This window comes from Thunnus thynnus, chromosome 4 (genome assembly GCF_963924715.1).
Source record: "Thunnus thynnus chromosome 4, fThuThy2.1, whole genome shotgun sequence".
Taxonomy (NCBI): Eukaryota; Metazoa; Chordata; class Actinopteri; order Scombriformes; family Scombridae; genus Thunnus; species Thunnus thynnus.
In genome coordinates, this window is record NC_089520.1 from 1,627,297 (window position 1) to 1,699,385 (window position 72,089).

The following is a 72,089-nucleotide window of genomic DNA, read 5'->3' on the forward strand; positions in this document are numbered from 1 at the left end:
ATCTTTAAACTGCATATTGTTGTGTTGTGGTTCATGCTAGTGATGAGCTGTTTTAAGGAGCCCTTTCTAGCTTTTAACTTTTACAGTGATAATGTCTTGCTATGATAAAAATACAGTTTTTCAATTATTTTGCCACAAAATGACATTGACAGCCTCATTTTTCAGATTACAAACTATTCAGTATTAACCTTCACATACACAGAGAGCTGTTGAAGACACACTGAACAGTTCACCTGTGAGCCGACAACGCGAGGCAGATCTCCAGGTGCTGAGCTCACCTACGGTGACCTCGGCTTGTTCCTCTGCTGGAGGAAGATTTCCCTGAGAGTAGGCAGGGGGAAGGAAGCGAGACGGAGAGAGAACAGGATTACCTTTTCCTCTCGCTGTCACGCTGTGGAGCTGAAGCTGTAAAGCTTTGGCCGTGTTTGTGCCCGGGGCCGCTGCTCTCACCGTCCTCAGAGCGCCTCGTCGTCCCCGCCTCGGTCACCTGAACGAATCAGAGCGGAGCTGCAACACATGACAGTAATCATCACCGTGACCTCCCCCTCCGTCCTCAGGAAGCAGTGTGGATACACGTCTTCTAGTTTGATCCTCTGAACGGACACAATCCACATACAAACCAGAACCTTTAAAGGAGAAATCTGACAGTTTTCATGTAATTCATTCATTCATGTAAGATCTTTATATCTCAGCAATAATCCATTCCCCATTTCTGTTCACATGTTGTTATTATTTTTCTTGTATATACTGGTTTCTGTCGTTACTTCCTGTGGATTCACGCTGTTCTCCTCAGTCAGCTGCAGGTCCTGCTGAGTAGAGATGAGACTATACGAGCACGTCAAGCGTGTTAAAATGTGATAAAAACACAAAACATTGGTGCAAATCTTTGTACAGGATCCCAAATACTGTTCTCTGTTGTCATAATGTTTATTTCAGTGTGTGTATATGTATTTTTTTTTTATCATGTACAGCACCCAGTCATGGAGCTGCTGTACTGATATTAGTGAGTTTTACAGTATGTGAGCTCCATCTTTGTTATTTTGTATTGAAAAAATCATTTTTTTCATACACATAGTGTATATTTCTATTAGGGATGTGCAGAGATCCGTATTTGTATTTGTATCTGTATTTGTTGAGGCAGCAAAATTATTTGTATTTGTGTTCGAATAAAAGCGGAAAGAGGCTTAAAAATCCTGTTGTTGTTAAATTATTATGACTACTGAGCTAAAACTTTACTCATCACCTCATTGCAGACAGACCTCTACATATTTATACACCCATAACACACAGACAGCACAGCGTGTAACATGTAGGGAGGAACTTCAAAGGTGATTCTTGCTTTGCACTTTTCATTTATTGCCTATTTTTTACAACCTAACTTTGTGGAAAGGAGAAGAGGAACAACAGGTTATGGAGAGTCCATTGGGAGCTCAGCTTTATCTCTGGGGAACACCCCCAACAAATAACTTTTAAAATATTCGTATGAAACAAATATTTGTATAAAACCCACTATTTGTGCTTTGCAGAATAATGTATTTGTATTCGGGCACACCCCTAATTTCTACACATGTTCATGTTCACATTTTAAATTTAATATTAATTCATAAAGTACAAAACAAGCTTTTCATTGTAATTGTAGCTATATATTCAGGTGTATTTTGTATTATTGTATTAATGGGAGACTGAATGTAGTAAACGTGGTTGCAGGTCCGTCGGCTGCTGAGGAGACGTGTGCGTGTAGAAACTCAGTCATGTGAAGCTGTTGTACTGATATTATTGTGTTTTACACACAGACCCCGACAGAGTAAATCCCCTCCGGCTGGCGAGACAGCGGTCGTCCTCGTCTCGTTCCTCTTCATCCACAAACACGACGAAGAGTTCGAAGCAAAATGAAGTGTCAGACCAGAACTGTGTGTGAAATACTTCCCAGACAGTGAAAACATGATGCTGTTATTAGTGTTTGGAGCCGTTTCTAAACAAACTAAATATATAATTAAAGGGATTGTGAAGGTATTTTACCAAAGAAATGGAGTTATTATTATAACAAAGGTTCAGGAACAAGACCACGCCCCTCTCTTTCACTAATTCAATCATCCGTGCACACCTATATAAGCGTGTCTAACCCCTCTCCTCCCTCTCAATGGGCGTCACGGTGGCTCACAGGAAGAAGGTCCTGGGTTCGAACATTGGCCGTCCAGTTTGCATGTTCTCCTCGTGTTCGAGTGGGTTTCCGCCGGGTACTCCGGTTTCCTCCCGCCATCGAAGACATGCTCATCAGGGTTAATACTTCCACATAAGTGATTCTTCTCGTCCTATTCTAGGAACCACAGGGGGACGACGAAGCAGAAAGCTCATAGAGACACGTGTCCCCCACCCTCAGTCTCGACTCCCGGGTTCCTAGACGCTCCAGACTCTTTGTGACTCCATTTGGTCCCTGGTCGTTCCCAACGCCATCGACCCCCATCATCCCACCGTACACGACCCGGACCGACCTTCAGCTCCCCTTCATCCCGCTCCTCGATCCGCATCCAGCCCACCGTACAGTATCCTCATCCAATCCTGAACCCTCTCCACAATCCAAATAAATCTACTTTTATACCGTTCACATGGCGTGGTCTTTGTTGGTGAAAAAAGAAAAAAAAAATTGGAAAGAAGAAAAATAAATAAGATTAGAAATACAGAAAAAACAAATACTATGAGAAATAAGAATCAAATAGCTTGATTCATTTCATAATGTAACAAATCATGTGCAGGAATGAAAATGAACGACTTTAAATGAAAGAAAAAAAAAGTAGAAAATGACAAAATAATAGACAATTAAATCAAAAACAGGAGACTTTTCTGTTCCAGTCAGGACGAACTGTTCTCTGACTTTTCCTCTTTCCACATCATCAGGTTAACATGTTAATACCTTTGTTTTATGACCAAAAACCTGCAAAACGAAGGACATTTCCCATCAGGCCTCTAAACTGAACTAAACATGTCAAAATGTCCTTGAGCAACACACTGAACCCCCAAATTGCTCTCAGCGATCGGCTCATAGCCGGCTGTGAATGGATGAACGAGAGGCAAAATTGTAAAGCACTTTGGATTAAAGTGCTACTGCGTGTTTGTGTATGTGTGTGTGTGTGTGTGTGTGTGTATATATAGATGCAGTCCATTTATCATTTACAACTAACAATTTGCTGAAATAGCTGCAGATTGTCTTTCCATGACACTGCACACAGTAATAACCCCTAAGTCAACACGACACAGATTTTCATACGCTCCATGTAAACACTCAGACAGATTAAACAGATAAAGATGAAATGATTCCGTACGGCTGCGATGTGCTTTTTCCACATTAAAGATGGAAAGATTGTTGCTAAACTAGAAGCATATTACAAACATATTATAATGAATATAAAAGAAGAAACAGTTTTATTTATGAGAGAGTTTGATGACATTGTGAAGCAGCGTGGGATCATGGGAGTTGTTGTCTTCATTGTAGTTATGTTTTTATATTTATATATCTCTCAATGGTTCTAACACAACCCACAGCTTCTTCCCAGTCAACCTCTGTGTGAGTTCACAGAGTACAACGATGCATAAAAAACAGAAACAAAATGATTAGGCCTCTTTAGATTCAATAAAATTCTATAACACTTTATTTCAGTATATCAAATAATGGAAAAGTAAATTGATGGTGAATTTGAAAATATCCAAAGTAATGCCCCTCAGGTAAATTAAATCAAATGTCCTGAGGTTTCTGTCTTGAAATAGATCCCCTATAAGCTTAATACCTTTACTTTTCCAATACTCAAAAAAAGTTTTATTTCCAGGAATCGATGTGGTCAGGTGGAGGTCTTCATTTCATGCCTTCCTTCTATCATCGCCTGAGCTCCCTCCTTCTCTCTCTCCCTCCTCTCAACCTGAAGGGCCTTACTTACTTCAGAAGAACGGATCGATAAGGGGCACTTCAAAGTGGTCTTGGATCCGGGGGGGGGGGGGGGGGGGGGGGGTTTCTTTTTAAAGATGCAGGAGGCACAACAGTACTTAATGTGCGCAGGATCCTCTTGCATCAGCAGGGCTGCCGTGGCGAGTCGCAACCTTTTAAAAGACATAAGTCACAATCAGGATGGAAAATCATACAAGGAGCAAAGCAGAGAGAGAGAGACGAGGAGGAAGAGGAGAGAAGGAAGAAACAGATGACTGAGACAGGGGGAAGAGCCGCGCTGTGATTGGTCGACCTCAAATGTTTTCAGAAACATATTTTAGTAATATGAGAAAGTTTGTGACCAATTATAGTTTGTTTACGTAGCCTCCAACTGGTTTTTAGCACAGCTAACGAAGCTCTGCTAATTTAATGAGGAACACATTTAATTTCCTGTAAATTCTTCACAATAAAAGTCTCCTGTTATTTAGTCATTTAAAAGCTTTTAATATGAAGCAGTAAAGCAGGAAATGTTGGGTTTTCATTAGCGGTAACTTAACATGACTGTGATATGGCCGCCCCCTCAGCAGCTATTGGAAAACTGACCAATCAGAACAGAGTGGGCTCATCGGGAGGCGGGCCTTAAAGAGACAGGAGGAAGAACCGCGCTGTGATTGGTCGACCTCAATTGTTTTCAGACATATATTTTAATGTACTGTTTAGCTTTAATATGAGAATGTTTGTGACCAACTAGTTTGTTTAGGTAGCCTCCGTTTATGTAGTTGCTGTGCCAAATGGTTTTTAGCACAGCTAACGAAGCTCTACTAATTCGATGAGGAACACATTTAATTTCCTGTAAATTCTTCACAATAAAAGTCTCCTGTTATTTAGTCATTTAAAAGCTTTTAATATGAAGCAGTAAAGCAGGAAATGTTGGGTTTTCATTAGCGGTAACTTAACATGACTCTGATATGGCCGCCCCCTCAGCAGCTATTGGAAAACTGACCAATCAGAACAGAGTGGGCTCATCAGGAGGCGGGGCCTTAAAGTGACAGGAAGCTAAAACGGCCTATTTCAGACAGAGGCTGAACTGAGGGGCTGCATAAAGGACCAGAAGAAGAAATGAGGAGTTTTTAACTGGAAATCACACAGGAATATTCCAGTAGAGCCTCAGAATATAAATACAGTCCTGGAAATGTTGCCTTTAAGACACCTCCAAGTGAATCAAACATCCAGCTTAAAAATGTGCGTCACTTTTAGAACTTTAAACCTTTAAGAGTCCCTTTTGCTTCCTGGACTTTTATTTACTGGCAGCATTTCTGTTTACATTCACCTACGTTTTGAGACTTTGACCATGTTAAACATCCGACATCAGATCATATTATAAATAACAGAAAATGTCCAGAACCGTCTGCCTCTTGGATCCAATCTTTGGATCCTCTCAGTATGTCTCTCAGGAGTCACAGGTCCATCCGCCAGGATACTGAGGACGAGTGAGGGAAAAATACAAAGCTCTAGCCGATGTCTCTCTTTGCCCTTCATATCTGTTGTCTGTCTGCCTTTGATACCAGTGTAGATGATTCTTCCTGTTGCTCCACCAGCTGTCTCCCTAACTTTCTCTCTTCGCTTCTGTTACCTCTCTCGCTCTGTCCGTCTGATTCATCCCGCTCTCTGTGTCCGGTGGTGTTTTTGTAGATGATGGTATTTGGTGCTTTTCAAGGTTTACATCAAGGAATGTGCAGGTGTAAACAAGTCTTGGGCTAATCAGCGAGCAACACCACGTCAAACTAAAAATCACATGTAAAGGAGACTGTAAGGAAAACTAACATGCAAGCAAATCAAACTACAAAAACAGCAAAAAGTAAAAACTGAAAATACAAAATCAAGCCGACACACAAATACACACAATTTCAACTTAAGAAAAATCAGATTTTCAGTCGACCAGATTTACTACTTGGATCGAGGAAATTATGTAATTTTAATAGAAATATAAAGACATAAAACAAGAGAAGATCACTAGAAGATGATGAAGTATAAAAACGTGCAAAGAGAGAAAACTATCCAGAGAATAATATTTGCTAAGAGACGGGCAAAAACAGGCCACGTCCTTGATACTGTAAAGAGAGATGTGAGTTTCAGAGTAGAAACACCATACAGAAGATTACATGAGAGAAACTGGAGACATGAGGTTGAAATATAGGCCAAAACTTGCCAACAAGTGAGATGACACAGCTTTGAAACAAGCAGCAGAATCAAAAAAAAAAAGTAGTAGCTGCTGCTGAATTATAAAACATCTTCATTTGCAACTATATTTTTACATATCAAAGAAAGTTATTGGGTCAACTAAGCCTTGTTCAGTGTAACGCAGGGGAGGAAAATGACAGAGGAACGGAGTAAAAGTGAACAAAAGAACAAATTCAGGCAGAGTGAAGGAGGCGGGGGAACGAGAGAGACAGATTTATATAACACGTTCACACTTTATAACTGCTTGTTATTGCTATAAATACATAGAAATGTATGAACTGCTCATTATTTTTTATTTTTTTTTACCCCTGCTGTGTACTTCCAGTAACTGCAGCAGCTTGCTTTAGCCGGGACATCCGGCACTGGGATACCAGCATCCCCTGCTGTCTACTTCCTGTAACTGCAGCAGCTTGCTTTAGCCGGGGCTTCTCGCGCCGGGATAACAGAATCCTCCGTCTCCCAGCTCCACCAGTTCCTCCGTAGTCCTTGCAGCATGCTTAACTTCCCTCTCAACCCATTCCTGCCCAGCAGGCAACCATTAACTTCACCTTGTCTACAGCTAATCCTCCCGTTTGTCATCCTAACACTTGTGTCTCTCGTCCTTTCTCAGTTCCCGCCAATCAACGGTAATTACACAGATATTGCACTCTTCTCAGGCCTTCCCTCCACCAACCACCTGCCGATAGATTCCTTGAAGGACATGAAGGATGGAAAACACCTACCTGTACCAGAGAGCTTTCACCCACAGAGTCTGCCTTCTCTCTCTACACAGACATCCTTCAGTCACAATTTCCCCTCCGCCTCCACTGACTGGATGATTGCATGTCTACCATCCTTAATCTGGCCTCCTGTTTTGGAGGTTTCTATCAAGATCACATCCACTTCACCTCTGAAGCTGCAGCCTGCCTTCAGCAATTCAATGAGGCCACATACTGGGGCACACTCCACACTCACATTTATTGTTGCATCTTCGCTGCCCGTGCAGCCTTTACTTGATAACTATGCGGCGCCCCGTCTAACCCAGCCTGTTCCTGCTCCGTTGCATCACTGAGCCACATCAAAACTGAACAAGAGCTTCAGCTTTCTCTCGCTTGTTGTCAGCAGCCTCACCAGCACCCATACCTCCAAAGCCCCATCTGACATCTTTCCCATCACCAGTAGCATAAATAAAAAAAAAGGCAGGCCCATCATCCACCGAGGAGGTCGCAACATATGCAACAACTTCACCGATGCCGGACACCTCCTCTACATCTGCGTGCCCATTCAACCCCACTTCACAGAAGTCAGGTCAGCATCTATCAACACTTATTAACATCCCTGCTTTAGGAGCAGCACTTCATAACTCCCTGATCCAGATTTTGGATTTAAAGAAGGTTTCCACCCAGACAGATGGGTCTTCAGAAGACATTTGAGGACGTCATCTTGGGCTTTGGGAAACAAAACAATATTTTTCACCATTTTCTGACATTTTATAGGCCAATTTTATAGATGAATCAATAATGAAAATACAGTTAGTTGCAGGCCTAAACTGGGCTACACAGATTATAACCTTTATTTTAATGAAATCTGATGATTATATCTTCAACATGTGACTGCTTCTACAGGATTTCCAGGACAGATTTCACAGTGTTATATGCAGGTTTACAAGTGAAGTGTCACCACTGACTCAGTATTCATCTCTCTCTCTCTCTTTCTGCTGTTTGTTTGCTTTTTCTTTGACACGATTCAAACATGTTTGTCGGATTATTTTGTCTGCTGAAAAGGAATCAATGAAAAGTAGAGGATTAGGAAGGCATGCAAAAGGGAGAGAGCTGTGACACGGAGTGAGAGGAAAGGATAAACAGCAGGAAATATCTCATGGTAGGTTGCAACCTTTCTAAGAAATACGATTTCACACACATAAACACTCTCTCTCTCTCTCTCTCGCTCTGTTACTTTATATCTCTCTCTACCTTTCCCATACACAGCCGAGTGGGGAAAATCACTGTCAGAATCACTCTGTAACTTACAGCAGAATGCTCTCCAGGTTCTGCACCTCGACTCGATGTTAATTCGGGGATTTAACATTCAGGACAGAGATACTCTCTCATTAAGATCTGTGTGATCTGACAGCAGGCTGGTGATAGCAGAGGAAGGGCTGATTGTGCTGTATTTGAGACACACATACATACACATACACGCTCTCCGTCTCACACACATACACACTGCGAGGGATGTCTGATTAGATCTCGTCTCTAGATGGTTTCGATCAGTTTGCAGCTCTTCACACCAGCTGACGCAGTGCCCATGCTGCGACGGCTCACATATACTCCCTCTCATGTTGCTGCATTTTAATACGGTGCAGATATGAAGAAGCACTCGCCTCGTGCTGCAGAATTACAAAGCAGGATGGTGATTGATTATGCATCGCCTCCTTGACTGCTTTCACGGAGAACAGCGGAGGAAACTGCTTAACCAGTTTTGCCACACGCCCCAACTGCACCACATCACTCCTGACCGTCTAACCCACATTGATATGCATTTAAATTGGCTGCCATCTCCACAAGTGGCTTTTTACTGAGGAAGAGAGCAAGAGAAGGGAGTAGTGTTTCAAGAGTGCACCAGTGTGAAAATATGCATTTTGCTGCCTCAAATCAACTCTCTTATTACATGTTTGTCATCTGTGAGACAGAATAATTTTACTGGAAACCACATCTGAGCAAGGAAAGGTCTGGTAACACAAGCGGAAAAGCTTTGTATGATTCCAGAAAAACCTGCAAAAAAAGAAGAAAAAATCCTGGATACTTGACAGTTTAATTCCACAGTTGGATTTATTCTCTTCAACCTTCATTGACTCCTGCATCTCATGTTTGAGATATGAAAAAATGAAGCTAAAAACGGCTTCCACTTAGGGTTCAATGCTTGTACGCACTTCATTATCTCATATCATCTTATTTTGCTGAAACATCTCTGCATATATGTGTTGCAAGTGAACCCCTGCTGAACATCTTTGTCCCCTTACTTGCACCCACTGCACCTGCAGTTCAAAGCTGCCTCTTTGAAGCTTTGTCTGCAGCATTGCACTGCTTCGCCGTATCTGACCATAGCTCATCAAAAGATGAATCACGTCTGTATTTCCTCGAGTGTGTCCTGCGGTACCTCAACAAAGTCTACAGCCTCACAGTAGATAGATCAATGCTCTGTGCTCGAAGCATGTCAGAGAGCAGCTTTGGTTCTCCGAGACTTTCCTTAAATATTAAAGGAATCCAAATAACAGATCAATTTGTGTAAGTGAGCCTGAGACCCACAGATCTCTCCTCTCCCCCCGCCGTCCAGGACACATCTAACGCAGCAGGTAGCCTCTGTGTGAGTCATAGTGACCACTGAAGGCGCCTTCACACTGCGTCAAATTTAATTCTGACTCTGACAATGTGACTGCTGCCACTAGAATCAAAATATGACAGAACACACTGGCCGGGGCGACATTTTATAAGTAAAATTTAGTGGGAAACACACTCGTTCTCCTTAAAACATACATGGCACAAACAACCCAAAATGCTTTTTCATTCTTTATAGTGCTGCTTTCAAGGACGGTCATGGAGGGGTCTCCAAAAACAGTCCGTCCACTACGATGTTTTCTCATTAGTAAAAGGGAAAAGCAAAAAATATATTTGGAAGAAAACTAGTTTCATGATATAACATTGGAATCATACATAGGCTTCAGCTACGAGGCTGATTATTGTGCTGTTGGTAAACCTGCCTTCCTTTTCTGACAGAATATTAAATCAGACTTTGCAGAGCAGCACACCGGCGCTTGTGTTACCTGGCGCTTGATTAGGTCCTCATCGTCCTCATAGCGATACAAGAAATCGGTTGCCGCTCTGGTAGGAAATGCATTTGCCCACTTGCGTTCCGTAAATGCACCATCAGTGGCCTTGGATGAGATCGTGTGCAATGCATTCTGGTTGTTGTAGGATTTCTACGGACCTCCTGTCTGTGGCTGGTGGGTGTCACAGTACTGATTTAGTATTTCTGTCGTCGCTGACAGGCCCTCCAGACGTTAAAGACATGAATTAAGTGCACAAAACAGCAAATGAGTCCAAATGTCTCACTGGTTCTTGATTAGGAGACAGTTTGAATTTGCTAGAAAGATTAAATTCATCACCTCCTCCTGTGGGGAAAGTGCTAAGAGCTATCTGGACATGCAGCATATGGACTCTACTGTATCTACTGTATATCTGCAACAAGTCTGCTCTGCGAGCACTTGTGGTTCACTCTGTTAAAGGACAGGGACACTTTAGGGACTCACAAATCACACTGGTGCTTAATTTTTAGAGTGGCTTGCTAACTGCCACACACACACATCTAGCAACCATCCACCACCACTGAGACACCACATCCACTTAAATAGTAACTGAGCTCATTTTCCAAGAATGGGCGAGTCAATTATGAGCTCTATTTGCTGCAAATCCCAGTGGAAGGAAAGGAAAACACAAAGTCAATCAGCTGAATGATCCCCCTCCCTGAAGCCGTGTGGAGACACACAACATCAGGAAGCCCAGGAGGGAGAGAGAGAGAGAGAGAGAGATGGGACACACTTATCTCACTAATGTATCCCAGTCAGCAGACCTTCTGGTTTGCTGACTGGGACACTGAGGATTGAGAAAAACAAAGATAAAAGAGTCTGTTTTGGGACAGTCTGACTCACCGGATGTAGACTGTGGGTATAAGCTTGTCTATTTCAGGCGGCGTTCTCCTCCCCTTCTGCTATCTGCCTGTCGTATAACACAGTCGACATACGTCTTTTACTTGGGGTGTGCTCGGATACAAATACGTTATTCTGCAAAGCACAAATAGTGTTTTTTTTTTTTTTCACGAATATTTGTTTGATACAAATATTTCAAAAATTATTTGTTTTCAGGAAGAAAAATAAATCATTTCAAATACCAGCATGCAGGTCGGTTACATCACTATCTCAGTGTCTCTCCTCTGCTCCGCTGTGACGTCTATCAGCAGGTCTCAGTGAGGGGAGTCACATCCACCTGCTACATGACGCACATTTCCTAATTTGGACATCACTCCCAGAGTTGGGGGTGTTCCCCAGAGATAAAGCTGAACTACTGACACACGCTTCATGAACACTTATTGTAACACTTTAATTTTCTAAAATTAAAAGCGTAATAAAAACAAAAACAGGATTTTTAAGCCTCTTTCCACTTTTATTCAAATGCAAATACAAATAATTTTGCTGCCTCAACAAATACAAATACAAATACTGGGCTCTCTTCACATCTTTATCTTTTACTGCTTAATGTGGCGTTTTCTTTTGCGGGGATTTAGCCATTTTAATGCCAAGGCTCAAACAAGTCCCCCCCCCCCCCGACACTATTTAGCAAAACGCCGTCGCTGCATCCTGAGCTTAGCGTTGCCCAAGACAACTGTGATTGTTTTAAAGAACTACAAACAAACCAGAGTGTTTTTATAGCTATAGCAGAATGATGATGGGTTCAGCCAGACCTTTCCAGCGCTGTGCATGACTACGCATGATAGCGCTGTGAGATATGATCATGTATGTCATATAACGATAGAAAAATGTCTATCGTTTTATATTACGCTCTATGGTTTATTTTGTTGTGACACTAATCACACTTTTTATCGCAATATTTTTCATCATGTCCGGATGGACCGACTATTTATTCATTGAATTAAAATGTGCTATATCGGGGTAGCTATCGTTATCGGGATATGAAATGACCTACGAGATTTTGCTCATATCGCCCAGCATGAATGCAAGACAAAGTGAAGTAAATAAATCAGATCAGATATTTTGGAAAAATGAGCTTTACTTTTCCAGATGAAAGAGAAGGTAACACTTTATTTTACAGGTCCCCTAATTTTATACTAATTTCCTGGAATTTTTTTTTGAGTAATTTGCAATTTAAAATGATAAGAAAAAGCTTAAATAATTGTTGAGTTTGGTTAAGTTGGTAAATGCCTGCTCATTATAGACTATTTGGGTTCATGAGTAGATGTTCTTTTTCAAAATTTCTTAATAAATTAGACTCTTGACATTAGTCTCTTTAGCTGACAGAAAACACTTAGTTTTCAGTGTGTAGTTTTGAGCTTTTTCAGTAATTTCCTGAAAGTAGCTGCTGTGAAACTGTTCATTCTGTTGACCTTGTAAAGCCCAAATATAGAAGAAAATGAGCAATTTTTTTTTCAGATGTTGTTGTAGGAGGCCTCTGATGCAGAAATGAAAGGGTTTTCAATTTTTTTTTTTACATTTTAGTAAGTTTTTAGGGTAATGTTGTAATATTGCAACGTTTGGCTGTATTTCTTACTCACATTCTCTGAACAAATATACAGAACAACTAAGGCTTCAATTGCAGGGTTGACTTCTTATTTAGCCCCATAACAGCATATACCATGAATCATAATCACACAACAGTCATATTTTTTATCAATAGTTATTTATTAATTAAAAAAAACATAATAAAATTGTATTTACAAAACTGAATTTCATCCTCATCCCAGTGTTCATTTGCAATGATGGTCCCAAAGACACTTCTTCTTTGTTTTGTCATTTGGTCGTAAACAGGAAATGTGTTTGTTATATAGTTAAGAAACAACCTAATGTGTTAAATATGTAGTTTGACATTTAAAAATTACTAACTAAACCAACTTAACACTTTCTGAAGTTGTCTCTTATAATTTGTACCAAAATTGTAGCACTTTCTCTGTAAAATATCCTAATAATTAACTGTTAAACCTGCAAATTATTCATAAAATTTCCAGGTAATTTGTATAAAATTAAAAGACCTGTAAAATAAAGTGTTACCAAAGAGAAACAGCTTAAATTCACAAGAATAAAAAAGATTGTAGAGCTTCATGACAAGGAAACATGAACCTCAGCTCACTGTTTTTTTTTTTTTTTTTTGGAGGAAACATATGATTTGAAGTTTGAAGAGGCAGGGGCTGAGTAATTCCTCCTGGGTCAGGGTGAGGTCAGGATCAGGCTTTGTGGATCCTCCAGGCTGATACACATCTGCTTGCCTTTGTCCTTTTCATCCTCCTCTCGGTCACATAGCGGTGCCCTCGCCCAGAGAGCGGTGATGTGCAGCCGAGCAGCTGCAACACGGACCGCGCACACACACACACACACACACACACACACACACACACACAAAGAAAAATACAACTTCCAGTTCTGCACAGTTAATGCTCCTTCAACCATGTGTCCAGAGAGCGTACAAGAGGAGTCGTCACTCCCAGGATGTTTTAATTTGTTCTGAAGGCAAGTAACAAAAAAAAAAAACACTTAATCTTAAACAAATACTGAACAGATTTATTACTGCACAGATTTATTACGCACATTAATCAACATTTCTTGTAAATGTGCCAGCGTCAGCCAGCTGCAGTCCTCAGGCGAGATGTTCTGAAAGCAATGACGTGATGGTAAAACATTACAGATAGAAGACAACATATGCCACAAAGACAAATAGTAAACAAAATAAACACTCGTAAGACATTTCGAAAGCCACACAGAACAACGGGAGGCAGCAAAACATTAGTACAATAATACAGCAACTATATCCACTATGAAAGAAAGACGAGGCAACGAAACACAACCGAGCAGCACTGACTACAACCGTCCCTCCACTCACAACAATAAGACAAATAACACATGATAATCACAGAAAGATGCAGTTACAAGTTGGTAAAAAGGTGATATCAGACACTGGAGCCATGCAGAGTTTCCCACTTATCCTGCATTAACAAACATGATCTCTGCCTGGATGATGTTCACAGTAATGAAGCTACATGTATATATGTGTCTCTGCAGTGGGAGGTCAGAGGTCGGGGTGGCAGCAGAGACCCGGGTTCACATCCTGAGTCCTGTGTGTGTTCAGGTTTTGGTTCAGGTTAGTGAAAGATGCTGCTGTTGTATGAAACAGAGACCAGGATCTTTCTCTGACTTTAACCAAGAGTCTGAAGACAAACACTTTCATGCTGCTGATATTTTACTGCAACATCTGATATTTTAGTGGTGAAACAGAACTCGTTGTCTCTGAACATTTCACTCATGAAGTTTAGCGTAAGTTCGGGCAGGAAGACTATCTTTAACCATTCATTCATTTCCCTCTCCTCTCTCTCTTCCCCGCTCCTCCCGCTTTCGCATCAGCTGTTTAGGGGCGTCGCTCCTAGTTATCAAATCAGATCGCTCCACGATTTCTAACCATCAATCACGACTCACCTGTCAAACTTTACAATCCATTTCCCTCTCTGTCGCTGTCAGCTGTCAGTCCAGAGACGCTCCTCCACCACCCCATCCACCTCCACAGCTCTCTCCTCTTCATCACAGATACTATACTATATACTATACTACTCTCACATTCACCTCCCCCCTTTCATATCCAGCGACTTTTCCACCTTCATCTATCATGCTGTTCAATAAATATCATTTACTTCATAAAGACATTGAGTCTCTTCTGATTGAAATACGTTCAGTATCAACATTTATATGAATGTAGTTTCAGAGGTTAGAAGATCTCACCACACTGTTGGTAAAGTAGTAGATCCGCCGTGCAACAATCTGGCAACATTATTCGCACTCCTATAACATTGTTGGACTCATGATGGACATTTTACCCACAATTCAACTCAAACCGATTCACCCGACTGTACAGATCGGGGTGTGTTATGCTAGTAACGGCTAATGTAGCCTGGAGCTGCTAGCCTCCAGTAGAGATGAGGAGTGGGCTGCACAGGTTTGGTAACCTGTGTTAAAACAGTACAAGGGGCTGCGGTGGCAGCGTGTTGTCTGAAGTACCGCTGAGACAATGAAATACGATCCAGGAAGTCGAGTTGGAGCTTCACATTAATGCATATAAAGACTTTAATTTAAAGACAGCGGTTTGTAATACAGACTGTAGAAAGTTATCACAGCAGCAACTGTTTTATCTTTCGTCACAACGAGCTAGGTAAAGAGTCAAACACACACTGAGGTGGAAAAGCAGCAGCTACATCATGGAACAACAGTGCATTTAAAACTAATTGAACTGCTGAAAGTAAGATAAATGTTTCCTGTACATCCAGTGTGTCTTTTTGTGTTTCCTGATCTTTGGTACGTAATTGTCTGCTGAGTGGAGACGACAGCAGAGTTTTTCTCTACTAGTGACCCAAATCCTTTAACTCACATCCTTCACATCCTGACATCACAGTAGAAAGCATTAACAATGATATGGAGACTCAAATTCCCCTTTAACACACACAGATAATTATTAGGACTAATATACGATGAACTTACAGAAATATCAAGGTGCTTTCAGGTCTAACAAACTCTGCTTCGGTTCGTTTGGGCAGGTGTGAAAGCTGTCAGTCAGACAAAACAACCAGACAGAGACGGTCTGAACAGGAGGGTCTCTGGTTCGGAGCAGCTACAGCGTTTCCTGACAGTAGTTATGTGGTTTTGGTCTAAATTCAAAAGCTTAAATCCATCAGTAGAACTTTTAAGGAAGTGATTTTAGTGGATGGATTAATACGTTTATAGAATCATTTTTTAAAAATATATATATTTCTATGTTTCTTTTGCATGTTTTATATTGTTTCTGTATGTTGTTCCTTTATAAACTGCATTTGTTGTGATTTTATGATGTGACTTAACATTTTAAAGATGGATTATTATCTTCTGTGATCAAATGCATCATTCCCTTAAAAAGGACATAACATACACATTTCCAGCTCTATATTTATATTCTGGGGTTTTACTGGAATATCTTTGTATGATTTCCAGTTAAAAACTCCTTATTTATCTTCTACTGGTCCTTTATGCAGCCCCTCAGTTCAGCCTCTGTCTGAAACAGGCCGTTTTAGCTCCTGTCTCTTTAAGGCCCCGCCTCCTGATGAGCCCACTCTGTTCTGATTGGTCAGCTTCAGGAAGCTTCCTCCTCCGGCTCCGTAAACAAACTATAGTAGCAGGATTTCACTTCTTCTTCTTCTCCTTCTTCACTCTGCTGCAGCAGAGTGAACTGTGACAGTTTCAGGTTAAAATGTCCGCCGTGTTCACCTGCGTTAACGTGATTGGACGTTTGTGGCCGCAGAGCTGTGGATGAGTCAGTGATTGTGAAGCAGCATGACTCCAATGCTATGCAAGATATAAATAACAAATGTCCCTTTTAATGCCTAAATTACTTTTATTTTTCATCATCCAACACTCTTTAGATCCACTCTGACTCTATTTTTGTTCTTTTCAACAACTCTACCAGAAAATCCATCTGCTATTCGATTATCAATTACACTAAATTCTTTTGATTAATGACCAAACGAAGAATAAACTCTATGTTCCCACCTCGTGCACGCAGGATCTGACTGTGGATAATGTGAAAATAATGGCAGCATCTGTGGACGCAGGTGCTGCTGCACGTCGTGGGAGTTTGACTGCAGATCATGCATGCAGCACAAAACTGCTGCGTCATGATAAGCCACTGGGAGTGCTTTGTGTCAAACTAATCTCACCATTGTTCACGGTTTTTCCCTGCATATTTTGAACTGGAGGATATTTAAAATTGTCTGTTTTGCTCCCAAACATACCTGCGATTGAACAGATTCATGTGGTCAAAACATCAAATGTCACCCTCTGGACTCTGGGAGTATTTATAGCAGCTGTGACGCTTCACAGGCTGAAGATTCATCTGAAATAAGTGAGCAGTAACGAGGCTAATGAGTGTGACAAAAGCAGACTTTGATTGCCAGCCTTTGTTCTGTCTATCGGTCGGAGAGAGAGCAATTAGAGTCGCTCTGACAGTCCATCACAGCTTTTGGAAATTGGATTGTGGTCAGACTGGCTTTCATAAGACCTTCACCATCACACTGACAGCAGTATTAGTTATTTAGCTCAGTATACCTTGTCTGCTTTTTATGGCATATTCCAGTATTACTCGATTATAGTGAATGAGAAATAAAATCCCATAAAAATATACCACCTCCTCCGTGTTAAGAACATGAGGAGGGAAGCTGTGAGTTTACAGTTAAAGAGTTGCAGAGGATGTGAAGAACAGCAGCACCATCTAGTGGCCAACAGCATCCTTGTTTGGTAAGTAATTATCCAACATGAGTACAGTTGTTTTTTTTTCATTTGGTTACATAAGATACATTAAAATTCTGTTTACCAAACATGCAGCGCAGCAGAAATATTTATCTCACATTTAAAAAAAAAAAAATGCAGCCAGAAACCTGACAACAACATTTCAATCAGGAGAGATGTTAAATTAATTTTTTTCTGCCCTATTGTGCACAAGAGGAAAAGCTGTGACAACAGACTGATTGTTTCACAGAAGACGTGAAAGAATCTGACCGGTGGAGCTGAAGCGTGACGCTGCCAATCAGCTGATTGAAAGCAGGAAAAAGAAAAGAGAGAAAATATGAATAAATAGAGAATACAGTAAGCATGAAGATCGTCTTCCTGATTGAACTTTCTCTGAGCTTCATTTGTCTCCCGTTGTGACCCATAAACCACTAATGTACAGTATTTATTAGTATTATTTTCCCTCTACCAGCTGGCTACAATATTTAAATGTTGCATAGATGTTAATCCATCAATAATAGTAATAAGTACATTTTGCTGCTAATGGCTGTAATCGATACACCACAGTCTGATGTGTCAGTGTGTAACGTGATGAACCTGCAGAGAATTATCAGAGACTCTGCAGCTTTATAGTGAGTTTCGGCTCATTGTTTATCTGTCCGGCTGCAACTTTACTGTTCTGGTTCACTCTCAGCGTCTCATAGCGTCGTTTTCAGAGAGAAAAAGCTGTAAAAAAGCCGCTGAACACTACCTGCTCAGCACCAAACAGACTCAGTTAGCTGTAGACTAGCTGGTGAACATAGTGGAGCATTTAGCAGCTGAAGAGCCAGATATTTCCCTCAGGAGTTGGTGGAGAGTAAAAACAGAGCGAAAAGAGAGTGAATATTGGACAGAAACACGACTCCACATGAATGATAATGTTGCTCCGTAACTGCTGGATGTGGAAACATGTTCAACATATCAACTTAAAAGCTGATGATATGTTGTGTTCACTTCTTGTTTCTGATAGAAACTAGTGGATAAAACATCAGTTAATGAAGGTTTAAGTTAGATTTTTTCTTCTTCCACCACTGATAGTCAAAGAATATATGAAACATTAGTGAAACATATGGGATCCAGACTCATTCTGTGTATGAAGAAGAGGAAAGATGCAGCTGTTGCTTCGTCCCCTGATGATACATCATCCTCAGAGCAAAGGCAGCTTGAATTCTTTGACAAACACATACAGAACAGAGTGTTTAATCTAAAGGATGCTGATACGACGCCAGTATGCAGATCAAGTAAAACGAGGGAGAGGAAGAGTTTCCCTCTGTCTGCTGGTTAATCTGTTACGTGAACATGTGATCAAAATTTGGGAAATTTGGTTGTATATGTGTTTTCTGTCCAGCAAACAGAGAAACACAACAGTATTACTGCTTGTGGTAGCTGCTGTTTTCTAATCTCTGACAAAAATGTGTGTGTGTGTGTGTGTGTGTGTGTGTGTGTGTGTGTGTGTGTGTGTGTTTGGATGAATATAAAAGGAAAGTGGAGTCCTGGAACACTTGAGCTCTTATATGCATCAGCAGGTTTGTCTTTTATGTCATCTCCTACTTGCAGGGAATAGAAATGTGTAGCAGGGTGGCTCAGCGGTTAATGAGCTCGTCCCCCCCCCCCCCCCCCCCCCCCCACAGAAGAAACATGAGCATCGGAGGTTTGATCCATAACTTATAATAAAGATGGATGTAGAGAGGTGTGATGTCACCTGCTGGTTTCACTGGAGCCGGTTTGAAGTCAGGACCTTTAGCTACTTTAGCTAAACTGTGCTAACAGGGCAGGAATCCTAATCCAGTCACATTAAACTTAGTGAAATATTGCAGCAACAGTCGGACTCAGTGTGAGTCCTGGAGCCAGCTGTCAATCACAGCTGTCAGTCAACACCCACACAGCAGACATCAAAGCTACTAGAAGTCTTCAGATCTTATTAATGGAGCAATAATTTCTAAAATGACCACCAGCTCACTTATTATAGGACCTGAATTTAGAGATTGAGACCAAAATGACTCATTGATAAAATGTCACAGATCTTTGTTTTCCTGATTTTACTTTTAGTGGTTCAGTGACTGATGACTGTCCTCTGTCAGCGGCAAAGAAGGAAGAATGACGTCACTGCAAAAAACTCTTCCACATACCGTTTAAACCCTGAAAAAACAAACCAAATATCAGTCACTGTAAGGCCAAAGTGACACCTGGGAGAATCATCTGTGTCCTCGTCACCAGGCCAGAAAATAATCAAAATTCTAAATGAAAGTGAATTATATCGTAACAATGGGCTTCATACAGCAACACTCTCTTAGATTTCTTTTTTATTTTCTCTTAATTTTCCGTTAAGGGAAAAAATAAGTCAACTCCAGATGCACCAAACGTTGTTAACCATCTCAACCTGCTCTTACAGGTGAGCTGAATGATCAATCACTTGATCATAAACTGGAGGAGCACGGCTGATGTTTGATATTAGCATAGTTCACTAAACACTGTATAAAGGCAGGTGTTGTGTTTGGAGAGATACCAACTTCAGCAGCAGTGAAATATCAACGTACTGTTAAATAAACTTAAAGTAAACCTGTGATTCTCAAGGACTTTTTCAGTTCTGCTGTAAATCGAATACAAATACAAATAATTTTGTTGCCTCAACAAATACAGATACAAATACAAATACCGGGCTCTCTGCACATCCCTGCTTCATACTCGCCTCTAACAAACTGCTTTACTTCCACTGAGTACCAGCATGTATTAATATGTCCTTCACTCATGTGGTCTTAACATTGTGTCACAGTTTAAGAACCGAAATACCTGAAAAACTGTAAAGTTTGACATATTTAAAGGTCTGAATGCAGGTAAACTGAAGCAACACAACACTCCAACTTCTTGGCAGAACCGTGAAGCTTTTAGCATTGATTTAGTAATGTTTGACTCAGGTGTTTATCTTTTTTTTTTTTTTTGCTTAAATTAGCAGCCTGGCATGAAAACACAGCAGGTGCTTTCTCTCTTTCTCTCTACCAGGTTTACAGTTTATGTTTTTGTCTGGTTTTTTTGTTGTTTCCTCCCTGCAGCTCAAAGTGAAGGAGTGAAAATGTGTTTTTTTTTTTTCTTTGCACTCTGTCTCTGCCTCCTCTCACCCACACACACACACACACACACACACACACACACACACACACACAATCACCCTTCATATTTATGTGTTTATTCATAATTTCTCATGGTTCAGCACGCCGTGTCTCTTGTTACAAAATAACCCCATTTAGCGGGTGGAATTAATATCGTGTCAGAATCAACGAGCACATTTGCAGCAATCTAAGCAGCGACAGTCGGTCATTTCTGAAAAATAAATAAGAGGAGAGATGCAAAATAGTCTCATCAACTCCGACAGAACCATAATAATTATATGCAACACCTGCTTATCTTTTATACGTGGTTAGTGATCAGAATCGTTCCATATTCAGTGTTCAACCTGCGTTCTCTGCATAGGTAATGAGCGTACCGCCATCCTGCAGGCTAATGAGTGAAAATGACACATTTAAAACTATCCTGAGAAGAAGTTTAGAGGAAATGTGATTCTTCATTCTCGGATGACTGTAGCTGAACTTGAACTGTCTCGCGACGTGAGCAGAGTTTTCTGTTTTGAAGCATAAAAACTCAAATCTGTAGCTTTGCAGGAACGCAGCGACTAATCATGACAAGCAGCTCGTTTCTGCTTCTGAATCACACCGGAACAATTTGTGATTAATAAATATACTGCAGGATATTCTGAGCCCATAAATCATCACTTATTTTTGTTTTATTCTTCTTCGACCTCTATTACTCATCTTTACAGACGTGTCAGTAACTTTAGTGAACAGCAGTGAATTTCCATGTGATGCTACTTTCTACATTTCAGAGGGAAATATTGTACTTTCTACTCCACTACATTTATTTGACAGCTTTAGTTACTTTTCAGATGAAGATTTGACACAATGGATAATATAACAAGCTTTTAAAATACAACACATTGTTAAAGATGAAACCAGTGGTTTCCAACTTTTTTGTCTTTTGACGTCTTACAAAAAGCAGTGTGTAGTCGGGGTCACATTTCACATGTCTATGAGTTGTTAACAGCTCCACCAAATAGTGATTTTTCCCTCTAAACTTCTCACATGCTTTCATTTCAATAAATGTTCAAATGATCCAATATTTCAGCAAAAATCAAAGATTAGAGAAAAAGTCCAAAAACTGAAAACAGATTTGTGTATCAGAACTTTGTTTTTTCTTCTTTCCTCTCCCATTAATCATCTCACCACCCCTCAGATTCATCTGCTGACCCTTTGGAGGGGCCCGACCCCTAGGTTGGGAACCACTGGACTAAACTAGCTAACTGTATATAAAGTAGTGTAAACTAGCTCCACCTCCAGCAGCTACAACAGTAACATGCTGCTCTAACACTGATGCTTCACTATTAATAATCTAATGATGTCATATATAATAATATATCAGTCAGAGGGACCAAACCACTACTTTTACTGCAATACTTTAACTACATCAAGCTCATAATACTTATGTACTTTTACTGCAATACTTTAACTACATCAAGCTCATAATACTTATGTACTTTTACTGCAATACTTTAACTACATCAAGCTCATAATACTTATGTACTTTTACTGCAATACTTTAACTACATCAAGCTCATAATACTTATGTACTTTTACTGCAGTAGGATTTTTCATACTTGTAATGGAGTATTTTGGTACTTTTACTGCAGTAAAGTATCTGAATTCTTCTTCTACTAGTGAAGAGTTTGTTACTTTCAGCTCCATTTCTTAAAAAGTTTAAATTGAGTTTTTTCTCCATTAAGAATTTATTATTCTTTACGATTGGTTTTGCATATTAATCTGGAAGCTATTTGCATCCATCCTCACTAAGAAATAATAAACAAATAAAGAAAAAGCAGCGGCTACATGAATCAGCTCCGATGCAAATCACACACCCTCCAAACAAAAACAATCACTTCCATTCCAATTATGAGCAGAAATAATTTAGTGCATGTGTTCGTCCCTGGAGACAGACATTATTACCTTCATCATTTTAATCATGTATTACTCAGCCTCAGCTGCACGCTGTGTTACACTGACTGCTTTGAAACTAATGTTTGATAGACGTAGTCAGTGTATTATTAGTGTATCTAAAATAGAGAAGCTAAATCACACACTATTCTAATAAAGTGTCAAACTGGGATGTTAATGGTTTTGTCACAATAGAAGTTACTGTTTATTAATTGGTGCATTTCTCAGTTTGTGTTTTGTCAGACACCTATTAGGCAGACAGAAAAATATAATCTGATGCAAACTAATATTAAAGTGACAGTCAGTCAGTTTTCCTCCGACATCTGAGAGAATTAATTTCAACGGTTTTACGTCTCAGTTTCTTAAAAAAAACCTTCTTGTTTTAACGAGAAGGTTTCACATTGTAATAAGATAACTGTTGTCATTATAATGAGGAAAAACAACACATTTATTTCTTATTTAACACAGATTTTATAAATCATCAACACAAACGATCGTTGGCAACAAGATTCATTATTTGTCATTTAGAAAGTGAAATCCTGAAAAGAGTAAAAAGCTGAGAAATGAAATGTGCGAGTAAGGTACGAAAAGACAAATTCAAATAATAATTACAATAGTGATTATTAGTAAAAACAACAGACGGAGACAAAAAGAAACATAGATCTATACACACATATATATATACTGGTGTGAACCTCTAAAGCATAGGTGTCAAACTCTGGCCCGCGGGCCAAATTTGGCCCACAGTGTCATTATATTTGGCCCGTGAGCCTCTCTGGTGAACGTAGAGGCCGCTCGGGTTCTAAAATATCTTCTCTTGTTGGGGCTGTTAGTGGTTTTATGATGATTAAAGCACATCTCCTCCCAATCTTTAATTACAATGATGCTCCATCACGTTAAAACCATTTTTGCGTTATAATGAGACTAAATACTGGTCCATAACCCATGAAAGGTGGATGCTGATTTGAATTAACTTATCAAGTTTTACCTTGTTTTAGGGCTTAAACTGAATATTTGTTTTTTTATGTGACTTTAAGGGACTATTTTTTGGCCTGCAGTTACATCCTGGGATCTCAGCTGGTTGCCTGGCAACAGCTCAGAAATATAACATATAACTTCAGATAAAACCACAACTTCAAGTTTTTAAACTTTGGTTTATGTCCTGATTAAATAAATGAGTTATAACTTATTAATCAGCGAGTTTTAGAGCTGCTGGCAGGTTTAGTTACCTTCAGACAGAGCCAGGCTAGCTGTTTCCAACCGTTTCCAGTCTTTAAGCTAAGCTAAGCTAACTGAGTGCCGACTGTAGCTGCATGTTCACAGTCGTGACAGTGATATCAATCCTCTTAACTTCCTCTCGGCAAGAAAGTAAATGAGCCCATTTCCCAGAATGTTGAACTACTCTTTTAAAGTTGAGTCTGTGATACAACACAAGCTCAAAAACACAATTAGATTTGAGAAAATATGCTGTAATATTCTACTCCACACCTGTTTTTATCACTGACTGAAATTTAAAAAACAAAACTTTCAACAAACTTTCAGTCCAAACAATCACTCTTAAATGAAAGAACCACTCTTTTCTAAAAAAATCAATCTCCCCGTAAGCTCATCTTGTCTGCAGGTGGATGCAGCGGCGTAAAGTATTCTATTCACAGCGTGAAGTATCTTTTTTTCTTGCTGTCAGGTATCTGAGAGAGGCTACGACACCGCTGTCACAGACTCATCTGAATAAATGATTCATGGCGTCGAGGTGAAAAAGCCGCAGAGGCAACGCTCATCACTCAACACGGAAACTGATGCAATGTTGCGAGGATCAAATCAGAGTTTGAACCTGGAGGGCGGAGAGAGAGAGAGAGAGAGAGAGAGAGAGAGAGAGAGAGAGAGAGAGGAAGAAGAGTGATGGGTGGAAGTTTAAAGCTTGTGTACATGTTGGATGGGATGGGAGAGAAATGCTTCAGTAATGAGAGAGGAGAAACCTGTGCAACACATTTAATAATCCATCCATCCGAGGATACATTGTTTTCCTCTGTTGAGAGCAAAGTGCACTCCTGTCTAAACAGTTGAAATGTCGTTAATATTATTAAAAAATTGCTGTAAAGATTCATCATCAGTAACATACAAACAGGAGAAAAGAAACAAAACCAAATGAGACTTATAAAAACGCTCCTGCAGGGGATTTTGTTTTTTAAGGAGAATGCTTCAAAGTTTCTCCAAGTTTCTTCAAGTTCATTTCGGAGGATGTGAAGGTGGAACTTTTGGGATTTGGGCCACTCGAACAGAAAAACTCCTCTCATGCAATCTGCAGCCGTCCCCACTAGGGATGTGCAGAGAGCCCAGTATTTGTATTTGTATCTGTATTTGTTGAGGCAGCAAAATTATTTGTATTTGTATTCGAATAAAAGTGGAAAGAGGCTTAAAAATCCTGTTTTTGTTTTTATTACGCTTTTAGAAAATTAAAGTGTTACAATAAGTGTTCATGAAGCGTGTGTCAGTAGTTCAGCTTTATCTCTGGGGAACACTCCCAACTCTGGGACTGATGTCCAAATTAGGAAATGTGCGTCATGTAGCAGGTGGATGTGACTCCCCTCACTGAGACCTGCTGATAGACGTCACAGCGGAGCAGAGGAGAGACACTGAGATAGTGATGTAACCGACCTGCTCTCTGGTATTTGACATGTTTTATTTTTCTTCCTGAAAACAAATAATTTTTAAATATTTGTATGAAACAAATATTCGTAAAAACCCCCCACTATTTGTGCTTTGCCAATTAATGTATTTGTATTCAGGCACACCCCTCGTCGGGAAGTTTTTTTCACAAAAATGTGCAGAATTGACGAGACTATCCTCCCAAAAAACAAATGTTATTTGTTTAAGTTCATCTTTAGCAGACGTTGTCATTTTGTCTTTTGTTCGTTGGGAGCAAAGAAGGAAGTCAGGTGACGTTGTTACAGAGCGACAGTCTGTGTAAGCAGGAGGTTTGAGGTCAGAAGCTGCTGTTTGTTTCCTCATCAGCAGTCTACTCTGCACCTTTCAGATGGATTGGATGGACTCTTGTAACTGTTTTTATTTATTCTACGTTGATTGTGTTGTTGTGTTGTTTCTGTCTGCTGATTGTGTGCTTGTCTTATGAATGTTTCTTCTTCTCTGGTCTCTCTTGATGGCACCAGAACAGGAAACACACTTGTGAATTTTCCCGTCGGACAGGCTTCAATAGAAGCAATTATTGTGCGACCCTGTGTTGTATAATGACAATAAAACTGAACCCTGAACCGTGAAACGGAGCGAATGTTCGTATAACGGAAATGTAAAGTGACCGCAGCTAAAGTCTAATGTGGAGAGGGGGATGAAAGGAGGGAAGAGAAGATCAGAGTTTCTGTGTCGGAGGAGATTTGTGTTCTCTGTTTGAGAGCAAAACAAACAGATTCATCACTCCACTGCCGCAGGTACGCATCCTCCCATCTGTCTGTCTCTTTAATTGTCTTTCTTTCTCTTTCTCGCACATAAACACGGTGTCCCTCCTCCCCTCCCGTCTCCTGCATCCACACCTCTCTTACAAATGTCCTGAATGCATCAGTATGCAGGACGCCAGAGGTTGCCGGCCGTATGTCAAGTGCACTTGAGCAGATTTGTGGTTTATTCAGTTTTGTCGTTGTTGATTTGTTTGTTTGTGTGTGTGTGTGTTGTGGGGAAGTACACAAACAGTCTCCTGTTTGTTTATTTGTGTAGACAGATATCACATTGAATGTCTCAAGGGGCTTTACAGGCCTGCAACAGTAACAGAAGGAAAAACTCCTAAAACCTAATTATAAATGAAACAGAGGAAACGTTGAGAAATTCAAAGCGATTCTTCAGGACGAACAGTCACCAAACACTTTATTAGTAACAGCTGCACAGTCTACTGCAATCCAACACAACAGCTCTGCCATAAATTCTACTTTATGAAGCTTCTACATTTTCAGTTTTTGTTCACATTGTCAGAAAGGTGATAATAATTCTCCTTTATGTTTATTATCGAGGTCGTAGTGGGTGTTGGTGTACTGGAGTGAATTATATTAAAAAGTGTTCCTAATATTTTATCCACCCCATTAACAAACATGATGGGGGCAAAATATAATAATATAATATAATATAATATGATGCATTACATGTTGCTCCATACTCAGATTTTTTTACGGATGACTTCCTGTTTGGGGTGCGGGGGCCAATCATCATGTCAGTTACATTTTAAGAAGTTATGAGACTTTCTGTCTTTGACTTCATCTCAGCAGCTGTGTAGTGAAGCCAGTTAGCTGATGTCAGGAGGTTTTAATGATGGCTGAAGTGAATCCAGCCTGCAGCTAACAAATCACATTTGTTTGAATGAGCAGGAAAATAAAGTCATGACATCACTTCCTGTCAAGCTTCTGTTGGATCTTCCAAACTGTTTCCTGCCTGCTTGTTAAACCAACAGACTGTAAAAAATATGGACAAAGCCACCGTGACGTTACCCGCTGGTCTCTGAAGAGCGGTTCTGAAGCTAAAAGTGGGCGTCTCCAGACGTCGCCATCTTGTGCCTGAGTCCGCCTCACTCCCCATGGATGTATAAAGAGAACTGGATACAGCGTCGGAGGCCCCGTTCATTCCTATGAAAGTTGCTCAGTGGCGCATGAAGCCAAAAAAGTTTAACTTCCACATATAAAGTTACCCCGATCTTCCCGGATCATTGGGCCCATAGAGCATGCACACTAGTGGCTTTCACCGGCTATCTCCAGTTTAGCCCTCCGGCTAACTTGAACGGGGATAAAACAATTCAATCGTGCGGCTCTTTTAGGCTTTCGAAATGTGATCGGACCAAATGAATCAAATTCAGATAGTCAGACGAGTCATTTCGCGGGGGTTGTGATACTCAAAAAAATGTATGTGCTGATTTACGGACGTCTCTTTCACAATGTAAGTCTATGGAAAAAAATCTTTTTGGGCCCAACAGCGTCATGTGACGTTGTAATTACACGGTTTGGCCGCTATGTGAAATTGGCTTCACAGCCCGGCGCTGTTCCTGGCGGCTTGTCACTTCCAGCTGATCCAGAGGCAGTTGAATGAAGCCTGGTTGCTCAAACAAGCCACCTAGCGGCTAGCAACCTGTCACTCAAAGCAGCCACGTCCTTTATTACGCATAATTTTAAACCTTAATAAAATTTAAACATTTGAGTCGTATAAACCCCCGTCCAGTTGTCATGAAAGAGGACATTAACTATAGAGACCAAAACTGTTGTTTGTACCAGGCTGTAAACATGTTTATTTGTGCTGTAAAGTTGGACATTTTAACATGGCGGTCTACGGGGATTGACTCGCTTTTGGAGCCTCAAGTGGCCATTTGAGGAACTGCAGTTCTTGGCACTTTCACATCAGCTTCATTTTTCAGCTCCAGATGTTGCTGCTTGGTTAAACATCTCAAATCCACACTTCTACAAAACACTTCTGTCCTCTCTGTCCTGCTGTTATTACAGACACGCCATGACTTTTAACCCACAAACATCTACTAAGGCTTCTGGGAAACGATGTTTGTTAAAGGCCACTAAAAATGTAAACATTGAATAAAAGATACCAGATGGTTTTTCAGAAAACTGCTGTCCTTATCTAAGTACATGAAACAAGACACATGACGTACTAGCTTTAGTTATTAGCGTTCTGGTTTCATCTGAACTCTCTACAAAGAACACAGACTGCAGAAAGAGCAACAAACCAATCATTAGATGTAGTGATCTCACATTTTACTACACATACATCAAAGGATACTGTTTGTAGCTTCACTTACTTTAATTGATTTGAAGCAATAAACACATTCTCTAAATCATTTATAACATCTTGTGTTGCCAATAAGATGCAACAATCCACAAGTGTATTAAACGAACAAATTAATAAGCAATCCGAGTCCTGTTTTCACCCCGTTCAGCTATTGTAAACAAACTCAAGTCTTGCAGAACCCCTCATTCCCTCCACCTTCAGCAATATTTGCAAACATCCAGGACGGCAGATTTAGTGGAAAGCACCGATGTAATAACCGAGCAGAGTGCAAATCAGGGATTAACTGTCTGGCTCAGACTTATGTTGTACATTCAGCCTGAAACCTGGGACAAAAATCATTTCTGTCATTTTAATAAGTCAGACTAATTTTTTACAGAAAGAAAGGCAGAAAGGGGCATATTTAAAGGAAAATAAACACACACTGAAAGACAGTTAAGCCCTGTTAATTAAACTGAATTAAGAAGGAAAATGACAATGTTTTAACTATAAATGCATGAATAGTTTACAAAGAAAACATCACATTCTTCAGATGCTCATGAATGACAGAGTCTGCAGTATGTAGGAGGGATTGCACCGGATGTCCATCTGCTAAATTAGACCTGTAACATGGTTGTAACTAAATGTTTACAATGTGAGAAAAGATCAGGATGTTCTCTGCAAAGTAAAACAGCAAGAAGAAGAAAACGTGTCCTCTTTCCTTCAGTCGGCGTCATCGACTAAACCTCTTGAGAATCTTCAACACTGTTCTGCACTTTAAGTAAAATAAGAACACTGGTTCATATATTTTCAGAAGCACCACTGGGAGATGTTTTTTTTTCTTCTAGCAGCAGCTGCTAAATAGAGCCTATGTACCATTTTTCCAAAAGTTAATATTGTCTGATAACTGCTCAGTCATGCACCGCACCGCACAGCAAAGACAAGAATATTAGTTTCTATTGACAGGCGGCCGACAGGATCTGAGAATAATACATCGTACGGGCTTGTAAAATGTTAACATTTTCAGAAAGTACACTTCAGTCTGTCACTTTCTCAGACATCCAAACTCTCACTCACACACACACACACGTTTATACTTCTATATTTGTGAGGACGCTTACTGACATGATGCATTTCTTAGTGTCTGTACTGTACGTGATTTACTGCGAGATAGCTTCAGAATGATCAGGGCTGCAGTCAAATCATCCCTGTTATAATTTCTTAGAGTTCATGGTGACTCTTCAAATGTCTTGGATTATCTGAACAACAGTCCAAACTCCTGATATATTCAGTTTACTGTCTTCAAATCCTCACATTCGAGAAACTTCAACAGCACATGTTTTTTTGCGTTTTTGCTCAACAAGCTCTAAGGTCAGGTGCCCCAACGTACACTGGAACCATTTATGCTTTGGTGTCATCATTCATCCACAGTCCAAAGTCTCTCTGCATTCAGTTTAGAGCTGCAACTAACCATTATTTTCATTATCGATTAATCTGTCAGTTATTTTCTCGATTAAACGATTACATGTTTGGTGACGTCCTCCTTCACTGTCACAGAGGACTTAAAGAAACCAGAAAATATTCACATTTGAGAGGCTGGAAGCAACTAATCAGTTAATTGTTGCAGCTGCACAACACCGTACACAAGCAATTCTGTAAGCGAGTGCTTTACTGAGTGATAGAAGGGTTAAAAGCAGCATGCATGAACACAACACATACACACATAAAACTAACTGAAAGCTAAATTAAATAAAAATGTTTATTTTGAAAAGAAGACAGTTGTTGTTGCAAAGCTCAGTTCAGCAGGTTGGATGTCCTGAGCTTTAGGTGCATAAAAGCACGAAAGAGTCTGTTTGGTACCAAATTCCCTCTTTGTGTTTCTGTGTTCAGCTGCAGTGGAGGGATTATTTATGAAAATGAGTTTAATTTTGGAAGATAACCACCTTTGTGTAACTCAGAATGCTGAAACTTCATATTATCTTCAGATGAGCTTTAGAGCATCACTTTAGGAAAGGATTGTGTAAAGGCCAGTATGGACAAGAGGAATGATGTTTCTTTGTACATCTGGGCAGCTGACTATTGTTTTAAGATGTGACCTTTTATCCTTTAACCTGAACCAAACATCAACCCCAAAAAATCTAAACTTGAACTTCGACAGTCCTTTGAAGAAGCTCTCAAGGTCTAAAACCTCAGTTGGTCCTCATAAAGATGGAAGTTAAGAGCATATAGACACACAAATCTTTAATAATCCACTGCTGCCACCAAGTGTTCCATAGTGGGCGTCATTATATAAACACTACTGTTTCCCTTCTTATCTATATTTACATTCAAAGTCTCGTCAATGTTCCCACAAAGACTCTTTAAAACCTCTTGCAGCTTATTTCTGTGTTCAATTCACAGAAACTCACAAACAGTTTCTCATACAGTAGAATACACAACAATACAGTGACAATAAAACTTCTGCAGACAGTAATACAATGCAACACCGTATGCAGCATTTTGAATAGTATTGCCACGTAAGTGCACTTCTAGCTCAACAAATATGACTGCATCAGTAAAAACGTGAGTGCAGTTATTATTGTACTTTCTTTGTCACACTTCTTCCCTAAAATAACAATAAAAAGACAACATGCATAGTGCAAGTGTAGATGTATAGTGATGTTTGAGTAGTGTTATGACCAGAAAATTAACAAAACATGTCAGAATAAATGACATCATGACAGCTCTCTCATTGGTTACTGTTTAAAGGGGACATATTATGCTTTTCCTTATTTTCAGTCATATATATAAATGTTACAATTTCGGATGTTTATGTTAAAAGTGGCCCACATGTCAAATAATGAGGTAAATGTATATAGCAGTAATCCCTGCGAGCAGAAAGCAGCAGCTCTGATCTGAACGCTTGGTTTTTTCAACGTTTTTTTCTACTTTCAGGCCGAGTTGAATGACGGATTTCGCGCTAGTTCAACTGGTTTTAAGCACAGCTGACGAAGCTCTGCTAATTCGATGAGGAACACATTTAATTTCCTGTAAATCCTTCACAATAAAAGTCTCCTGTTATTTAGTCATTTAAAAGCTTTTAATATGAAGCAGTAAAGCAGGAAATGTTGGGTTTTCATTAGCGGTAACTTAACTCTGATATGGCAGCCCCCTCAGCAGCTACCGGAAAACTGGCCAATGACTGACTGCCTATTAGAGACAGAAGCTGAACTGAGGGGCTGCATAAGGGACCAGTTTAAGATAAATAAGGAGTTTTTAACTGTGAATCATGCAAAGCTGCTCTAGTGGAATAAAACGTAGAGCTGGAATGAGCATAATAGGTCCCCTTTAAGCATAAAAAAGTTGCCAACTTTGGCTGTTCACTGTCACTGTTACATTGCGTTTTTATTTAATTTATTTATTCATAACATTAATGAACATTTCAATTTTCAACTGCAGTCCTTTGGCGAGATGTTTAGTCAGATGTTTTGTACATAATACCTTTACTTGTTCTTCTCTGCAGCTCGTCTAAGTGGCTCCAAAGCAGCTAATATCATATTTTTTACAGGTCTTCATCATTACTCCTTCAAATACTGAACTGTGGTCTTCAAGTCTTCCATAAAGTGAGCTTCATGTGCAGTTTATGTCAGGGAGAGCAGGTTGATATCATAGCATCCATCCACCTGTAGCAAAATATAGAAAAGTCTAGTTTTTATTTTATTTTTAAGGCCTGTACAGTTATTTTCAGTTATTTTGACTGATTCGACCTCATTTCAGTCCCATATAGGCGTGTTCACACCATGCTTTTATTCTTGAGGTGCTGCACCTGTTGCAAATAACATTTTAACCAATGAAAACCTAGCTTTTAACCCCTTTAAACATGTGGAATATATCATCAGCATCAGCTCTGCCCAAGACAAGACCAGAATAAATGACATATCTTTTGGTTGGTCCGGGGTTGGACAGGAGCTTTAGGATCAATATGTAGATATAAAATCAAAATGACATTTAAAAAACACTTGGCCAATAAGATAGGGCAGCCTGTATGTGACCTGAGAGGCAAAACGCAGGGCAATAAAAGTCTACAAAGAACCGGCCGCACCCCCGGTAGAAATTACGACCCCGAAGAGCCAGAAATCAAACAAGTAAAAAACAAGAATTACACTGTATTGACTCAGCTATCGAAGCTGCTGTAAATCAACTGAATGAAATAAAGGGTCTTAAATCAGAACACTTTATATCAAAGTAATGTCTGCAGAAGAAGGATGCTTTTTTTTCTCTTCTTCACAGCTTTTTGAAAAAAAAATAAATTCTGATACTTGGGAGAAAAAGGTCTGAAGAAGCAGCAAATGTAATTATACAGCTTGTGTGGTGATGAAAGTGTAAATGTGGATATTTCTCAGTTAGTGATAAATGACCTGATACTTTGATTGACACAATAAACACAAACTTAATTGAGTTGAAGTTGCTAATGCAGCTCCTTTCAGTGTGAGGCCAACAGGAAGCAGCTGTGATCTTTGCGTTTCGAGACTCACGTCAAATCGTCCGATGGAGGCCGTGGTCTGGTTGGTCTGCATCACCTCGGTCAGAGCCCACATCTGCTGGATGCTGGAGGAAACAGTCTGGGGGTCTGGAAGACCCTGAGAGACACACACACACACAGGAAGAACAACACATGTCCAGTAGAGGAAGACAGGATGTACTACAGTCCTTTAACAACACACTTACACAAACACAATGTGTACCTCCAGATCAGGGTGTTGGTCAATCAGGGTCAGATCAGACAGCCAATCGGAAACCTCCTTCTCTGGGTCCTACAAAGAGGAGCAGCAAATGTCATTTCATTTCTTCACTTCAATTAAATGCTGGAATAATTTTATTAGCTTGATTTTAGTGTCAATGTTTAACATCTATATGCTCCCACTAGCTTAGTTTATGGGAAACAATAAAATATGTTACCACAGTTATGCAGATGACACACAAATTTACATAACAAGCACTGAGTAAGTGCATTGAACAAATCAATGATTGGATGTGCCAGAATTTTCTTCAGTTAAACAAAGACAAAGTGAACTAATTGTTTTTGGAGCCAAGGAAGAACAATTAAAAGTCAGCACTCAGCTTCAGTCAATAATGTTTAAAACTACAAACCAAGCCAGAAATCTTGGCGTCGTCATGGACTTAGACCTGAATTTCAACATCCACATTAAGACAATTACAAAGTCAGCCTACTATCACCTGAAGAATATATCAAGAATTAAAGGACTTCTGTCTCAGCAGGATTTGGAAAAACGATCAGACAGCTGCAGCTGATTCAAACGCTGCTACTCGAGTCCTCACTAAGACCAAGAAAGTGGATCATATCAGTCCAGTGCTCAGATCTTTACACTGGCTTCCTGTCTGTCAGAGAATTGACTTTATGATATTGCTGTTGGTTTATAAAACACTGAATGGTTTCTGATCTGCTGCTACATTATGAACCATCCAGACCTCTCAGGTGGTCTGGGATCAGGTCTGCTTTCTGTCCCCAGAGTCAAAATTAAACCTGGAGAAGCAGAGTTCAGTTTTTTATGCTCCACATATCTGGAACAAACTCCCAGAAAACTGTAGATCTGCTGCAACTTTCAGTTCTTTTAAATCACAGCTGAAGACTTTTCTGTTTGCTGCTTTTCATTAAACCACATTAAGGGTTAATATTTTACACTGCACCGTACCTTTTATTCTCTTGTTTTGTCTGTCTCATTCCCTTTTTAGCTTCTTTTTATTTCCAAATTTCACACTTTTTAATTGCTTTTATATGTCTTTTTACTTGTGTTGCTTTTATATTCTGTTTTGATGCCTTTTATGCTCTATGTAAAGCACTTTGAATTGCCTTGTTGTTGAAATGTGCTGTACAAATAAACTTGCCTTGCCTAGTATCTTAATGTCGTTACTTTGGCACCATCTAGTGGTAGCATCGAGAATAACAATGTAGTAAACCAGTATGCAGAGTGTTACATCCTCCTGACCCCCCACAGGTCAAACCCAGAGACACACAGTTAATGAGCTGCACTGATTTTCACCTTGATTGTCTCATTTTTTGACCAAGATAAACTTGTGGCATCTGAATAGTTTGAAACATGCTATAATCACATCTAAATGTACAAACGGTAACTTGAAGGTTTATTATTTATTGAGGATTTGTGGATCTTTTTTTGGTGCTGAACATTCAAATTGTGTTTTTATTTACTAAAGGACAACATGGAGGGTTTGTGCACTGCTGATAATTGCCTGTTTGGTCTCTTGTTAAAAAATATAATCACATAATAACTTTTGTAATAGTGGAAACGTACACAAATATCTGCACGGACGAACCGCTGCAGCAGGAAACTGAGTATCTGAGGAGAGCAGGTGTAAAATCTGCAGCTCTGGTTTATCGGACGTACAGAGAAGCAGAGAGAGAGAAACTATGACACAATGCATATTAAAAGATTATAAGATGGTTATTTTACACATGACTAACCTTCTGTCTCCTGCAGCTGCCTCCTGATTATTTTTCTTCTCTTTAAATGTTTCACAGCAGCTTCACTCAGATGCAATATGAATGCAGCAGACAGTAATACTTATATATAATCTGGTCAACAGAGGTTAAAGTCTTTACTGGAAATCTCTCATTTATCTCTGATCTCTCTGTTGAGTCTGACAACATCAGACTGTTTATTTCCTCACATACATCATTCTTCTTGCAGGATGAACACACATCTAAACATTCATTTCTCAGCAGCTGAAAACACTTTAGTTTTGTGCTCCATTACTTTCCAGACATTAGATCTTATTTTGCGATGCTCATTTACATCTGTAGTCTTAGTAAATATCCCGTTATATTTAAAAACGGCGCCCCAGACAGGTATGCTTCTATTTTGAAGGTGGTGAACATCGAAAAATCGATGTTATCGAGTTATTCCCTCGATAACATCGATAAATTGCGTTATTTTCACTCAGGTGGGAAGAAAATGTCTCAATAGCACCAGAGTTTACTGTCTCATTAGGTTTGATGCTCCCGTTGACTGATGCATTAGCAGCCGACTGGTAAACAAATGTTTTCCACTTGATGTGAAGAACCTTTGACTGAGTTGGCAAAAATAAAATAAAGTGTAATTACTCTGCAAATCAAAGTCTATGCATCATAAAGCTTCCTGAATAACTAGCTCCACTCTCAGCGGCATTTAGACCTCATTAAGTACATTATTCTACCTTTACTATCTCATTGAGTTTCTGATTAATGTTTAGTTTACTTTAAGGAATCAAACTAACCGGCTCCATGTGAGGGTATATTTTAATGTCTTCCAGGCTGAAGGTCAACCAGGCGGAGGACGGCTGTCTCAGGATCAGTCTCACGGACGTCACATGATCCGGCTCCCCCTGCATCTATTCATTAACAATAAATGATGACATAATTAATGCCAGAACCTTCAGAATTTGATGGATCTGGGAATAAAATGAGCAAAACATGTAGAAAAACAAGAGAAATAAATCAAATTGAAATGGAAATCCTGAATCCTTTTTCCAATTCCTGAAAGGAAACACTGCAGTAAAAAAAACCCCACCTTGAACACCCTTTAAGGCTAAATATGACAAACAATAACCCATAAACTGCGAGTAAACATCATTTACAACATCACGATTTACCCTTTAAACAGTCAGGCTCGGAGAACCGTCTGAAGTAAACAAAAGTTAAATCACCGTTCACCATCTGGCTCCATTTGCATAAAGAATAAACAAGAAATAAATAGAAGAAGTGAAAAATAACTCTGTTTGTATTGTCGCCATATATCAACATTACATCCTGTATAGTGTCTTTCATGGCTCGACTCCAAGACGAGCTGAGGAGGGGAAATAAACGGCTCCTGCTGTGCGTGTTGGTGTTATGCTTGATGGGAAATGTGTTGGTTTACACATCTGATATGAAGTTCAGCTGCAGTGACACAGAATAGCGGCCTGTAATTTAATATAAAAGGAAGGTTTATGTGAATAGAAGTATGATGCGGGGTTATCCAGGGTCGCTCCTGCATGAGCTCAAACACAACTGAAGGCCACAAAAACAAGAACAAGCTGTCGTCATCTTCAGATTTTGTTGCTATTAGCGTGTTTTCTTCACATAGTTAAGTGGACAACGGACATATGAACTGTAGATACTCTGCTTTAATTAATAACTTGTCTCTTAAACAAAAAAACAAAGTAAATTAGCTGGTTAAAAAATCTTAAAATTGCAGCTTCTCCTCCATTATTGAAAAATCAAGTTTTCCTGCTGGACACCAGATGTCTCCTCCTTCACTGAAGAGTCTATTCTCAGTGTTTGTGCTCTGGAGGCTTCAGGTTTATTTATTTAAGCTGAATACTGGACTATCGATTGATTGGCTTCCAAAATAAGTTTTCACACAATCGTCTGGTTCATCCAGCTGAGATTTAAGACGAGCTCAGAGAAACTTTCCTCCTTCGGCGGATGTGAAAACAAACTTACTGCACACAAACATCATTCTGCACAGAGAAGAAGAAGAACAACGTCCAGCTGAAGGAACAAGAAGAGAAATGTGGAGGTTTCAAATTAACAACCTTACAGTCAAGAGTTCACTATGGCAACATCAATATAGGAAGTGTTTTTAGACGCGTTTGTCACTCTGTCCCACTGAACAGATTTAATATCAATTAAATAAATTAGGGATGCACGATATTGGATTTTTTGCAGATATCCGATATGCCGATATTTCCAACTCATTGTGGCTGATTGCCGATACCGATATATGCACATATTATGACTATTATACATGCAAGCATAGATTGTACTAAGTATGATCAATAAAGACAATATACGAAGGAAGAATTTAGGAAGACTGGAGTTCAGGAGCTCAGCATTAAAACTTTAATGAACCTGCCAAGTGGGAGCAGCAGTAGTTTTCATTGAGTTTATTAGACAGACAGGATTAATGTGGAGGATTTAATATCTGGTCCACACTCCGGAGCAGAAGGTGGCGGTAATGCACCTAATACGCTGGTTGCCAACCGCCGTTATAAACCAAAAAGAGGAAGATTTTTTTCCAAACAGAGTGGTACATCCTGTCAGCCGAGGTGTTTCCTATCTGTGCAGCTGAACATAGCAGCTCCTCCACGGACTGTTTCACCCTGACGGTCCCGGTGTTTCCTCCGCAGGCTGCACTTCACTCAAGCTGCCCGTCAGACCTGCTGCTTCTTCCAACTTTAACCTGAATAACAAACCGGGGCTCGGTGCTCTGGTTGGATCCACACGGAGAGCCGAGGCTAATGTTAGCTGAGAGGCTAGCCGAGCGTTAGCCGCAGCATGACTGGAGGGAAGCACAGCCAGCTAGCCTCTGCTAGCCTCCCAGCTAACGTAAGCCCCGGCTCTCCACATGGATCCAACCTGCGGAGGAAGCACCGGGACCGTCAGGGTGACACAGTCCATCGAGGGAAGCACAGTCAGGCGGCGGAGGGGAAGGCGACATATCGGCCTCTCGTAATTGGCAGAATTCGCCGATGCCGATATTTCATTTAGAGCTTTTATCGGCCGATACCGATGACGTGCCGATAATATTGTGCATCCCTAAAAGAAATGTATCAGTCCACCCTGCGACCCCCCCCTACCTGTGTCCTGTGGATGGAGTAGTAGTCCTGGGAGCCCCCCTCAGTGTGGGGGTTGTCCATCAGAGGCAGGTCTCTCAGAGCCGTGCACCACTTAGCGGGGGTCTCCTGCCCGGGACTCCTCTTCAACAGACGTACAGTCACGTAGGCTGTGTAGTAGTTCTTAAAGGTGATTTCATCGATCTGAAAGACAGACAGTGAACATGGATTATAAAGAGAATAACAGTCCCCACGCAGTGTTACTGTTTGGTTATTATCAGGTGATATGAAGATCTGATTGAAGTGGGTGGACGTTAGGAGTCAGAGATGGATAATAACTGATAAAGTTTACAAAAATCTCATCTAATACACATAAACATCTAGACGACATCACTGGAATCAAGATTTAAGGAGAAGTGATGTTAGTTTAAGATTAAGATAATCTTAAACTAACACAAAATAATGTGAATAATTGATTATAACAGATATAAAGTTCATAAATATGACAATAGTATAACAGAGAATCGTCTAAAATGTGGAATTACAGATTCATTGAAGAAGATTTTGTTTGACATCGAACATTAGTTATCAGAGTTATTAGAGGTTAAACTTCATTTGAATCCATTACTTTGTGTATTCCATGATAGATTATCTTCTTTGAGTCATAAATCAGACAAATCTGATCATTATCATCATTACGTGCATCATGAATAAACAAACATCCATAAATCTGTTTGGAAATCATAAAAAAGATGTTTCCTATAACTGCAGAACCTGCCTGAGAATCATCACATGTTAAAGTTTTCATCAGTAATCAGTGATAGTTGCCTCACTGCTAACAGCTGATTCACACGACTTTAATATATAAACAAATCTGTGTTGGAAACCAGTCGACATACAAGCAGAAGACTCAGTCATCAGAGGTGAGGCCACAGTGTCAGACTTTGAAAACCTCTGGAGTAAACTAACCCAAACCAGATGGACTCTATAAAATCCATAATCTGAAGTTTAAGGAGGCCGGACAATAAAGAATAATATTGAGGCCAGAATGTTTGTGTTCCTCCAAGTGTAGAATAATAATCATAATAATAATAATGTTTTGCTCAAGCTTTTTTAGCTTTAAACCAATTTAAATTAGACAATACAGGGTTGTCAGTATAAATAAGATCTGCTGGATAAAATAAATCTTTCCCAATAAATCACATGTGGAGGTAGAGTGGGTCGTCCACTAATCAGAAGGTCGGTGGTTTGATCCCCGCCTGCTCCAGTCCACATGTTGAAGACACTGAACCCCGTATTGCTCCTGATGGATGCGCAGCACCCTGCGTGACACCCTGCCGTCGCTGGTGTGTGAGAGTGGGTGTGAACGGGTGAGTGAGCAGCAGAAACAATGTAAAGCTCTGTGAATAAAAGCTCTATATAAACGCAGCCATTTACCGTATAGCATTTAAATCAGGCTCATTAAACCAAATCGGTTCCCCCCGAAAAGAAAAACTCGCCTCCGGTCCAAACTGGGTCTTAACCTATTGTGTTAGAAACAGTGAGTCTGCCAAATCACAGCATTAACATTTCAACCTAAAGAAGAAGCATCCAAACGCCTGATAGAGATAATTCCTTTATGCATAAAGTGGCTGCAGGCGGACGCCTTTGAAGCTCGACGCTTTGAGCTAATGAGGAATCACTCTGCATCAAAATGATTTTTAATTAGGACTAAACGCTAAAAAAAGTAGGTCAGTGCCCCAAATGTTTGAAGTCTTTCTCCAGACAGGGATACACTTTCATATTTAACAAATGTTTTGTATGTATGTGTGTATTTTCTGAGAGCGCCACTGGGAGACACCACAAACAGACACGATGAATACAGTTTAGCTTATGGGAAAAAAAAAGTGCTTTATTTATTTTAACTGGAAGCTCGAGGCCGAGAAATGATACAAACGTCTTTAGTGATGTTGTGTGTTCATTTACCTCGAGTGATGCACTAGTTAGAAGTTATAATATAATGTGTTTCTACTGTAAGTGATGGAGGACAAAATACACAGTCGTCCTCGTTCTGTGCAAAAATATATACAAGTTTGGGGTTGACTGATGATTTTTGTTTGCCTGCAAAATGCAGGATTGAAACATCACAGACAGTTTGTTCTCTGATTCATCTTTCTTCTTCTTTAACTCTGTATTATAGTTTAATCTATCCATATATCCATTATTGTAATGTTGTTTGGGCTTCTACATATAGTTCACACCTCAATCAGTTACTTTTAATTCATTTTTAAGAATGATTTCAGACTCCACTAGCCGAGAGCCATCTGCACCTTTGTTTAGGAAATTTAAAATTTTGTCAATTTATTCTGTAAAGACTCTTCTAACATGTGTATTTATGTTCAAATTCATAAATCACAGACAAAACCTTCCAGATACATTTCATATTTTTTTTCTTTTATCATCAGACATTCACTCTTATTCGATGAGGTGATCAAAGGACTTTCATTTACTTTACTGTCACACTTCCAATTATCATTTTTTGATCAGATTTAGAGGTCCTCATCTCTGGAATTCACTAAATACAACTTTGAAGTCGTCGTCTTCTTTAATAACATTTAAAACACATTTAAAAAATATCTTTTATTTAGATAGAATTTTGTGTGACTGGGTTTATATTACACCTCATATTTCTGTTTCTTTTCTTTCTTTTTCTCTTGTTTTTTGCTGTAAACGTTTCTTTGTCTATTTGCTGTTCTATTGTTTTATGACTCAGTTCTATGATTGGTTGAAATGAAGAGGAGGACTTCCTTCCTCTCCTGCACAATTTAATATAATTTTTCACTGTGTGATATTTTTATTTTATCCTTTATGCAAATAACAAAAATAAAAAATAAAATAGATAAAAAATAAGAGAGTTGAGCAAGAATAATAAAAGACCTGCAGCAGCTGTGAGACTTTCATTATTACTCATTAAATACAGATTATATATATATATATTAAACACGCAGCTACTGACTGTCAGTACCACATGATTCAGCTTAATAACCAGAGATGATTCCTCGTCAACAAACACAAACTGTGTCCTTCTCTTAGCTGTGACGTTAAATTCACCACCAGGAGTCACTACAGTCCTGTAAACTGCAGCAGCTCAAACATGTAGTGAAAATCATCACGTCACACTTTACTGGACTGTTGCAGCTTTCATCTAAGTTACTTTCTGACTAAAAAATAACCTTTTCGTGCATATTGTAATAACTCGATTTTCACGATTTAGCCATTGTATACATCAGGGTTATTGGTTGAAACATATGGACGTCTTGCAAACTAGTAGTTCAGAATTCCCTCTTTGTGTTTCTGTTCCTCGTCTGCAGCAAAGAAACGCCGTCACACAGAAAGACGAAAGAAATCCACCTCATCACTTCAGCCTCATATTAACTTCAGATAAAGTTTAGAATACAAGGAATGATTACACTGAACTATTAGTTTAAGACAAAGTAGACATGAACTCAATAATGAATTTACAGATACTCATCCAGTATTTTCTTGGAAGATAAAGGAAACGTGTACGCTCACATTTATATATGAATGTTGTTGTAATAACAACATGATTCAGAAGATGAAAAGCAAAGATTTAAATAAAGTCACGAGCTGCATGTATTCCCTTATTTTAAACCCATATAAAAACAAAAGTGGCTCCATGAAAATCAGATTATTTTCCATATTAAAGGTTCAGTTTGTCATAAAGCAAAAGACAAACTGAACATTTAGTGATCAACAGAAAATGAAACTTCATCAGCAGACAAGTGATCAAGTGACGAGTGCTTGTATGTTGTTGTTGTTTGGAAATGTTTGTGAAGAGAATCAGACTTCATTATTTTAATATTTGTCACATCATCTCATGTTTTTAAGATCAGTGTTAATCCACACAGGTTACTTACAACAGTTTTAAGGCATAAATTGATTGGTTTCCTTAAAGTTAGTGATCAAATTTAGCAATATGATGAAGATCAGGTGTCACTAGTTTTTTCATACTTCCGGCTACAGACAAATAGGTAGAAGATGATAAAACATGAATAGAACTTCTTGATTAAACTGAAAACAGTTTGATCAGCTTACGTTGACGGGTTTTCCAAAGGGAAGCGCGACATCGACAACACAGACGCCGGAGTGAGCCGCGTCTGTCTTGGTGTCTCCGATCTGCAGGTAGACCGGAGGTTTGATCGTACAGCTCACAGGTTTGATGTCATCAGTGCTGCCGCTCATCTTCTGGAAACAAAATGAGATAAACCAACATTTCAACTACAGATGCAACAATCAGTCGATTAATTGATCAACAATGGATGACACCTCTATGCATTCAATTATATTCTACAGTTCATGTGTTTAATGACACAGTGCAGCACTATAAATACTTATGACTGTGGTTAGTCCTTCAAAGCACTTTTCAAAGCAGAAAACACATCATGTAATCTACCATCCCCTCCACTCTGGATTATGGAGATATCCTGTAAGCTCACGCTGCTGCAACCACCCTCAAACCTCCTGGACGTTCTCCACCACAGCGCCATTCGATTCATCACAGCGGACAGTTATCACGCTCACCACTGTGAGTTATAGGACGAGGTAAGAGGTCATCACCAGCAGACCTTGCTATCTTGCTTCCACTAACATCTCACTACTATTCTTCATAATGTTTGGTTCATCGTTTTAAGTCGTGTGTCTGAGTGTTGTACGATGGTTGTTTTGTGACTGTGATATTGTGATCCTGTGTGTGTATGGAAGCTGGTCTTGGCTCATTTTGGGGAAGGTGAGAACATTTTGACCTCAGTGTGGGTTGAGGTTTGGTTTCAAATTCATCAAGTCTGTCTTAAAACAACAGTCAAGTGCCCACACTGTATGTCCATCTATCCATCTATCTATCTATTTTTTAAAATATGTCTTCATAGGAGAAGCTACATCTGTTTACAAAAACTGTACATTAACTACCTGTAATAGTGACCTTGTATCTGCTTATACCTTCATTACAGGGTGTTATTTATGTGTATATGTAACTTGTTCTCAGGTTTCTCATACAGTAGATGTTGATCTCAGTGAGAACAGACTGTAAACCGGTGAGTTAACTCTTCTTCTCTGGTAGCACCATGGACAGCGACACAGACAGCAGGCAGACGGAGTTTCACTGAGCGACATTACTGACGGTTTATATGCTGTAAATATTCACGGTTTAAAGCTGCAAATCAGCTGTTTAAAACACAAACTAATGCTGTACAAGTGACCGTAACGTTAGCCCGGAAGCTAACAGAGCAGAAACTGTCGTTAGCACAACAGCTGACGGCTGAGACGACGTTATTGGTGAAATAAGAGAAGAAGAAGAAGAAGAAGGAGAAGAAGAAGTCCATGAAGTGACGCTGTGTTGGTTCAGGACTCACCTCACCGAGTCAGACAGCAGTCCCACACTTTCAGGGGCAGAGAGGAGAGTAAGAGTGAGAAAGCTTGCAGTGGAAGATGTTAGCATGCTAAAGATACTCTCCGTGTTACTTCCTGACTGTAACCAAGGCGACGGTGAGAGTCTTAAAGGGCCAGTAGCGTCCTCAGCTGCTCCACACTGCATACATCTGACCCATAGACTGTATAGAAAGACATAGGCTATAAATATGTATATATGTATGAATATATTTATATACAGTCTATGATCTGACCTGAAACCGGCAGAAGTAAAAGTACCAACACAACAATGTAAAAATACTCCATTACATGTAAAAGTCCTGCATGAAACATCCTACTTAAATAAAAGTACAGAAGTATTAGCAGCAAAATGTACTGAAAGTATTAAAGTAAAAGTATTCTCACGACTTCCTGTTTACTTGAATGAGAAAGAAAACACATATGAGTCTTATGCAGTTTTACAAATACTGCACTGCACGTATTGTTGTTTTTATGACCTTTAATTATTTTTTTCAATTGTATTTATTGATGTTGACCATATAAAATGTTTTCATGTTTATTAATTGTAAAATGTTTTGTTTCTTAGGTTTATATTAGGTGCATAGTTTATTGCTGTTTATACAAAGAAATGTCAAAACAAAAAACACTTAAATGGAGTAAAATATATGCAAATTGTTGTTGTAAAAAAATGTGTTTTTCATTTTTGTCGTCATTAGTACCCAAAGAAACAAGGAAATTCAGAAATAAAAAATACCATTAAAGATTTATTACTTGTTATTATCAGCCAGCTGCTGCTGCAGGCTTCTGTATATGTTCATGTGTTATTATAATAAAGAGGCAGCAGAGGGCAGTCTTACTCCATGGATTACACATGCACCACACAGCCAGTGAGCAGCTGATGTGTTCAAATTTAAAGGCGTCTCTTCCACTAAGGCTCATCATCTCCAGACTCCCAAAACAGCCCATCATATACAGCAGCATGCTGATCCCGACCGTCAAAATGAGATTCAGGTGTGCAGCTCTGCTATCGGTATGAGACAGCGCACCTGAGGGCTTTATCAGTCTGCTGCAGAAATCAGCTGTTATTTCTCTCTGGTCTTGTAATGATATCACTGAAAAAAACTGAAACAAGGTTTCCAGGATGTCTCATATCAGTTCTGAACAAAGAGCGTTAAGTGACGTTGCACATGCACTGCTGTGAACTGTATCTGTGGATGAAGTGGGCACTTATGGACTGTTTAATACCCCTGAAGATAATTATTAATCAAAGCAGTATATTGACAGAGATAAAGACAGACAGACGGATATGGTAACACTTCACTTTAAGTCCTCCTATTTAGCATTAACAAGCAATATATAAGCCTTAAATAAATGGTTTATATCACACTATAATGTAGTTATAAGCATATATAATGACATTTTTCATTTTTTTATGAAGACAAATTGTATAAACAGTATTTTAAATATATTTCATATGGACAGGTCACCTGACCATTGTTTTGAGACAGACTTGAAAACTCATGAAGAAGAAGTGATGACCAGCGTAACTGTCCTTTGTAAAGTCTAAAAGTTCAAACCACTGCTGCCACCAAGTTAGATATTAGATATTATGGATTTTCATATATTCAAAGTCTTATGTGAACCAGAGACTGATGATGATGATGATCCAGGACTCTTTAAAACCTCCTGCAGCTTTTCATCATGTAACTCAACACAAGTCAACCAGTTATGAGGACACATTTCTATTATTATTCACGTTAAAGCTCACAAATACCTTCCAGCTGTAGAATAAACACTTTACAAAACACAACATGTTATAAATGGTTTATTACTCACTATAATGTAGCTATTAGCAGATAAAAAGGACATTTTAAGTGTTTGTCAATGTACAGTATTTGTCAACAAATATGATATTTTATATAATTACCACCGTGTTTTATTATATTGTCATTCATCATCAGCCTCCACTTATGGGTGTCCACAGGAGGAGTTATAGTTATTGACTAATATATTAATAAACACTTCTATCTGCTGACAACTATATTAAAGTGAGTTATAAACTACGGCTGCAACTAACGATTATTTATTTATATTACTGATTAATCTGGCGATTACTTTCTCCATTAATTTCTTAGTCTATTAAATGTCATAAAAAAAAGTGAAAAATGTCCGTAATAAGACCAACGGTGACGTATTCAAAACCCAAATATATTCAGTTTCCTGTCATGTATGACACAGAAACACTAAAACCTTTAATTGATGATAAAAATAGTTGCAGATGATTTTTCTTTTTTTTTGCAGCTCTATTACAAACCATTTATCAACTGTTTATATGCTGATTAATGAAGTGTTATCAGCACAGAATGAAAAGTTGTGTCACACACTCATCGTTCTCCCATCGTCTTTATTTTCTTTATCATTATTCATTTTCTAATCTCATAATTTTTCTCTATTCCTCAGATGCCTCCTGTCTTGTTCACTACTTCTAATCACTTTGATTTAATTCAATTCCATTTCAATGTACTTTTGGTGCAAAATACAAAAGAAACAGCAAATATCAGAAAACCAAGCAGTTAATGTGACGTTTGGTTCGACAAAATAATGTTAAAATAATTGTTAATCAGCCTTTTATTCCATTTTATTTTGAGTAAATGTTTTTGAAATTATTATATTATATTATATTATTATCCTACCGCACCTGTCAGTCAATTTCTCATATCACTCCTGCTTTCTCCCCCCCCCCTCCCTCGAGATACAGTACAATGCAATACATTCATCCATTCTGTTTATTGTATTTGAAGCGGGGGAGGTGGGTGGGGGGGGGAGTAGGGCTTTCCAAAACCCCCAGATCAGTCAGTGTAGGAAGCTGGCACTGTGGCTCCCTTTGCAAAAAAACAATCCCCTCTGTCCCAGATGGTCTGCGCAGGCAAGCGTGTAGCTGCAGGGGCTTAGAGGAGGGCGAGAGAGGTAGGGAGGGGGAACGAGAGAGAGAGAGAGAGAGAGAGAGAGAAAACTCCTACCCCATCCAAGTAGCAATGTCCAGTGGGTTTTTATCTCTGAGACCCACACCCCTGGCATTCACTCTGTCTGCCTGGCTGTCTGTAACTCTGTTTTCGCTGCCTCCTTCCCTCCCTTCCCTTCTTTCCTTTCTTTATTCCTCTCTCTGTCAGTCCGTGTGTCTGTCTGCCAGTTGTCAGTGCCATCTGCCTGGTTTCTACACGATAAGAACTTGTTTTTTTAAGCCAGACAAACCGGGGACAGACACATGACGATTTGCAATATTCTCCTGCACTCTCTCTTCTCTCTGTGTCGTTTTGAACCCCCCCTGCTGAGTAAAGCGCCTCTGAGATCGAGGAGGGAGAGAAAATTCATTCGGCCCGGTTGATGATATGTTTCTTACATAAGAGCACCGCTGAGGTGTCGCTCTTATGTAAGAAACATGCAATTGACAAAGCCCCCGCTGCGTTACCCTCTGAACAGCACAGGATAACCTTGAGAGAATGAAAGATGGAGGGAAGGAGAGAATATTTGTCATGGTGAAATTAGAGGAAGACTCTTTTTAAAGGTGCCAAAATGTGAAAAACAATTTCAAATAATTGCAAATTAAAGCCTGAAGCCATCCATGGATCCAATTAGAATGGATAAAGCTCAAAATGTCAGTAGTCTGAAGATTTGTGGGCTGGTAGAGAAAGAAAAAAAAAACTCAATTCCAGAGTTTACAGTGGTTTATTTTAAAGTAGTTTAGGTGATAAAAAGTTTCAAGTGGAAGCAGTATATCTAAGTGAGAGAACAAAAACATGCAAAGGCACACGAAGCAGTGAAGCAACAATCTTCAAATTTCTACCAGTAAGATAAAAATACACAAAATGAAATGAAAAAGAAGCTTTCGGAGAGCTTTCACTGATTTTACTCCACGAAACACTAAAATTCAAATGAACAAATAATAAGAGGATTAAACAATATCTGAACTGAAAACTAGATTCCCTGATGTGGCTCTAATGAGTACAGTAAGTGATGAATGAATAAACTACACTAACAATCTCTTTCATAAATATTCTTGCAAACAAAATATACATTTAAAACCTTTTGTATTATTAAAAACATATTTAAAGTAATTGAAATAGGTGACACATATATATATTCTGGGGTTCTACTGGAATATCTTTGCATGATTTCCAGTTAAAAACTCCTTATTTATCTTCTACTGGTCCTTTATGCAGCCCCTCAGTTCAGCCTCTGTCTGAAACAGGCCGTTTTAGCTCCTGTCTCTTTAAGCCCCGCCTCCTGATGAGCCCACTCTGTTCTGATTGGTCAGCTTCAGGAAGCTTTTCAGGAAGATTTCACTTCTTTTTCTCCTTCTTTACTCCAAATGTCAACTTCTCAAATCCATCCGTACATGTTGGAGCTGAAATATGAGAGTGAACAACACATGGAAACACCTTAGCAACCACCTTAGCAACAGCCTTAGCAACTAAGGCTACAGATTGGATGCACGTGTTTTGTGCGTTTGATGTCATCACGAGGTGGAAGTAGAGGTAACTTTGCAAACGAAGCGATGGTCGTGTCTCGATGGTAACCCTAGATTTGTGAAACTCTCGCAAGAATCCGTGAAAGTTTCACAAATCTAGGGTTACCATCGAGACACGACCCGAAGCGTTTAGAGCAGGTTGTTGAAGCCCTGACCTTTGACTTGCAGGCAGCGATTCTACATACGTTCACCTCCATTTTTAACATCCGACATCAGAACAGGACATAAATAACAGAAAATCACAAAAAGCAGAATCTGTCTCCCTTTCAAGATTCTCCTGGACCTTGATAGTCAACTGCAGATCACATGACACAAACATTTACATTTCTAAATCCGTAATATACGTATAACTTCATCATATACAATGTACAATCTGTAAGGATATCACCCAACAGGAAAAAATCAGTTGGTGTATGACTTTCTGACAAATCTAAGGGATTAACATTTATTCATTTATACCTCATACAATATACAGAACATACAAAACATGTTTTTCCTCATTTGGTTTCTCATTTGTGTATTTTGTCGACTTTACTAAATATTTAAACCCAGTTTGCATCACAGAGAAGAGTTCAACACTTTCCTTCTGTACATGTTTGGTTTTAATACATTCAGAAGGAAAGCAAAGTATTTACATTTGCAATTATTATTATTATTATTATTACACATAGAGCAGTGGGACTGTAAACAGTGAGTAAGTAAAGCTAATCCCAACATAACAGCAGTTAACAGGGACAGAAGAGATTTCGCTCTCACTCTGTTTGGAGTGGATAACAGCGAGGCCACACAAAGACCATCTCTGACCCCCTGATACAACAATACAACACAGCTTTCAATTTTATACTCACAGATAAAACATAATCATGACAAAAATGTTGCACTTTCAGTAAACTGAATTGCCTTCCATCCATTTCAAGATGCGGGTCAGGTGGGTTAAGGGCGACGGGGCAGTTACAAAAGCCTGATATCAGTTGTTCAACCTTGGCCCCCCTTCACACACACACACACACACACACACACACACATATATATATATATATATATATATATATATATATATATATAGCATACACACACAGTAGGCCATGAAGAAGCACAGTAAAGATTAAGTGAAGCAAAGAGGATTAGATTAGATAAGGTGTATCTTTTTGTCCCAGGGTGAAAAATTGTTTTGGACACAAACTGATTCCTGCATTATAGAAAATGCATGTGCAAGAAAAAGAAAGTACAAAACCATTAGACAAATCCATGCATTTTTATTTAATGCTATAAAGACTCTGGTGTTTAAATGTTGCACCTTGCTCTCCTCACAGAAACACATCTTGGCATTTACATTAAACCTTAAATACTAAAGTGTTGCAGGAGTCTGCATGCTTGTACGGTCGCAGATAGAAAACAACGTGGTGGTTCTGCCACTCTGAGCGCAGCCTTTCATATAAAAAAGACCTGCGTCATGTTTTATGGAGTCTCCTGATACCCGTGTCAGTTATCATTCTTAGACCATCTGAAGACAAAGTAAATCTTAAAAAAGCTGGAGCTCTGTTCTGCTGTGGTTGAGGGGATGTCACTGGGTTGGAGTGTTTTAGTTTGGGTCTACATATTGGGCAAGATGGCCGCCAGAGGATGCCGGTGGCTTTCAAGTTCTATAACTATTTGGTGAATATAATTTAATGAGCTGTTTTTGACGATAGGGATGTGCATAAGACCCATTATTTGCATTGGTATCTGTATTTGTTGAGGCAGCAAAATTATTTGTATTTGTATTCGAATAAAAGTGGAAAGAGGCTTAAAAATCCTGTTTTTGTTTTTATTACGCTTTTAATTTTAGAAAATTAAAGTGTTACAATAAGTGTTCATGAAGTGTGTGTCAGTAGTTCAGCTTTATCTCTGGGGAACACTCCCAACTCTGGGAGTGATGTCCAAATTAGGAAATGTGCGTCATGTAGCAGGTGGATGTGACTCCCCTCACTGAGACCTGCTGATAGACGTCACAGCGGAGCAGAGGAGAGACACTGAGATAGTGATGTAACCGACCTGCACTCTGGTATTTGACATGTTTTTTTTCTTTCTTACAGAAAACAAATAATTTTTAAAATATTTGTATGAAACAAATATTCTTAAAAACTCACTATTTGTGCTTTGCCGAATAACGTATTTGTATTCGGGCACACCCCTACTTGACGAGTAAAATGAGCAAAGTAATACATCTGAGTGTGGAGATCAAAAAAGTTAAATGACGGGGCAGTTACGAAACTGAAAGAACAGAAAGATGGTGATTCCAGATTATCAAGCAGGAGTTGAGGACGCTCGACAGTAAAATAAATGAAAGTGGGATGAAAGTGGCGTTCCAGAGACAATTAAACTCCAAGGTGGACAGTCTGCGTGACTGACTGGAAAAGATATTCACTGAAAACAGAGACAGTCTGAAAACTGAACTCTTACTTGGACCTGGAGAACAAACACAAGCTAAGATTGATCAGGTGAAAGATAAAGCAAACACTTGTTTTGACCCTGACGTATCTGTAGTCATCTCCGGCATCCTGGGTTTGGGACTACAATGGGAGCGTCCCTGCAGAGTGGTGGCGGCTGAAAGACTGAGAGAAAGGAGGAGGAAGGCCTGGTGTGATAAAGGTGAAATTTGGCTCTGTACAGGTGCTACGTTAGAAACAAAGGCTGAAGAGTAAAGAGAAGATCTTGAGAAGAGAAACTAAGAGATGATCTTTTGATGATGAGACACAGCAGCATCTCTTACTGGATTGTTACAGAGCTCAGGAAGTGTAATGTATTGGGAAATATATTGTATTATTGAGGATAAACTGCCATCTAAACATACTGAACTGATACAATTAATTATTTGTGTTGTATGTTCAAAATTGTGGAAAACCAGATGTGCCGTGATAATACAGCAGTACTGTGGTTTAACAGATACTTACTGACAAATCTCAGCAGCTCCTCTGGAATATACTGGACTTATGAACAAACAGCACTTTATATAAGATTACTGGACCTTTTTGCACTTTATTGATGTTTTTGCACTTTGGCACTGGTTGCACTTTATTGTTAATGTAAATTATTGTTATTCTTGTGAAGTTTAATTATGTAAAATTCAATAAAAAATAAAGAGAAGACTATGAAAGTTTACATTTGATCAGCCAAGACTCAAAGCAAAAGACTGAATTGAACCTCAGAACTCTATTGGATGAAACATCCTCCAGGCGACAGTTTTACATTACAGCGAAAGAGAAAGTGAGAAGACGTTCAACAGGTGTGGATGACAACCGAGACGGAGGACTGACAACTGAAGATCGTCTGTCCAGCTCGTAAGTCATGAACAATTTATTCTTGTGCACTGGGATATAAATGGATGGATGGATATGAACTATGAAGTTAGGCTCCTGATATTACTGAGCTTCAGTCCAGACACATTTAACTGGACTAAATATGATATAGATGGTTTGGTTATAATAGAAAAAATCACATTAAGGCCCCTGTTGGTCGGGGGGGGGGTACTAGGGATGTGCAGAGAGCCCAGTATTTGTATTTGTATCTGTATTTGTTGAGGCAGCAAAATTATTTGTATTTGTATTCGAATAAAAGTGGACAGAGGCTTAAAAATCCTGTTTATGTTTTTATTACGCTTTTAATCTTAGAAAATTAAAGTGTTACAATAAGTGTTCATGAAGCGTGTGTCAGTAGTTCAGCTTTATCTCTGGGGAACACTCCCAACTCCGGCAGTGATGTCCAAATTAGGAAATGTGCGTCATGTAGCAGGTGGATGTGACTCCCCTCACTGAGACCTGCTGATAGACGTCACAGCGGAGCAGAGGAGAGACACTGAGATAGTGATGTAACCGACCTGCACGATGGTATTTGACATGGTTTATTTTTCTTCCTGAAAACAAATAATTTTTGAAATATTTGTATGAAACAAATATTCATAAAAACCCCACTATTTGTGCTTTGCCGATTAATGTATTTGTATTCGGGCACAGCCCTAGTGAGTACTTTGATAAAAAATGAAATTTTTAAGTTATTTATACTTGAAGCATTTGGTGTCAGAGTGTTGCTTTTTTAATTTCTCCTGCTATCTTCCCTCTGGATCAGTATGGGCTGACTGACTCCTCTGGGTTGTTTAATCACTTATTGGTTCAGATTTATAATTTGTTAGAAGCTGCTGCTGTTTATGTTTGTGGAGACCTGAATAGATCAGCTGGAAGACTGTTATTAGTGATACTGATATGGATGATCCACCCACAGTCAGCCTGGAATGGACGGATATCTGGGAATGATAACTGTACCTCAGTATCTGCAGAAGGGAAAGCAGTTGTGGATTATATAATTACTCCTCATGATAGTTTAAATACTTGAGTATTGAGTTGAACATCCACAGTCCTAATGAGTTAATTGAGAGCGGGAGCATCAGTTGTCTCAACCTGCCAGGTGATCGGTGTAGATTACCTGATCCCTCAACAGGTGGAGGCTCTGCTGCTGATTATATGGTTTCAGATAATGTTCAGAATATTAGAAATGTGTCTCCTCACCCTCTTCTCCTCCACTGAGAGCCAGATTGTGCTTATTGAACTCTTAGATAAGCTCACAGCATCAAAAAGAAACTGATAAATGGTGAATTTTGTAAATATATTTGTAATGTGACTGAAGTTTGTAGAAGTCTATACTCCACCAGGAAAGTTGGATTTTCAAGGAAACATAAACTTTACTGGAATGGACGGCTGAAAGTAATGTGGGAGGAAATGAGGATGACTGATGGTAAGAATATGAGGAAGCAACAGTTAATAATGAATCTGAGGCTAAACAACAGAATTTTGACTGAAAAAAGCAGGCTTGCAAAAGAGAATATGAGAGGGTCCAAACATTAAAGCATCTGCAAACCAGTAAACCCCAGTTGTTTTGGAATATGATAAATAATTTGGGCCCAGAAAGAGTTAAATCCATCCCAGTGGAACTGCTGGTGGAAAATGGATCCTCTGTCTTTGTTCTGAAAAAAATGGGAAACAGTTTTGGTTCTTTATTTTCTGGGAGTAACTGCAATCAATCCTTCAATCAGCACTTAAATACCAGTACCACTGGAGAGGAAGTTAAAAGGGAAACTGGTGGACTTAATCTGAAAAAAAGCAACTTGTATTGATAATTTTCTCAATAAACCAGTGAAACTACCCTGTTTTTTCCCATTTTCAGGTAATATTTTCTCCATTTTCTTGAGTATAACTCTGTTCCCTCATTTTAGCATAAATCTATAATAAAACCGACCCCTAAATCCCAAAATAATGATCCTAGAGTTCCTTTGATTTTTAAGGGGATAAGTTTAAACTCTATTCTGGATCTTCTTGATGTGTGACTGTATTGTTATTTGGAAACATTTGGTCTGTTGGTAGGAAATGATCTCAAAAACAGCTACAGTCGAAATTCTTTCATCATTTTAATCTCTCAAGTCATCTGGATTCCGGTTATTGCAGCTGCTAGAAGTTATTACTACATCTGTACAGTCAAAATAAAGTCAGTGATTCTTTCATGTTAACCTCACAGATGTTTGCAAGTATCGTCCAATTTGTTGGCGATAAATGTGCAACAAACGCTGAGTAAGTAAAATAAAAAAGTAGTATATCTATCACAAGAAAGAATCATTTTAATTTCACATTGAGGCTTTTAGTGATTAAACTTTGGCATTAAATCTGTCAGAACAGAAAGAAAACAAACCAAAACTTGTTTCCATGTTTATTTTATGACCATTGCTGTCAAAAAGATTCCTGCAAAAACAAGAATGTGACAGTTTTTGTGCAGCTTTTTTTTTTTTGATGAGGTTTCTGTGACTGAGCTGAATCTGCACACAAAGCAGGAAGCAGAAACCCGAGAGAAACGAGTGATTCAAGTTCCAAAGAAACTCTGAGGATAGCGGACGAGTCCCTGTTTCATTGTAAAGATCAGTGAGCTCTGGCCTGCAGATTGAAAAATGCTGTGATTGTCTTAACCTCAGTGAGTCAACCTTGTCAGAGCCATCTCCTCTGCTATCGATCTGTGGCTTCAGAGCATCGCCTCTGGATGCAGTGGGCTCATTACAGGGACACGTCAGGGGTTTTTTTCTATAAGATATTTTTTGTCATTTCTACAACAACACTGATATTGTGTCTCATGTTTCAAGACTGTAGTCCCCCCCGAGTTAAAGGCAAAGATACCGCAAGAGGTGTAGAAGAGTCAAAACTCGTCCTCCTTCTGGGAGTCATAACTCAGTCAAATCTGAACACAGACATGAAACATGTATTGATATCATTCAGTGTCACTTAACGCTTCCCAAGGATATCATTATCTCAGCTGTCCGTTGCCAATAAAACCTCCTTAAATCCTCTTAGAAATCAGAGGAAAAAGAAGCTGCAGAAGTTGCCATTTTTCAAAGATCCCCTCCAAACATGTTTTCAGACGTATACAAATCCTCTACTCGGAATAATAAATTGTGTCTGACATGTTTTTCCACACAAAATGTTCAGTTATCATGTTAAGAATCCTTAAGATGACATATTCTCCTTCTACATTCTCATTAAAAACCCAAAAAACTATGAATATTTAAATATGTTTCACTTCAAAATACCAGAAACATCCAACAGACATTTGCTGTTCTGTTGAAGCTGCAGGTTTACAGGCAAGAAAGACTCTTGTGTATATTTACTGATACTTCATAACTATAACCACTGAAAATATGCTACTTTCCAGGAAGTCAAAGTAATCAGATTTTAATCAGATTTAAAGATCCCCTCCAGACATGTTTTAAGATGAATATAAAATACTCGACTTTAATAAGAATTTGTGTCTGATATGGTTTTCTCACAATTTTTTTTTTTATCTCATTAAAATCCTTAAAACATCTCCTCCGTCTCCCTCATTAAAAATCAATGTCGTTTAACTGAAGTTTACTCAGGTTTCCCTGCTGGACGCCAGATGTTTCCTCCTTCGCTGTAAAGTCTATTCTCAGTGTTTGTGTCATGGATGTATTATAAGAGCTGGATACCGGACTAAAAATGGCGCCCATTCAGTCCTGTAGGAACTGCTCGCCTGGCGCATATGCCAAAAAGTTTCTAGCTTCCGGGTTTGCTTCCGTGTTGTGCGCCCCACTGAATATGCGCAGTAGTGTTTCCCCCGCTGGCCCCGCCCACCAGTTCCCGCTCGGCCCATAGACATTGTGATGACGTCATAGATTTTCAAATCGCTTTTCTCAGCTCGAGGAAAGTTTTGCAAACATAAAACCTCCATGGATCAAAAGTTCATAACAGACAGAGTCATAATTGACGTTGTTTGCAGTTCAAGGTGTCCTGTCAACAGTTTAACAGGCGTCTCTTTTACAATGGTGGTCTATGGGGGAAAATCCTTTTTGGGCCGCAGGGGGATTTTTTGCTGCAATACCGCGAGTGGCCACTGGGAAAAATTGGCTGCAAGGCTGAGCAGCATCCATGGTTTGTGCACTGGAGGCTTTAAGTTTCCACGTCACACTTGTGCCAGTTGCATACTGGACCACGATTGGCTCCATAAACTAGTTGTGATGTCACAAATCCTGCTCATAGGCCCCTTGAACTCTTCTACTGTTAAACTCTGCACATACATCATTCTGCACAGTGAAGCTCAAACATCCAACTGTAGGAACGAACTGTAAGAAGAAAGGAGGAGGACTTAAGTGATAAGTGATAGTTGTCTGTACATCCATGGAAACAGGAGATGCTAACAGCTAATTCAGCAGACTTTTAATGGAGACTATTTGACAAATCAACGCAGTCACCAGAAGAAAACGTCGGCGTTGAACGTCTCTGCAAACCACAGAAACGTTGAATATCTACGTTTCAACATGTGAATTACATATCATATCAACATTTCTAAAAAACGTAGCACATTAACATTTCTACCTGTTGAATAATGATGTTTTATGGTGTGACAACGCTGTGGTTGAGGTCTGGTTAGGTTCAGGCACAAAGACCACTTGGTTAGGGTTAGGGAAAGATCAGAGTTTGGGAAAAGCCGATTTTTTGCCAGAAAAACGGCTGCAAATGTCCTGACGTCTCGCTAAAAACACCCGCTTTTGTCAGTTGAAACGGGAAGCAGACATTGGTAACGGTTTCAAGGTGGTCTCGAACCGTGTTCTCTGCCAACAAACTTACTAACCGTCCACCTGCCCCTCCTCCTCCTATAAAGGAAAGATCAACTCACATAGATCACATGTGAACTACGTCACTTTAGAAATGTTGAGACGATACGTATTTCATGTGTTGAAACGTAGATATTCAACGTTTCTGTGGTTTGCAGAGACGTACAAGGCCAACGTTTTATTCTGGCGACCAGGCTGGACATTACAGCAGCACATCTGATGAGCTTTTATGGGCTCTTGCTCTCCTGGTGGTTTTATCTTTTATTGGTTCCCAAACAGGCTGATATGTTGCTGTTAGAATGTTTCCATTTTCACACAAAAGTCAAATTTCACACTGAGCTGTAAAAAGGAAAGACGAGCAGAGACGTCGCTCGCTTTAAACAACAGGAGAGGCAGCACGTTCGCTGAAAAAACAGTCGGTCATTACAGGTGTAATTATTACTGGGGTGGGGGTGAAACTTTACCCACGATGTTAAAATCACAACACTGCAGACAGAAATCAGGTCTGAATGAGGCTTAACTCACAAAAGCAGAAATTAAATTTATTTTCCTGAAAACTGAACACATTGGTGCTATTAAACTGGTGTTTAGTAAAACGGGGAGATAATCAGTGACAGAATGTGTCTGTAGGGAAAAGAAATAAAAAGAAATAAGAACAGTCCTCATGTCTACACTCTGTGTTCGGCTTGTTTCCAGACCTGTGAACTGGCCGACATCACAGGGATGTTTTGGGGGTGAAACTCCTTTGAAGATGTTCCTCTTTTTTCATCACCCTTCTCTCTCTGACTCAGTTCCTTGTCTTATAATCTTCTTTTCAGTCATAAAATCAGATTTATTTTTCTTATGTACAATTTAACCATATGAACATTTTAAACAACATACTGTGAAAATATCCCAAAATTTAAAAAAGCCTCTCCACCTCCTCCTCCTCCTCCTTCTTGTAGTAATTTACTTCCCCATCAGCATTTTTTAACACCTTGATGATTTGCAAGCAGCTCTCTGCAGCACTGCAGAGCTAAGACTGCTATGATTTAAGGTTTTATTGATTGTCATGAAATGAAGAGCACTCTGAGGAAGAAAGGTACTTAATGATGCCAAAGTGGGGATCTCTGGCATACAGTCATTGTCTAGATTACATCCAGTCAGTGATGTATTGGTAAAAAGAAGGTTTCTTAATTAATTAACTCCATGAAAAGAGAAAAAAAAAATGTTAATTTGTTTTCTTTGTTTTTTGAAACACTTAAATTATATCCGTCACTTAAGATCCAGTCTTTCAATGATGGGATTCTAATCTACTATACAAGAGCAGTGCTGGTAAAAAATTAACAAATTAACCTTTTATACTGATTATTTTCCAAGTTTGATACGTAAATAGCCTAAACATAGAAGTCAGACTAGAATAGACACTCTGGGCTGTAGTTGATAATGAAACTAATTGTTAGTTGCAGCTCTTTCAGAATCCTCAAAGAAAATATTCCATCTGCTGCACAATAAAAAAAGATTTTTAACCCTTTTACCGAGTTGCGACGGGCTGCCATCTTCAGAGACAGAGGTACTTCTGTGACCTGAATGTAATACATGAGAGACACAAACTGGGGCTAAGCTTTATGAAGCCTTACAGTTTAATATTTTGGAAAGATAATTATGCATACTGGATACCTGCACAAAAAATACACAATGCCTTAATACTAGGGATGTGCAGAGAGCCCAGTATTTGTATTTGTATCTGTATTTGTTGAGGCAACAAAACTATTTGTATTTGTATTCAAATAAAAGTGGAAAGAGGCTTAAAAGTCCTGTTTTTGTTTTTATTACACTTTTAGAAAATTAAAATGTTACAGTAAGTGTTCATGAAGCGTGTGTCAGTAGCTCAGCTTTATCTCTGGGAGTAATGTCCAAATTAGGAAATGTGCGTCATGTAGCAGGTGGATGTGACTCCCCTCACTGAGACCTGCTGATAGACGTCACAGCGGAGCAGAGGAGAGACACTGAGATAGTGATGTAACCGACCTGCATGCTGGTATTTGACATGTTTTATTTTTCTTCCTGAAAACAAATAATTTTTGAAATATTTGTATGAAACAAATATTCGTAAAAACCTCACTATTTGTGCTTTGCCGAATAATGTATTTGTTTTCGGGCACATCCCTAGTTTATACCCTGAAACTCTAAAAATCGACATATTTAGAGATTTAAACCTCTGTAACACTTGAACTTCACTGCAGTATTAATGAGTTAGTTCACTTCACATTAAAAAGATGAATATCAGTTCAAGTTGATCCCTCCCCTCTTACCCCGACTTCACATCCCAGTTTAATAGACACATTGCATTTATATGATGACACAAACTGAATAAGATACAATGTCAACAATGTTTTATTGTTTTTCCATTTGGCAAATGGATTTCCTTTTTGTTGTTTTTCCAGGTACGTCTTGGTCTATTTTTTGACAACTGCTTCCTCTTAATCATATGATGAGGAATGCATTGCATTGCTTTTGGAGGGAGAACAGAGAGCGAAGGACGAGAGAAACAGTGAAAGATTGAGGTGGGAAAGAAAGATGGCATCAAGAGCGCTGCAGAGAGAGAGAGAGAGAGAGAGAGAGAGAGAGAGAGAGAGAAAGAGAGAGAGAGAGAGAGAGAGAGAGAAAGAGATTGGTGGCATCGTCAAAGAAGAAGAGAAATGATCTCGGGAACTCCGTCTGATTTTTCGCCTGAAGAAGCACACACAAACCCACCAGTGCAAACACCTGCAGATTTTTATTTCCCATGCATTTGTTATCAACCCTGTGTTTTATACACGGGGGCCTATAATGGTGCGGTAAATCACAGCTGACAAGTCGGGAACAGTCGCGGGGGCCCCACCACTCCTTAAAAAGGAGAGACGGATGATGGAGGAAGAAGGAGTTGAGTTATTAAAAGCTGCGACGTCAGAGTTGAATAAGAGATTGAGAAATACTGTTCCTGTAAGTGTCTGGAAACAACCGTGTGTGTGTGATGTGAATGTGTTACATGGATTAATACAGTGATGCACAGCTGTTTGTTTTCATTTGTGATGTTTCCTTTTCCTTTATTAAGTTAAACTGAAAGCTCGGCAGGAGGGATGTCCGTCTGTTCTTCTACAGATTTCTACAGACAGTGTCGCTGTATGTGTGGATGAAATAGAAATAAATAGAGATGTAGGAGAATAGTGGCGGTGCACATATTATATATTGTCACAACTGCTTCTCCCTGATCTCTCCTCACTCTTTTCTACAGTAATTCCATTTTTTTTTTAGCTGTAATCTCCCTTTACTGTACACCCAATCCCAAAAAAAACTTTTCTCATTGTCTGAGGTGTAAAAGTTGTTGTGGGGATAGTAGGGATGTGCAGAGAGCCCAGTATTTGTATTTGTATCTATATTTGTTGAGGCAGCAAAATTGTTTGTATTTGTATTTGAATAAAAGTGGAAAGAGGCTTAAAAATCCTGTTTTTGTTTTTATTAGGCTTTTAATTTTAGAAAATTAAAGTGTTACAATAAGTGTTCATGAAGCGTGTGTCAGTAGTTCAGCTTTATCTCTGGGGAACACTCCCAACTCTGGGAGTGATGTCCAAATTAGGAAATGTGCGTCATGTAGCAGGTGGATGTGACTCCCCTCACTGAGACCTGCTGATAGACGTCACAGCGGAGCAGAGGAGAGACACTGAGATAGTGATGTAACCAACCTGCACGCTGGTATTTGACATGTTTTATTTTTCTTCCTGAAAACAAATAATTTTTGAAATATTTGTATGAAACAAATATTCGTAAAAAAACGTCATTGCAAACTTACAAACAGCTGCACACAAGCCTGAATGCTGCCAGATCACATCGGTGGACAGTCAGAAAAACCTCCGAGTCTACTGGTCTCCATTTCAGCTCGGCCTGGGACACAATCCTGGATGAAGGAGTGTAAAACTACAACCAAACTCTGTTTCTTTTATCGTTATGGACGACGAGGAACCGGGACCTGATGGTGCTGAAGCTGGATGCAGCTGCATAAAGTTACAGGTAAAACACAGTCCAGTATAATATTCTGTAAGAAAACAAAGTCAGGTTTAGCAAAGCGCCGAGATGTTTGATGCAACGCAGAGTTTTCAATTCTGTCTCACGTCTTTCTGACGATCCTCAGCAGACACCGGTCGACTTTTACAGCTGAATGACAATGAACATTTCAATACAGGGAAGACGGGAACATTTCACATCATACCAACATAGCTACTAGAACCACAGGAATCAACATGAAAATCAGTGAAGTCAACCTTTAAACGTCACTCAGGTTTCCACTGAAGAGCTGAAAACATCAGATCTGTGCGAAATGTCATATTTCCATCATGTTTTCGATCGTTTGAGCTTTGACTGTCGCTCTTTTAATGACATCATCTTGTTGTGTCTTCTTCTTCTGCGACGGTTTAACGGCACCGACTGGAGAATTAGCGCCACCTGCTGTTTATCTGCGAATATTCACACATCAGCAGTGGATGGAAACAAACATTCACTACATTTTCTTTTGCAGATTTTTCAGAAAAGTTCAGTTAAAATCTGACTTGTGTATTTAGGGATTTTTAATGGGAAATGATGTTTGTTAAAGACTGCAAAGAGGAATATCAAATAGATGATCATAAGATGGAACAAACAAGTTAATGAAGTTTTCTTCTGGAATAACCTAGAAACTCTGCTGTTACTTCTCAGTCACACAAACACATATTCTCAACCTTGACTTCCATTTTCAACTCCACACAGTAAATGACTCTCTGTACCCTCCTGTCCACTTTATTGATTTGGCATTCATTAAGAAGTCAAATTCATTCAAGCGTGCCAAAACAAGGGGTTGGAGGTGAACAGCTGAAAAAATAAAAAAAAAAAGAAGATAAAAAAATAACTTATTTTATTGACTGTAACCTCCACGATCAAGAGGAGGTAAAGTGTGTTTTATTTCATCTGTTTCTTTATGGTGTTTCTCTGATTTTAGTCTTTCCTCCCTCAGTTTGTCCGTCCAGCAGCGCCGCCCCTCCCTCGCGCCTCCATCCATCACCTCTGTTGTTGTTCTCCTGCTCTCTTTCCCTCCGTGTTTCCCTCTCGTCGTCGTCTAAAAAAAAAAAAAGCAAATGAATTCACCTCTTACCTTGTGTGTGTAAATGTGGACACATCCAAAGGTCACTGATTACATCAGTGTCTGGTGAGATCTGGGCCCCTGTCTGTCCTTTATGTGTGTGTGTGTGTGTGTGTGTAGATTTGCTCTGTGTTATGCTAAATTTCCATATTTGGCTCATTTGAATGTGTTTTTAATTATCTGCCCTCAACAGGCTATCGAGAGAGAGAGAGAGAGACTAATTCAGGTTGTATAAGGGACATGTATTAATGTTTGACTGCCTGGCAAAATTCAAATTAATTCCAGAGGACTCAATTTGGTTCATTTCTCTCCCTTTGACGCCTCAGGCACAATCTAGCTGCACTGTTGAAAACTTTTAGATTTCAGCTCCCGCTGTCAGAAACTCTCAGTGATCCTGAGGACGACGTCACTGTTTAATTCTTAATACGCCGCAGCGGCCTAAAGAGCTCCGGAGTCTCTCTAGTTGAACAGATAACACACACACAGAGTCCCTTCATGCTCCTCATGCTCTTCTTTTGTACCTTCACCCAGAACAAAACCATATTTCTAAACCGATCATCATCTTTTACATCAATATTAACTCTTTTAACCTGCAGACTCACTTCTAACAAAAAACTTTTATTAATGCCAGCCACCTTTTTTAAATGCTAACACATATGTTTTATCTGCGTTATTTTTTATTATTATTAATATTGTTGTTTTCATTGGTTTTAGCTTATATCATTTTGGGCTATTTTTGTAATTTTATTTGCCTCGTTGCAGTCCTGAACTGTTTTAATCTTGGTTCAACATTTTTTTTTGAAAGTACTGTATGAATTAAGATTATTGTTATTATGTATTATTATTATTACTGTAATCCTTTCATCATATCATAATTTTAACCCTAAACCGAGGCCATTAACTTAAAAAAAAAAGGATAGTGCCTTAAAGAAACAGGACAGAACAAATATGAGGCCAATTGTATAAAAATCAATATCTAATCTTATTATTAATTTATTACTTTTTATTTATTTATATAATGGGCAGCACAGTGATTAGTGCTCTGACAGTTTGTAGTGTTTTTGGTGACCAGCACACGGTGCACAGCTGGGAGGAACAAACAGGTTTTACTGGGTTTGTTGAGAAGTCACTCTGCTGCCAATTTGGTGATTTTGTGAACAAGGACAAACTAAATATTTAAGTTACTTAACGTATGATAAGTTATAATTTCTTCTGTCAGGATGAACTTCATGAAGGTCTGATGAGCTCTGTGGCTTCAGATTTGTGATGCTGTGTGTTCACGTTGCTCCAAACCATCCAGACAACAATATGACTCGTTGGAGAAGCTTCTTTCCATTTGTTGAGCTTCACTCCTATTTTTAAATCTTTACAGCGGCTTCATAGTTACTTTTAGAATAGATTCTAAAACCTTGGATCAAAGTCAAAATACATTTCTGATCTCTGATCTTGAAGATTATAAACACAGCAGGTCTGTTAGATGTTTAGGAAGCGCTCGACAGGTAGAAGCTCGAGTCAGAAACAAACTTCCTGATGATCTTTAATGTGCAGCTTTCAAATCTAAATTTAACCCTAACCCTAACACCCTAACCCTAACCTTAACCCTAACGCCCTGACGCCCTAACCCTAACGCCCTAACCCTAACGCCCTAATGCCCTAACCCTAACACCCTAACCCTAACGCCCTAACACCCTAACCCTAATGCCCTAACCCTAACGCCCTAACACCCTAACCCTAATGCCCTAACCCTAACGCCCTAACCCTAACCCTAACGCCCTAACCCTAACGCCCTAATGCCCTAACCCTAACGCCCTAACACCCTAACCCTAATGCCCTAACCCTAACCCTAACGCCCTGACACCCTAACCCTAACTCTAACTCTACTGTTCTCCTGCTTTCAACTGAACAGTTTCTCTGCACTTTGTTGCAACTTAAGACTGTATTATAACTCCATACTTGCATCTTATTTCATAAATTTCATTATTCTTTTGCACTTTGCGCTGCTGCACACATATGAACCAAAAGCCCACCAGTGTGCACTGGTTGTTGCATTTGCATGATTAAAATATGGCCCCACAGAGTTTTTGCTTTTTTTTGTGTTATGAATTTTCTGCCAGTGTGAAAATATCTTCTGAGCATCAACAGAGTCCAGCAGCTGGAGGGTTGGATGAGGAATATTTTGAATCTATCAGTCTATTTATATCTATATATATATATATATATATGGAAATATTGAGTGAGCAGCCGGAGGTAGTGAGAGTTTGTCTCGGGGACATTCACCATGTTTGAATGACAGCTTTCAAACATGCACACATGAGCTCATACTTGACACAGTGTCACAGTGTTTCTGTCATGTGACGCCTGTCTGTTTGCGTTTCTGTCTTTTTTATTTCTGTCTTCATTCTTCCATCTGTTCTCGTTTTCATTCCCTTGGGTCATCTTTCATTTCCAGTCCAACACTTATATCTTTCCTGCAGCCTTTTCTGTCTTTTCACTCTGTCTTTTGGTTCTCTTGTCTCCCTTCATGTCCCTCCTTCTCTCTCTCTCTCTCTCTCTCTCCTGTCTTCCTCACCAGTCTCTCTCTCTGTTTTTGAGTGACATGTTGGTATGAGGAGATGTTCCCAGCTGGTAGGCAGTCAACCCTGACAATGTGACTGTCCTCTACTGAGAAAAAGAAATTGTGAGGGAGAAAGATGGGGGGGACAAAAAGTGAAAGAGCAAGCAGAGGGAGAGGAGAAAGGATGAAAAGATATACAAAGATACACAGAACAGAGACGTCACCATCAACCATCATCATTGCTGTGATTGCCGTGGTTACAGTTAATAAACAAGCTCTGCCTGAAATGTGTCGAACTTTTACCTTCCTGTTTTTACTCAGCACACCTTTAACTTTATAACATAATATAATAAAATAGTATAAGGCAGTGATAAACAAATATAAGGGTCCATAAAAGCCATGTTTTTCTTCTGCAGCGATGTCATTGTGTGTGTGCGCGTGTGTGTTTAGTCATACAAGCACTTTATAGATGTATAATCTGTATCATACAATTTGTTTCATGTTATATCAAGAGTTTCATGTTGTAATGACATACTTCTTGTTATTACTAGATACTGAATTATTCTGTTTTAACAAGAAACTTTTCTTTTAGTAACAACATGTACCTTTATCTTGTTATATCACAAAACATTCTCGCTATTTCACAAAATGCACGTTTGTCATTCAAACTTCTCCTGTTATAACTTGATTCGCTGGTAAGTTGTTAAAACAAGACAGAGATCCAGTCAGTGACTAAAGAGATGATATCTTGAATCATATGTTCATCTAGATATTGTCATGTATCTGTGCTGAAGCTGTTCTGGTGGTTTGTGGTGGTCCAACACCTTCCTGACACACTTGATGCCACCAATCTGTATATTATAATCACAGTCTGTATATGAAGCTGGACGTAGCGAGATGTGACGTCACCTGCTGGTTTCATTGGAGCCGGTTTGAAGTCCAGATCATGAACATTTAGACTCAGGACCTTCCAAATAAGGAGAGCGAGATGTTGCCTTTCACACTCTGGAGACGCCCCGCTACCTCGGACCCAAGCTAACGCTAGCTTACTGGGAACGATGAGCGCTGCGCCGTTGGGCTAATGTTAGCTACTTTAGCTAAACTGTGCTAACAGGGCAGGTATCATAATTAAGTCACATTAAACCTCCTGAAATATACAGAGAAGCATAATAACAACAATAATAACAATAATAATAATATAATAATTTTTTGTATTCTATGTCGCCCGCTCATTGCAACAATAGTCCGACTCAGTGAATCCTGGAGTCGGGGGGAGCAGCAGGTGAATCAACTGTCAATCACAGCTGTCAATCAACGCCCACACATAGCAGACATCAAAGCTACTATAAGTCATCAAATCTTATTAACGGAGCAATAATTTCCAAAATAACCACCAGCACACTTACCAGGGGCACTTTAAGGTACTTTAGACTCAGGACGTCGGAGCTGCTAATTGATTCTAATTATGATATTAAATCAACTCACTTTATCGTGCAGGTTGTATGATAATCAAACAAGGTTTAAGGTTATACTATGTTTTCTACTTTCATTATTGCAGATTTAAATAATTTTATTGACATTTTTTTTTGTTTTCACGTTCATTAAATTCATTAAATGATGAAGTGGATTTATACACAGCTGACTTGTTAGAGGAAACATATGCTTCCTTATTAATAAAAAGGTTTCAGGGGGAAAAATGTCTCACTGTTCACCTTGTTATATCTCTGAAAGTCACCTACTTTGTGTGTGTGAGTGTGCTGCATATACTGTAGTCCAGGGAAGCAATTCAGTCAGACTGTCTGTTTGCATTTTTCACCTTGTAGAACACACACGCACACACACACACACACACACAGAAATACACACACACAGAAATACACACAGACACATTTTCAGCCTCTCACATAACGAGCTGCTGAAGTTTACAGCGGTGGAAGGTGCAGATCACCGTCCTCATTTTACTGCAGTGTATAAACTGATGTTATTGCCGTGGCGATGGAGCTTTTGTACTTATTAACTTTTTTTTTTTTTTTAACCCTTTCTAAACTAATGCAAGATGGTGAGGGATGTTTACATTTTTTACTGCTGTGAGACCTGGAGGAGGGAGTCTCTGCCGGGGGTAACGGATGGACTGCCATCTGTGAGCGGCGGCCCAGGAGCAGCGAACAAACAGGTGCTCCGGCGGCAGTGGTGGCGTGCACCTAAACAACGCCTATGTGATTAAAAGAGAGCAACACAGAACTGGTATCTGCAGCCCCGTCTGCAAATTTAAAACCAGAGAATGGACTGATAGCAACTATAAACGGGACATATTCAGTTTTTAGTGATTTACATCCTGTTATGATGTCTGATGTTAAACAAGGTCAAAGTTAAGTAAGACAAAGCTCAGGTCCATAAACAGCTGTTTGCTCTGTAATCTTTGTCGTAAGGTTGTTGCTAAGGTGTTTCAATGTGTTGGAGACACGCCCGCAAGGAGGCGAAGGGATCATTTCATTGGTCAACACGACACCTGGCGTTCTGTTGGTTGGGGGTTATTGCACAAACTATCAGAGAGCAGAAATATAAGAGCACACAGGAGCAGCCTGAGTGTGAGGAGAAGAGCTGAAGCTGAAGCAGGAAGTCTGTGCAATCAACAATATATCTGAGTGCAAGCAGACAGTTTGAGCAGAAGCAAAGGAAATATAAATGCAAGCAGGAGCTATTCAAGAAAGAGGGAGAAAGAATTACAAAATCTGAACATGAAATCAATAAATTATGCTCTCGCTGTTGAATAAAGATAGGAAGGAAGCCCCATATCAGTGATGCATTTGATTAAATTGAAGGTTTTCTATTCCGTGAGTTATGTGAGTGACGGTCGTCAGTCGTCTTTCTCACGTGCGTTTGACAAAAAAAGAGTTTCTTAATCAGTACGACTGTCCACACAGGCCACCTAACAGCTCATGTTCCACAGCGTGTAACTGTGACCGACGTGACGTATTTTTATTTGTTAGTGGAGTAGAAAGTACAATATTTCCCTCTGAAATGTAGTGGAGTGGAAGTATAAAGTAGCATCACATGCAAGTACCTCAAATACTGTACTTAAGTATAGTACTTGAGTAAATGTACTCAGTTACTTTCCACCACTGGAGAGAGAGAAAAGGCAGCATGGAGAAGAAAGTCTAAAGAAATAGACAAACAATGATTGATGAGAGTGAAAGTGAATGAAGATAAGAACAAAAAGGACATAAAAAGAAACAGAGGGGGGTAAAGAAAACTGTGCGTAGGGAGATTGGAGGTACGCAACGGAGGAGAGAAAGACAAGAAAGAAAAAAGAAGAGCAAGAAAGAAAGATGGATGGATGAAGGGAGAGACAGACCTTGGGGGGGGGGTGGGGGGAGAAAATACTGCAGCATTATCACCCGATTTTCCACCCGCATGCAGTCAAACCTCCAGTTTTAATTTGTTTTTCCACAGAATTCTCCGAAGAGACGACCAGAAGAGTTGGGAGGATTAAAATCATGCAAGCATATCAATTGGCTTCCATGATGTTAATGACGAGGGACAGAAAAAAAAAAAAGCTTAGAGAGCTCTAATGTAGCGTCACTATTTTACAGTAATGACATGAACTCAAAAAAAAAAAAAAACAAGCCCGGTGGATGTAATGGATGTGGTTTGATGGGGACTAATGGAAACTTGCTGAAACTTGAGGAAATGAGCACAGTAAAGGCTATCGCTCCAAAACATTTTTTTTTTTTTTTTTTTGCAGATCACCAGATGTGAGTCTTGTTGATGTGCCGCACATCAGTAGACATCAAGGGGATAAAGTTTCACGGGAAACTTGAAAGCACATATCAAATTACGAGCAGCTTCTTTTGATCTAGTTTACTGATGCGCAGGATGTTCTGCAGCGATTCCATGTGTGTTGTACTAAAAGGTGAACGTCTGCTCGGTGAACACCTGAGTTGCATAATGTAGAAACGTGCTCCTGACTGTCAGGTGTGTCATCCATGTCTGTGTTTAACAAGCAGGTCCTTTCTATCAATAATGTAACCGAGAGGCGTCCGCTTGCTTCTTTACCCATTCAGCACTGATCACAGACTGCACCTGCAATACGCTGACACTGCACTCACACTTTAGCCTGCAACATCTCACTCAATAATTTACAGCTTCACCTCCAATCTGAATGAGACTGGGCCAAAAAGGGAAGCTTAACCCCGCCGGCTTCGAATGGCCCACTCAGCAGTTCAGATGTATTAACAATCACAGGGAACGTCTCGCGGCTGCAGGGAATCCAAATTTGATTTCTGGGAGGAGGAAGACATTTCTGTTTTCCTCTTTTTCTTCAATCTCATGTCTACTGCTGCTTCTTCTAACTGTATGAACAGGATGCAACACACTGACATACATCATTTAATGGTCATTACTTGATGCTTCAGGAGTGAATTGCAGAATCAGCAGCTCTGGCAGCTGTCTTTGACCAGCAGTACTGCTGAGAGTTGCTGTATCACACTGGACTTTATGCTCCATGTTCATGTTTTACACTAATGTATTTGGACATGAACTAGTTGAACCAGCTACACATACTGTATATTTATATCTGCAGATGTAGTGAACGTTATGTCCCTGCAGAACTGTTACCAGCTGTTTACTGTAAGACACTTCTGGATCTACTTTAAATATCCCCTCAAGACATTTTAATTTGTGTCAGATGTAGTTTTTCCCACAACAAAAGTTCAATCACCTTGTTGGATCATCATCTCCTCCTCCCTCATATTTTTTCATTTTGGAGGTTTTCCTTCACTGTAAAGTCTATTCTCAGTGTTTGTTTCCACATCACACTTTCACACGATTGGCTCCAAACTAGTCGTGATGTCATAAACCCTGCAGGTGCGTCCAGGGTGAACTCAGAGAAACATCCAGCTGAAGGAACAGTTTGATCTTCCACTGACACAAAACTGAATCAGAAAGTTTGGTGCAGGAGTGACCTGGCGACCTTTAGGGTTTAAGGCGTTTACCATAAACCAGAACATCCCCTTTGTTGCGTTTCATCCTCCGTCTCTCTACAGAGCAGCTGTCTAATAAAGGCAGAAAATTCAACAAAGAATAACCAGAAAAATAATAAAAAATGTCACATTTGCAAAACATGTAAATCTGACACTTTTATAGAAAGCTTCAATAAACAACATATGTGATATAAATGTTTTTATTATGTACATAACTCTCTTTTATGTTACGTTGCAGATTTCACTGAGAATCAACACCCCAGTCCACTGCAATCCCTGTCACTGCTACCCTCAGTGTCTTTCCAACATGTCAGCAACACGTCTATTTATAGTTTCACTTCATCAGGTATCAAACTCGAGTCCCCTGGTTGTTTCTTTGTCTATAAGGTCGATCACTGAAGCTTCCTGCACACCACAGAGGAATATTAGTGACAAAAAGACTCTAAAAATGTGTAACATTAGTTTGTTCAAGACACAAATACATTTAAATAGAACATGAACGTCCACTGCTGTGAATTTGAGGACTTGGTCTTCATCAGACTCTGGGAAATGTCAGAAAGGCATCGATGCCAGTAAGAAAAAGCATATTTCACATTGTGCAGGATGTTTGCACAGACAGTAATGTGCTGCAGTTACATTCTCGGGGCTTCGGATGAGATAGTAAGAATGATGGACAGCTGAGGTTATGCGGGCACGCAACCGTACAACACTTCCTGTGTAGCCTCCTCGTTAGTCGACTGAAAACGTCCGTCGTTAAGATGCAAACGACACCGATGAGGATCGTTGTCACTCGATGTGGCTCAAACCGCCGTTCATTTGAATCTGGATGTGACTCCTGCAGATCCAGTGAGGATAAATCTCTGTCTCCTCTGGGAGTGTGTGTGTGTGTGTGTGTGTGTGTGTGTGTGTGTGCGTCTTGGGGACCTTTTCCAGTATAAACACCAACCTTGTTGGGACCAGTAGCCCTCATAAGGGCCGAATGAGGCAAAACGTCATTACTGAGGTCCTGGTTGAGACTAGGGGTACAGTGTGAACTGAGGTTAGGTTAAGGTTTCGGTCATGCTGTCCGCAGCGAATAGAAGTCAATGCAATGTCCTAACAAGGATGGCTTTGCAAACTTATGTGTGTGTGTGTGTGTGTGAGAGAGAGAGGAAGAGGGTGAGACAAGGCACTTGAGGGAGACAGAAGGCCCTTCATTAGCCATCTAATTATTGTGGAGATGTGTGACAGAGAAAGAGAAGGAGAAGGGAGAAAGATAAAAAGATCTTTCAGTGCACTGAAACATGTTATTCTACTGTGTGTCTGTGTAAATAATCTCACCATCCAGGAACCTTCTGTTATATTTGTACATCGAGGACATTGCTGTACAGTATCTGTTATTAAATACACAACTATTCTTTGCACTAGTGGAAAGTAACTAAGTACATTTCTACTCCACTACATTTATTTGACAGCTTTAGTTACTTTTCAGATGAAGATTTGACACAATGGATAATATAACAAGCTTTTAAAATACAACACATTGTTAAAGATGAAACCAGTGGTTTCCAACCTTTTTGGCTTTTGACGTCTTACAAAAAGCAGTGTGTAGTCGGGGTCACATTTCACATGTCTATGAGTTGTTAACAGCTCCACCAAATAGTGATTTTTCCCTCTAAACTTCTCACATGCTTTCATTTCAATAAATGTTCAAATGATCCAATATTTCAGCAAAAATCAAAGATTAGAGAAAAAGTCCAAAAAACTGAAAAGAGAAACTTTGAAGAAACTTTGTTTTTTGGATGGTTGGATGTGAAAAGGGCTGGATGAATATGAATATAAATCTGAAGTTTCAGTGTATAAACTGCTCATACACTTAAACCTGCAGTAACTGTTTTTTTGTCCACCAGTTTTCAGCAGAACTGTGACATCAGTGGTGGAAGAAGAAAAAATCTAACTTAAACCTGCATTAACACTAGTTTCCATCAGAAACAAGTAGTGAACACAACACATCATCAGCTTTTCAGTTGATATGATGAACTTGTTGGCAAACAGTTGCTTATTTCCACATCCAGCAGTTACGGAGCAACATTATCATTCATTGATAATATCGATAATTACTTGTGGCGTTCCTCAGGGTTCTATTCTGGGTCCGTTTATTGTTTCAGTCTGGTTAAAGCTGCTTGACATTATGTTTTTTGTCCACTTATTTTCAGAAAAATAGTCTCAACTTCTGTCATATTATCAGCTTATAGAGTAGTTGTGGCTAACATGTTAGCAAACAGTTGTTTATTTCCACATCCAGCAGTTACGGAGCAACATTATCATTCATGTGGAGTCGTGTTTCTGTCCACCTGGTGAATGTAAGTCCAATATTCAGCTGCAGAGTCACTGATAATTCTCTGTAGGTTCATCACTACGAGCCAAACACATTACACACTGACACTGTAAAAAAATATCAAATATAGCCGCTTTAAAGGAATCGTATTTATCTTTAGTGCTTTTCATTTTTACTCAGAAAAACATCTTTCACCGAGAGACCAAGGAATCACTGAATCAGCTGTGAAACTTTGCTTTAACTTGATGTTTCTGGATGTAATTAATATTTCCAAACTGTTTTTAAGCCGTCTTTGGTTTGATCAAAGTTTACTGTGAACTCATGACGCTGCATCCATGTTTTTACTTTGTTTTAATTGACCAACATGAAGCCAGTTATCATCAAACTAGAGGAAGAGTAACAGTGCTATGAAATGATCTTATCTTTGTGGTGATGAGTGGAGGCCAAAACTACTTCAAACCTTTAACTGTGGATGCACATAAAATTTAGTTTCAGCAATAAAAGTAATACCAACTTACAAATAAAAAGATTAAGAAGCTTGTTTGAGGTTTAATTAATAAATAGACTCTCAGCCAGTCACACTCTACAAACGGAAATTATATTTTTGTCTGGAAGTTGCAAAACGTCGCGATGTGATAACCAGGATTGATGAGGCTCAGTAATCTGATGTCTAGATACATAAAAATAATAAATGACTTATAAGCGACCGGTCTGATGTGTGTAGAGGTGTGTGTGTGTGGTTATTCTGTAGCAGCCTGGTGTCGCTTTCAGGTGATTTAATGAAGGTAAAACACAGTTTACAGACAAATCAGAGGCTGCAGATTTATCACAAACAGTGCTGCCCAATCAAAGCACAATCAGCCCAATTTTATTTATAATAGAAAGTCTTTTCGATAATGTTACATCAAATACTGAAAGTTTTCACCCACATGAACTGATGTTACAAGTGTATCACAGAACTATTACAGAATAATAATTGGAATAAAAACTGTTTCAACTTTTACTGTTGCTAGTTGTAATAAACTGACATTTGGTTTTTGACAGTTATCAGTTATTGTGTGTCGAGTTAAACGCACAATATGTAATTTCAGCTGCTAGGCGTCTCAATCAAAACAATAACAAAAGAAGGAGTGTGATGACGGTCTGAAGTAGCAAGGGATCATGGGAGTTGTTGTCTTCGTTGTTAAATAACCAGCTTCACCGCTGAGCTGCTGCTAACGTTTGCCCAGTTTATTTCTCTGATAACTTAAGATCCAGACGTCCAATGACTAAAATCCTTCTTCCGGCTAAAAGATATAATTAAAAACCACCTAAATTTATCATGAAAATGTGGCTTAAAACTGAATAAAAGTCCATTTATAA

General features: G+C 39.3%; 1 protein-coding gene across 2 annotated transcripts; it reads right to left on the reverse strand.

Moving 5' to 3' along the window:
- Positions 1-31,241: 31,241 nt before the first annotated feature.
- On the reverse strand, positions 31,242-43,176 carry nicn1 (nicolin 1). 2 transcript variants are annotated; one of them, XM_067586141.1, is made up of 7 exons: positions 43,057-43,176; positions 41,744-41,893; positions 37,673-37,852; positions 35,330-35,443; positions 32,782-32,850; positions 32,572-32,676; positions 31,242-31,719 (listed from the first exon to the last, which is right to left on the reverse strand). In XM_067586141.1, the coding sequence occupies exons 2-7, from the start codon at positions 41,888-41,890 to the stop codon at positions 31,678-31,680; spliced, it is 657 nt and encodes a 218-aa protein (XP_067442242.1). In that variant the 5' UTR covers positions 41,891-41,893; positions 43,057-43,176; the 3' UTR covers positions 31,242-31,677. The 2 variants fall into 2 exon arrangements, with proteins under 2 accessions (XP_067442242.1, XP_067442241.1); XM_067586140.1 differs by lacking the exon at positions 43,057-43,176 and adding an exon at positions 42,701-42,832.
- Between the last annotated feature and the right edge of the window lie 28,913 nt (positions 43,177-72,089).

Bases quoted from the DNA above. Each gene is read 5' to 3' on its own strand.
- nicn1 (XM_067586140.1), bottom strand. From the start codon at position 42,817: ATGTCGCTCAGTGAAACTCCGTCTGCCTGCTGTCTGTGTCGCTGTCCA. The intron at 37,853-41,743 runs GTAAGCTGATCA...TCTGTCTTTCAG, and splicing joins CCTTTGGAAAACCCGTCAAC to ATCGATGAAATCACCTTTAA. The intron at 32,677-32,781 runs GTACACATTGTG...TGTGTCTCTCAG, and splicing joins ACCAACACCCTGATCTGGAG to GGTCTTCCAGACCCCCAGAC.